The following is a 72,089-nucleotide window of genomic DNA, read 5'->3' as shown; positions in this document are numbered from 1 at the left end:
CGTCTTTCGGGTCAGCAGCCGAGTGCCTTAACCACTGTGCGAACGCGGTGTGAAATGTCTGCTCTTGAGTATCGTTTAACTATCTCGCCAAGTAACCTCATCACAACTCATGGTATTCAGACTTTAGAACTTCGCCGAAAATTGCAGAGGTTAAAACTACTTTTCTTGCTAAAACACCGCAAGATTTCCATGAGTCCAGACCCCTCCCTAACACCTCTTTCAACGCGACCAAGAAGAAATCGTCATGCCCAATCATTAACATCTAACACAGCTAGAAATAATGCATTTGAGCACTCATTTTTCCTTCGGACTATAACTGGAACTAGTGGCCACCAAACCTTCTCAACACTGCTGATTCTTTAGATGCAATTGATTGTAACGTCTAATTCTCAGTTATACTTCAGTAGGTTTGTATTTTCATATCTTGTATTGTAGTATCCAAACCTTCATTCTAACAGTTTGCATATTACAATGGCATTTTGTAGCCTAGGAGATATTAGTTTGATTGCCATGTACTTTATACCGCTTTTGCTGTTTTATCATGGCTATGTGTGAGCATGTTTATACTCCTCCTGCTTGGGCCTACTGTAAGGCCTGCAGTATATTTTAATAAACAAATAAAACAAAGTCCGCGAAACAAGTTGAAAAAAAGTGCACGACAGATTCACCACACACCCTGAAGGGAGGAAAGAAATTGCGTCGAAGCACAGGTTCTCTTTCATATAGCGCACCAAAAAAGTAAAAAGAATTCTGTGTAGCACAAGGATACATTTTTTTTCGCACAGTGTAGCATTTTGCAGCAGTGTCGCAGAACGTCACAACGAAGCTATCGCAATTTTGTACCCGTCAGAAAAAAGTGCTTCCAACCCATCCGAAAAACCTGTTTTTTATCATACTTTTTTGTCAGAACCAAATAATGTGACGTCATCAGCACAGGGCAGTCTTAATTTACCCTGTACCAACCACAAGCCGCGATTAGCTGTGTGTTTGAAGATAAGGAGCTATAGGTGCTCGAGATATATAATGCCAGTTGCAAAGGTGGTGTCGAACAGATGATTTTAATAAAATATGTTTGTTACGCTCTTTGTTGGTGCAGAGAGCAATTGTTGCCAAGAAGCTCCTGTTTGTAGGGAGATGGGCGGATGAGGGGCCTTCGCATATAGGGGGAGGGTGACGGAAATTTGTCTATAGGAGGGCTTCCGTTCTCAATAGAGGCCACACAGAGGGCGCATACGGTGGTCTTGACGGCACCCACGTAAAGGCCTACACACATGTAGTGATTTTCCTGCGAAAAACTGGCGAACGGCCGCCCGGGGGCTGATCGCCGTCGATCACGCCAGGCTAGATATGGTCGCCCGGCGATCAGCCCCTCGCCGGAAGCGGCTAACGCGGGTTGCCAGCGCGGACCAATGAGGGCGTGGCAGCATCTGACTTCCGTCCGCTTCTACATGCCGCTCCTACGTTCGGGCAAAATGGCGGCGCCGTTGAGGCGGGGCCTCTCGCTTCACCACCAACTCGTTGCTGCCGCTACACTGTGCCTAACGTTCACGGCAAACGAGAGGCGCACGCAGCTTTCGCTTCGTCTGAAAATGCTCGGCGAACAAAATTTGAGCGATGAAACGGGCAAATTATTAGATTGCTTCTGGGCTTTCAAAGCTGCTAGGCCTAGCCAGTACGCATCGTTTGAGGTCATAAAGCGCGGGAGGTTCAAACAGGTTAATGATTTTGGTCCAGGAAGGGGTCACAAAAAATAATTCGTCCTCTGCATAATCATAGAATAAACAATGGCTTAATTATAACGCAAAGCTGTTTTTTATTCAGCACCTTACTAAGCATACAGACTCACGCCGTTTCTCGTACCACTTAAATCTCGGCGGCAGCAGCCTGCTTTTCATCGAGTGTGGTGTAGCAAAGCGACTGTGCGTCGGCGTCTCAACGCGCTGGTGCTTGTCGCGAGAAGTTTGCAGTGAAAGTTCGGTCCAAGTGGGCCGTGCTTAGGCTCTCCTTCTAGGAGAAAAAGAGATATTTATCGTAGCGGACACGTACAAGCTGAGACGTATACGGGCTTGCTGGATGCCAGCTGCGCACGCGCAGTGGCCCCGCCTGGCAGCACCCATGCCACTGTGCATGCGCAGCTGGTGTCCGGTAAACCGTTATCATCATTATCATGATCATCAGCCTGACTACACCTACCGCAGTGCAAAGGCCTCCCCCATGTCTCTCCGATGTACCCTGTCTTTTGCCAGTTGCACCGACACTATTCCTGCGACTTGATCTCATCCGCCCACCTAACCTTCTACCGCCACCTGTTACGCTTGCCTTCTCTTGGAATCCACTCCGTTACCCTTAAGGACCAGCGGTTTGCCAGGAAATCATTTAGGCAGTTTAACATCCTGCCTCGGATGCCGAGTTCAGCGTGGTCGCACAGAATCCCAAATCTCCACGTTGTGTCGTATGCTTCCTCCAGATCAAAAAAAGACGGCAAGGCAGTGTTGTTTGTATATAAACGATTCTCTGATTGTGTTTTCGAGGCGAACTGAATGGTCAGTTGTTGAGAATGCCTTTTTAAATCTGCATTGATGGATGTCGAGAAGTTTTTGGCCTTCAAGGGCAAAAGTTAATCATATATTTATAACACTTTCAAACAATGTTGAGAGACAGCTTGTAAAGGCTATTGGCCTATCGTTGCTAGGGGAGCTTGACAGCTTTCCAGGTTTCATAACTTCTACTATAATGGCTTTTTTTCATTCGTTGGCTATTTTTACTTCTATGAATATTTTATAAAAGAAATTCAAGAGAGCTTCTATGGCAGGCTGGGTAATGGGCAAGCATTTCGTTGTGTGTCTGGTCGTGTACTGGGGCAGTTTTTTTTGCCAGCAGACGGCACTCTGTTGATTTCTTGAATGGTAATTAGACAATTGTATTTTTCATTCACACCTCCACTTGCTGGGAGCCTTCGGTTTTCGGCTGCGGTTTTGTATTTTAGAAATGACTGGCTGTAGGGTGAAGAACTTGAAACCAGAACAAAGTGCTCCCGCAATATTCCTGCCTGTTCCTCCATATTTGTTTGTGTACCAGGTGTTATCGAAACAGGAAATGTTAGGGATGAGTAGGTACCATTTAGTTTTCGAATTTGCTCCCACATTTTCTTCGATGGGGTTCAGGTGTTTATGCAAGAAACATTTGCTTTATATGATGTTTTCTCGACATTGCACCGAACATATCATTCTTGTTGTCTCGCCTTTTTGAAAATGATGAGGCTTTCTTGGGTTGGGTACCTACGAAAAATGCCCCAGGCGTTGTATAGTTTTTCCGCGTCATGACAATCCTGCATGTATCAAACTTTATGATTTCATCGCAGCTGTCTCGAGGATTGAGAAATAGACAGCCATGCGGCACCACCCTTAGGGAAAAGTAATGCGTTTTAAATATACGGCGGGATACTTATATTGTATTTAAAAATATTTTGTATTCATGAATGCGCTAAAAATATGTAGGAAATAAATTTCTCAAATTTCTTGCTCAGTATTCAAAATGTATTTTTAAAAATTTTCAAAAATGCCTCACCTGAAAAAGTGCTTCGAGCATATTTTAAATGCGTGAGAAAATATATATGCTTTTGAGCATATTGCAAAGAATTAAAAATGTATTTTTTGTAAATATGAAATTAATACATCCAATGTATACTTCAATTCTAACCAATGGGCAGCCCTTAAATATGTTTTTGCAACACACCTGCAGCTGCATTTAAAAAAAATAAATAATGTACAATTATAAGTGTGAAATTATTTGTCAAAAGTATACTTTAATTTTATTCTATCAAATGCGCAGTCTTCGAAACCTATTTACAGCACACTTGAAGATGCCATTGGCGATGAATTAAAAATCTGCTTTTGTAAATATGAAATAATTCATCCAAAGTACACTACAATTGTACCAAAATGGGCAGTCCTCGAAAATATATTTGCAACACGCAGCTGCCACCAGAAAGGAATTTAAAATATGCTTACTTAAATAATAAATTAAGTGGTCCATATTGCACTTCAATTCTAATAACAAATGGGTTGTCCTCAAAAACATATTTACAGGGCACTTCAAGCTGGCAAGCCACCCTGTGTTACAGCCATACCTAGCCAGCGGAGGACAACTGCATACCATCCGCAGACCAACGGACTGACCGAGCGCCCGTACAAAACCATTGCCGATATATTCGCCATGTATGTCGATGCTTAACACAAGACCTGGGATGTGATCCTGCCTTACGTCGTCTTCGCCTACAACACCGCAGTGCAGGGGACCACCCAGATGACGCCTTTTAGGCTCGTCCATGGCAGGGAGGCCAGGATTACGCTAGACGCGATGCTGCCCAACGTTACCGAAGAAGAGAACGTCGACGTCGCCGCGTATACCTTCAACGTGCAGAAGAAGCCCGAAGTCTTGCCCGATTAAGGATCAAAGACCAGCAGCGGACCGACGCCAGACAGCAACCTACGAAGACACAACGCGGAATACAAGCCAGGAGACCAAGTCTGTGTTTGGACGCCCATTCGCAGCCGTGGATTGAGTGAAAGGTTTTGCGCCGCTATTTCAGCCCGTAAAAGGCTCTACGTCGGCTAGGTGAACTGAATTATGAAGTCATCCCTGACGCAATGACTGCATTCCAGCGACGCCTCGTACGACGAGAAGTTGTCCATCTCGTCCGTCTAAAGCCCTATTATGGCGCTAAAGGACGCCGTGTTTCCACACTGTCTGTTTATTTTTGCACGATCCGTTTTATTTGTTGCTAGTCGCCTTATTTGTTTTAATGCATTGGGTCGGCGCTTCTTTTAGAGGGGAGTAATGCCGCGAATATTTGCAGTGTTTGTTCGTTCTTCAAAGCTGCCGGCATGCCGCTTTATCGCTTTATTTGCGATGCAAGACGCGATCAGTTCTATCTCGATTGATCACACCCAATCAGAGCAGATTCTACGTTATTCCAGAATGTTCTTGTAACTTCGCACGTTTTATCTCGAAAGTCCTCTATAAGCTTTAAATTGCGCATGGCCAACAGCGGCCGGCATTCTGTTCGACGACCGCCGAGCACGCTGGTTGCTACGCTGCCGCAGAGTGATTCAGACCACAGTGGGCGAATGTCAGCAAAAATGAAGAGTTTTGTTTAGACACCATTTTCGCAGCCATTCTGCTCTCCGAGCTGCAGTCACCACGTGACAATATAATGCTTGAAATCATGTTTCGGGCAGGGGAAGACATTTCCTTTTCAATCGTTGTTTTGTTTGTTGTAGCTTATAGCAGGGAAACCACCGCCACGTACTCCATGACAATTAAGGCTCCACTCAGCCTGCTAAATTAATTAATGCAAGAGACAGTGTTCGCAGGAAATATTTTGGACACTTCTAAGCACCATTACCTACTTTTTGAAACCCTTTTATCTACAATGTTGAAGCATCATGAATTCGTTTTTCTTTATGGTTATGTCGGTCAAGTACAACCTCTGATACCAACAGCCAATATCAAGGCCATTTGCTTTGGCCAGCCATGTCAAGCTGCATACTGCCACATACTATTGGATGATAATTGTACAAATAACCTACAGATCGCATTTCTCCTACAAATGTCAATCCACTTTTATGTGTCACTTCAACAGCGTTCATTCACATGCCTTGTATATCACAAGGCCAATACTAATAATTGCTGAAATTCAGAAGAGCGATTGGGCGGGCTAGTTGCTATTGCATATCTGTAGGAGCAGCACAGGTAACAAGACACTTCCTTGTAGTCACTTGTGTGTCCATTCAGGGTGATTCTTTCTGTGGCCGATGTGTTTTGAATAGCGTTAACACCTTTTTCCTCTGGTTTAATTTTTACTTAATGTGACTATGCTTGCACCAGATTTTTGTGACATGATGTTATCGTGTTATTTTCTTATCGTTCTTACCTCTTAGTGAATAATCACAGCGTCCTTAACACCATTCGTTTTTTTATCGCTTTTAGCTTCATATCCAGACCTGTTTTGTGGTCATCCACTCATTTATTCTTTGACATGGCTACGCTGATTACTGCTAATCGCACAGCGTTCTTTGTCATTCCCTTTCCTGTGCTTGTCATTCCCTTTCCTTGTTGATTATTTAAACGTACTGCTTCGTAATAAAACTTGCAGTTGTTAGTCAGCGCCCGTGTGTGCTTCCCTCTTCGTGTGCCTAGTTACCTGCGCTGCTCCTACAGATATGCTGTAAACGGGAGTACGAGCTAATAAAACCTTTTACTGGGACACTTGTGGTTGACTTTAAATCAATAAATCTTTGCCTCCAAACAATAATTGTGTTGTTGCGCGAAGGTCAATGAGCCAAATTAACACCAAGGAAAAAGACATGCCTGGTACAGAGCTCACTGTCACTTTTAAACACATAAAACAGTGTAACACATAAAACAGTGACTAAAATAAATGAGCAGAGCTGTAAAATACCGTTTATTTCTATCCAATAATCAGAAACAAAGGTTTCAATAAAGTGTAAAACATTTATTACAGATTTCAAAATACAGACATGGCAATTGAATCATATCATGAATATTGGACATAGATAATAATAGCACAAAATATGACTGCAATTACTGTACACAATCATACTACTTCCCAAAGATGAAGGCAAGAACCTCACTGACAAGCCATTCGGCTCCCTTTATAGCAAATTTTCCAAGAGTATGTACCAAAGAGAGCAGTAAAGAAGTATATTTGCGTTAAAGTAAAATTATTTAGCATGAACATTGTATAAAGGGCTAGACAGTCTGATAGCCAAAAAAGTACTAACAGTTAAGTGCTTTTCATGACTAACACTTTTTCAAGACCGCGCCACTTTGGTGTACAGAAACAAACAAGCAAAAACAATCCACAAGTAAAAACAGTGCAAGTATCTAAAACCAAATTTAATCCCATCATGTACGTAAATACAAGGGGAGCTCGAATTTGTTTCCCACGTACGCTTTCAATTCTTTCAGTGCAAATCTTGCAAGAACCTGCACCACACCGAGTAGTAAACAAGTTTTGCTTAAGAGTGATATTTTCTGGTGCACATAACATGCCAAGCAATAAATAGTTTGATGAATAACAAAAAAAAGCAAACAGTCAATAAGCAGCATTCATGCCCCACTCATTTTCAAGACCAGGCCGTTTTGCTGCGCATAAACAAAACATAAAACAATCCATCAAACTAATATGAAGCACATTATAACACTTCAAGTCGTTATTAACAAGTCTAATGCCATCATGAACAGGACTACGAGAGGAGCTCGACTCAATTTCCCATGTGCCCTTGAAATAAGAGTGAACTGAATTTGACATGGTTTTTTTTTTCTTCCTTGGGGTCTTTGGCAAATGCTGAAAAGCTACTTGCACAAAAACCACCAGGTGCACCTCCCTGAAAACCCAAAGCGAACCTGTAGAATCATAGTCCTGGGACTTTCCGATTTTCTTTCATTGGCATCAATGTTTTCTCTGATAGTTACACTGTGGTGTGGCCAGTGGTTAGTCTTCTTCAAATTCCAGAGAGAAGGGATGGTCCCATTTGCGGATTACTCAGTTCTAGGGTAAATTCTTGGTGTCTGAAACAAAATTTCCACTCATTGAGGCCCATGCTGCAAGAGCAAACACAGCTGCGCAACATTTCTAGACGACACGACATATGTTTTGAGCATCCCATAACTTGTGTACAAACAGCCACATTTAAGACAATCAATTAAACTACAAAAATATGCTTTTGCGAAAGAAACAAATCTACAAGCTGCCTCAGTGACTCAGTGATTATGGTGTTCGGCTGCTAACCTGAAAGACGCCGGTTTGATCCCGGCTGCGGCAGTTACATTTCAACGGAGACAAAATGCTGCAGGCCCGTGTACTGTGTGACGTCAATGCACATTAAACCCCAGATAGTCAGGCAGGGAACTACAAGGAACTAGCCCGGCTTACGATGATGGCTGGTGTTGGAACTAAATGGGGGTGGGGGACAAGCCAGTGCATTATGATTGCTAACCTGGGTCTTTACTACTATGCATTTTGCGGTAGAAGATCCCCAGGTGGTCAAAATTATTCTAGAGCCCTCCATTACAGAAACACTTTCTCTTCCTCCTTCATTCCTTCTCTCTTGGCGTGGTAGAAGCGCCCACTGAGAAGTCAGACGGTTACTGAGCCATTTACTTTACTAATACCGGATTATTATTAATATTATTACGATGCATTTTGTGGAGTTGATTAGGTTTATGGGCACCAGCTCTTCAGGCACGTTTCCTTCGTGAGCAAAAAATCATTATACCAGGGTACATGCCGCCTCACATTGATGACCCTCCGCTGTGATTTGCTGTCGGCAGTAGCATTTCGTAGTAGTATTATATGCAAACTTCTGTGTTCTGTTGTGTTGAGTTTAATAGGGCATAAGCAACTAAGGCTATCAAGCGCCAAGCTCTAGGTATAAGAAACTGTTTTGTGTAGATTTTTGAAATATGGTGGTGTAGAAAGCCTACAAGACTCATTTCTTCTGCCCACTATTGGGAGAAAAACAAGATTCACAAATGGCCAATAATAAAGGTTTCAAAGAAGGCTGGGTAACCTCATCAGCCGTCCTTGGCTGGCCAAGGACTGGAGGCCCCCAACCAATCAAAATTAAAAAAACCTCAGCCCTCTTCTCAGTAATGAGAAAGTTGCTGTGTTGCATCAGGCAAATCACTGCGCCATGTTTTACATTTTTTAAGAACATCAGCATCTCTTAAAAATCTAAAAACGCAGGACAAGTCGACAATTGCATTTTCACCTAAGAGCAGTGCTGGGTGAAAAGGAATGTATTGGTTATAAAACGGAGAGAAGGACTTTTTCTGTAGCCTTATTAGTTTGAAAGATGAATTTAAAATGTGCCTGACGGTAAGTTATCCAAATGTACAAACTGGTTTGTCTTCTTTTGTTATCAGAAAGTTGTGTGTAATGTGTGTGGCGCATAAACGGAGATGGAAAATAATGACTTCCTTGAAACGTTTCTGGCGCACAAACATGACTTCCATTCACTTAGAACTGATTTTATTAAGTTATGCTTGTTATTTACGTTGCTGTTCCAAGTGGATTGCCAAATTTTTCTTCCTTTACAATGTAGTAATTTCATGCAATCTTTATAGGGCACATTTACATTTTTTATTTGCTTGCCACAAGCTTGAGCAGCGCACAAATCGGCTCTTTCGTTGCCTTTTATACCGACATGATGTCGTACCCAGCACACTCTTATGTTTTGTCCTTATCTATGGCTGTTGTGATGTGGTGTATGAGGTTGCCGAGCAGCGAAGTTATTGCATTTCTAGAATGAAGGGCTTTGAGCACACTTAGCGAGTCCGCGTAAATAATATTGTTGCCGAGGTTCCCATTACTATCTTTTCTATGGCTACACAGATAGCGTAACATTGCGCAGTGAAGATAGAAACACTGTGGAAGTCTTACCATTTTATTCCAATTTCTCTGTAAAACTGCGCTTCCAACGTAGAAGTCTGTTTTGGTACCGTCTGTATAAAAAGCTTAGAAATTACTGTACTTTCCTTCAACTGTGAAGAACTTGTGTGTTACATGTTGTTGCGGAAGTTGTTGTTTACGGAAGTGTGTGCGTGAAATGACATATTTCAGGAAAGTTTTACCATGGCGGAAGAGGACCTCGTCCTCGAGCAATGCTTGGCAGTACGTCTAGCACGCCGAGGTTCTGGCACTTGTCTTCAAATCGCAAGAACAGTGAGCGGGTAGCTTGCGTTTTTTTTGTTATAAACTACTCTAAATGCGAGCTTTGTAGCGATGGGATAACAAATATGATTGTGCAGTGAACAATTTTTTAGAATGGACGAGCAAGTCAGCATGGCTCTTCTGTCTGTAAATGATGGTTCGTTTACAGACTGTTTATAGGTTATGTCCTGTAAGCACCAGTTGAAAGCCGTAAACCTAACTTGTGTACTGGGTCGAGTCGTTTGAATTTTGATGGCCTTGCTGAACCATATAATTTACTGCCATAGTCTAAGCAGGATCGTACCAAAGAGCGGTAATTTTTTAGAATGCTTGCTCTGTCAGAACCCCAGGGTTTATTTGAAAGGACTTTGAGTATGTTCAGTGATCGGGAAGTCCTCTTTTCTAGCGTATTAATATGACGCAGGAAAGTGAGTTTTTTGTCAAATGTTATGCCTAAAAATATGTGTTAATTTTATATGGGCAACTGTTTCGTTCAGATGTACGGGCAGACCTGCCTGTAATCCTCCTTTGAATGAGAAAATAACGACCACTGTTTTCTGCGAAGAAAACCGAAAGCCATTTCTGGCTGCCCATGATGCCAGCTTGTTTATTGTTAATGTGTTTGTCTTTTGCATGTTGATATTTTGGAGGATGTGCAAGCTATCTGGAGGTCGTCTGCATAAAATGAATACATAACAGACCTGTGTATTATTTTGCTAAGAGAATTCATTTTTACAATATTGAGAGTTGTGCTTAAGATACACCCTTGAGGTACTCCATATTCTTGCATAAAATTCCTCGAAAGGGTTGAGCCTAGGCGGACATTAAATGAACAGTTAGGCAAAAAATCTTTAAGGACGTTCAGCATTCTACCTCGGATGCCGAGCCCAGCTAAGTCCTGAAGAATACCGAACCGCCGGGTTTTAGCATATGTTTTTTCTAAATCAAGAAAGACTGCAAGACAGTGCGGTTTGTGAATAAAATCCTCTCTGACAGTATTTTTAAGAGAGACAAGGTGATCTGTTGTGGAGCATTCGTTTTTAAATCCAAATTGATGGATATCTAGAAGTTCGCAGGATTGAAGGACAAAAGTTAATACAGGACACTTGCAAATGATTTGGCGAGGAAACTGGCAAGGGCTATGGGTCTATAACTGCTAGGAGAGGATGGGGGTTTATTAGGTTTCAGAAACTGTACAAGAATAGCTTTTTTCCAGGCTTCAGGCATTTTCTCTGATATCCAAACTGTGTTAAAGAATCCTAAAATGCTTCTATGGCAGGCTCAGAAAGATGGGCAAGCACTTCGTAGTGTATTTGATCGGGTCCTAGAGCCGTTTTTGTTTTCAGCAGACAGTACTCTGCTTATTTCTTAGAGAGCAATTAAATTCTTGTATTGTTATTTTCCACCTCCACTTATTGGAAGTCTGTTTTTCGGCTATGTTTTTGAGTTTAATAAATGACTGTATATACTGCGATGAACTGGAAACTGCAGCGAAGTGTTCACCTAAAATGTCTCCCTGTTCCCTTATGCTTGTTTCTTTGCCAGGTTTCGTCAGAAGAGGAATTAAGAACAGTGAGAAGTTTGCCATTTAATTTTCTAACCTTCTTCCACATTTTTCTAGATGTGATTTGACTGTTTATAGATGAACCATAGCTCGGCCATGAAGCTTTCTCGGCATTGCGACGGACGTACCGAGCTTTAGCTCTTACTTTTAAAATTTGCGAGATTTTCATGCGTCGGATACCTGCGAAATTTACCCCAAGCTCTATTTTGTTTTTTGCTTCCTTGCAGTCTTTTGTCCGCCACACGTTTTGGGTTTGTCGCACTACTCCAGCAGACTGCGGAATAGCTAATTGTGCAGTAGTTACGATATAATTCGTGAACGTTATGTTTATCTGATCGATGCTCTGGTTCTCTAAATCTATATTTTATAAAGTGGCTTTTGCTCTAAAAAGTTCCCAGTCTGCTAGATGAAGCTTCGAGCGTCGCGGCATTGTGCGGATTATTTCCGGTGGAGATGTCAAACTAATTTGTATAGGGAGGTGACCGCTTCCATATGGATTGCCATTGACACACCATTTAAATCGTTAAAAACAGAAGGTGAAGTAAACGACAAATCTAAACAGGTCATTTTCCTTGAGGTAAGGGAGCAGTTTGCGGCCTTTTGCATATTTAAGATGCATCCATTATTTGTGAGGATAAAATCTGATTATTTGGCCCCTAGGGTCACAGCGCCCGCTTCCCCTAAAAGGGGAGTGAGCGTTAAGATCCCCAACTTCTAGATATGGTTCTGGATGTTCAGCGACGAGTTGTAGATCGTGGACTCTCTATTTAAAATGTGGAGGAATATTTACAGACCAGATAGTGATTGTTTTAAAGCTGACGATGCTGGCCGCAACGGCTTCAAGTTTTATTTTTATTTTGAATTCTCAAGCAAGGACGCAGCTTTGAAGGACAATCGCGACGCCTCCCGAGGGTCTATTTGCCTGCTCCGGATAACGTCTAAATGTTTTATAATGTTTCAGGGTATTTTATGTTGCGGACCCAGATTGGTTTCCTGAAGACACAACGCTACGGGCAACATTGACCATAAAATGTGTTACGTCACTGTAATTCCTCAACAGTCCTGTACAGTTCCACTGAACTAAAAAAGACATGTTACTGTTTTGCGGTGGGAATGAAAAGAGGTTTACTTATTCGATGGACCCGTTATGAGGAGTCTGTCAATTTTCCGCTCAAGAGAGCTGCTCCGCCGCTGCGAAGCGGGCCGATTGGGGGTTAAATTTATCACCTCGCCAGAGGTGCTGGAGGACCGCAGAGAAGCCGCGGTTGTGTTAGTTTCAAGCCTCCCCCGACGGGGGGAAGTTCCGTAGGATGCCAATTCATGGACCGGCGTTCCCTGCATTGACACCGGCACGACAGCTTTCGCTGACCCTGCCTGGGGCATGAACGACCCTGCCATAGGCTCGGTGGAAGTGGCCTCGGCAGGCACTGGAGTGCTGTGTGGTACTACACCCATGCGTACCATATCAGCGAAGTTTGGTTTTGCTGTGAAGGAGAATGTGTTGTTAAGCGCTAAACGCCTGAAGTAGCACAAAGTGGGCTCTGAATTGGGGCCCCTTGTCGGCCCCAGGAGGGCAGCCCACATGGGCCTCATGTGGAATTTTCCACTCGTGCCCAGGAGGGACCCAAATGGGCAGCCCACTTGGGCTACCCAAAAAGAGCCAGAAGAGAACCAGCTTGGGCAGCCCATTTGAGGGTAAATAAGGGCAGACTGTTTGGGCCCACCCAATCTCTACCCACATGGCAGCCCGTTTCGCTTGCCCCAAAAAACCAGACCTGGCCCAACGTGGGCAGCCCATTCATTGCCCTGGTGGGGTCCTTGTTGGGCCCGATTGGGCAGCCCTCTTTCAATGACCTGGTGGGGCCCTTGTTGGGGGGGTGGGCAGCCCATTTTCAATGCCCTGGTGGGGCCCTTGTTAGGCCTGTGTGGGCAGCTCACGTTCAATGCCCTGGTGGGGCCCTTGTTAGGCCCTAGTGGGCAGCCCACTTTTATTGGACAGCCCACTTTCATTGCCCTGGTGGGGCCCTTGTTGGGCCTGAGTGGGCAGCCCACTTTTAATGCCCTGGTGGGGCCCTTATTAGGACTGAGTGGGAAGGCCAATTTCAATACCCTGGTGGGGCTGTTGTTGGGACCGAGTGGGCAGCCCTCTTTGGTTGCCATATGAAGCCCAGTCTGGGTCAAGTCGGCAACCCATTTAAAATCTACAAAGCACTGGCTGCACACACGTTATTCATGCATAAACACGCCAAATTATAAAAAATCCGATGTATTCACAGTGGCCTCATATGCAAATGCACCAATATCTTAAGCTTCTCTGCCTTAACATGGCCAGAGTCGGACTCTGGCATGGCAGTGCAAAGCTGAAGTATAATATATCAAATTCAAAAGTAGTTTTCTTGCACGTTTTATTGCATTATTTATTTATTTGTACACACTGTAGACCCTACAGGGGCTATCGCAGGAGTGGACATGTACATTCAAAAACAAAACACATGGTAACAAAAATTAAAACATCAAGTTGATATATAGGAAAAATTGCACAATATGAGAGCATGGGTACAGTGAATAAAGAGATTTTGAATCAAATATGGCCTGTATAAATTTGTCAATAGGAAGGGAACACACTGGACCGGGCAATGTATTCCAGTGTTTGATGGTGCGCGAAGACAAACTATATTTAAACAGATACTGCGAGCAAAGTAAGGTGAAAAATTACGAAAACTTCTTGTTGACGATGGTATGGCACTCGTCATGTACCTGTCGCTTGAGAGTCCATAGTGCTAATTAGCGACACAGCACAGAATTTATAACGATTCTAGTTGCCGGCGAGTAGCGAGGGTAGTGATTTGTAATGATTTCAGGACAGAAGATAGTGAAAAATCACTACGATATTTATTACAAATGAAGCAAACTGATTTTCTTTGGATCGCCTCAATTTTTTTAATCTCTGTTACCTTGTAAGGATTCCACACGAAGCAAGAATACTTCACTAAAACGAATTCTTGGGCGAGTTTGTTACTTCTGTAAGTAATAGTAGCAGCGCAAAAAACGCACACAGTTGTGCGTGCAGCGTCTATGTTTCGGTGTCTCGGTCTTTTTGTTTTGTGTGTTCTTCTGCGCTGCTACTATGCCAAAGAAACAAGCATAGTCAAGAATTCGACAGATCAGGGATTTATACATTAGTAACCTGTTTTCTCTCGGAGCCTGAGCTAATGTTCGTTCACGATACCCTAATTTTTTTAGGGCTCTATTACAGATGAAGTCAATATGCTTGGACCATGATAAGTTGGAAGTAAAAATAATTCCTAAGTATTTGTACTCAGATACCCTTTGAAGGGGTATGTTATGAAAAGAGTAATCAAAAACCGATGAAGAGTAACTATTGCTGAATGTCAAGACAACAGTTTTCCGAAAGTTAATATTCATTTGTCAACTTTGACACCACCTACAGAAGCTAGAAAATGATTCATTGATGCGAGAATGATCATCCGAAGAGTGAATACACCATAAAAAACGCAGTCGTCAGCGTACATGCGAATGTTCGAGGTGATGTTACAAGGGAGGTCATTTATATACAATGGAAACAATAAAGGTCCTAAGACAGAGCCTTGTGGCACAACAGATGTTACAGGGGCGACGAAAGACTGGGCTGAACTGAACTGTAAGCGCTCAGAGAGAAAGATAGAGATCAGGTCACTAAGGTTCAATCCTTCGATATAAGTTTTGTTTGATAATTTAATTTCAATCAATGAAAACAGCATCAATTTGGCAACCCCGGTCCAGATTATGAGCAATGTCGTGGACGAATTCTGTTAATTGGGTAGATGTGCTAAAACCTTGCCTGAAGCCATGCTGAACATTAGATAAAATGATATTCAATTTAAGAAATTGTATGATGTGTGTATGGATGACATGTTCAAGCATTTTACAAGATATTGCTTATTGCCTGACTTAAATGACGGCAGAACTTTTACCAATTTCCAAGACTTAAGGACAATACCAGAACTAAGTGGTTTAATAAAAAGAACATGTAGACAACGCGAATTCCATAATGAGTATCTAACGAAGAATGCATTGGGGCTTCAATCAGACCCGCTTGATTTCTTCAAATCCAAATTCAATATCATATTAAGAATACCCTCCAAGGAAACTTATTTTATCAATTGAAGATGATTCGGTATAGAGGAATGACGGAGCGACTGAATTGTCATGCTCAAAAACAGACTGAAATAATGAGTTATAAGTGTCTCTAATGCTCTTGGGATTCTGAATTGAATGGTCGTTAACAATAAATGAACTTGATGGAGTATCCTTAGGAATGATCGAGGACCAAATTTTTTTGGGTTGCTAATCAGTAAATTTTGCAGTTCAGAACGAAAATAAAAATCTTTAGAAGAATTTGTCGAAACACGGTGCTCTTCTTTCGCTTTGTTAAACTGGGCAATGCATTCAGGTTTAGAACATGATCTCGGTGACCTTAACCTTTTTGTCCGATGTGACAGATGCAAAATGTCTTGAATAATTCAGGGAGCGTTTAAGTTTTTCTTTTTACTTTTAGGAGGGATAAAACGATAATTGCAGGTTTTAACAATACTCTAAAGAAAGCAACTAAAGTGTCAATGTCACATGTTTTACTAAGTACTGATAATTTCACTAAGCACTGAAAGTACACAAAAGCTCCATCAGAGGAGGTCCATCGCCATCAGTGGAGGATGGAGTGCCCGAGTCAAGTTCATTCTGGCCTTCCGGCCACCGTCCTGGTTCCTTGCGTCAAACAAAAAACTTGCAATACGGGAATTGATGCGGCCCACATCTGCATCAGGCACCCTGCGCTGCACAGCAGCTGTAATAAAACAGTTTGTAATTATGAATGTGCAAAACATGAATTCTCAGCAATGTGGTGAATCATCGTAATAACATAGAGAAGACTGCAGCAAAAACACATTTAGTGGATTAAAAGTAGGCACGAAATTTGGGCATACCTGTAAAGGCGTGCTAGTTGTACATACCAAATTGAAGAGCACAGTGTCGCTACCGACTCAAAAAATGAACTGTTTTCTGAGACAGCAAAGAAAAAGAAAAAACTGCACCATGCTCTATTCAAAAATACGGCAAATTATTTCTACCTCAAAAACTTGAAAGCATTATTTTATTCGAATGTGCATTACACTTTTTTGTTAAGTAAACAGATCAAAACACATTTGACCCGCTATTTGTAACTTCCCAATTATTGGCACATTTTTGTAAACATGATAATTTCAGCAAATTCTCATAAACAATAAGCTGAAATCAGCAAATAAAATTTGCTGCTCGCAAAAATGTACTTTTACGTTATAACCTGTGTATCACACCTTTTATTTCGAACTAGAATATTCAGCTAGAGTCGCATATCGTCTATAGCATATGTGTCTGCTCTACTTAGCCTTTGAAAGAATGCAATTCCAGTTTCCTGTAAAGGCATTACTTTACCTAGAGAAAACTACTGTTAGCCTGTTTGAATAAATTAATGCATGCTCACCCCCCAAAATTCAGTCCCGCTGAAAACAGCCTTTGTAAGCTAAAAATGGCAAAAGATAAAAACAGGCACCACTGCTGCTCACTAATTAGACAGCTGAAAGCAGCATCAACCAATTTTTTAGCGCATATTTCACATGCTATGTCACACTGCGACCTCAAGATACTGGTCATGGCATCTTTTTTATTGTAAACATCACAAATTTGGATCAAGTGGTGGGAAAACGTTCAATTTAATTTAATATTTTTTACGTTAAATGCATTTTTTCATCTCACAGGCATCAACATACAAATGAGTCTCACAAAATATTTACTGGTGACAAAAAATAACAATAATGTCCTTAATGATCTACATTAGGCAAGCAAGTGCCAAGTTGAGTGCCGCTGCAGAATATGTCTGGTGTCAGCCCCACATAGCATGGAAAATTTCTAGGAGGTAGTGTAACACTGACATGGTTTTCATTGATAATGTGGCATGCCACAGATTACCTCACCTCATTTGAGAATGCTTTGCCCAATGGCTAACTCCTAATTAAGTTCATTATTGTCATCACGCTAAGAGAAACCTTTCTTTTTCCCACATGACATATGACAGGCTTACCTGGACCAGAAAAGGGGCAAACAACTGAAACGTTATAAAAACTTTCAAAGCCAATAAAAAGAGGTGGCTGTACCAATACAGGGCCTGATCCCAAACCTAGCCCAGCTAGAAGGAGGCAGGGCGAATGCTAGACAATATTGGTTAACAAATGTCAGTGTCAAAATTCTTGTGTGGGACTCAACTGCAGTTTGATTTGAATTTTTGCCCATTTACTTTTCTGGCCTCTAACTTTAGGGTGTCTGCTTGAAATCGAAGGCGACATAGATGTGAGTAACGGCGTACAATGAAGAGCATACATTTAGGCTAAAGGGTGGAAAAAGGGGGTTCAGAAAGTGGCCTTCAAATATGTGCATTATGCAGTGGAAATGCCACTGAGCGTGCATGCCATGTGTAAGTCCTCCAGAGGAAGCTGGTAATTTGCAAGACGTTCAAAAATTCGCGCTTCCGCGCCGCAACCCACGTCACCAGGCGTTCGCCCAAGATCGTGCGCATTGCAGTTTTTAATTGCCAATATCTGTGCTTCTACATCAACTATATTGAAAATTTTCCTAGGGCAATGATAGGCAATTCAATATCTACCAGTTTCATCACCTTTTCTTACCCTCGTTGGGCCCCCTTTCAGTTCCTTTTTAAGGCTCAAACAAGAATGTCACAATTTGTAGCTTGGTTTTGTACACGACAATCATTTTCTGAAGATTTCTCGATAACGAAATAGGATTGTAAATTCAACATATCGTTAAGCTATGATAATTAAGATGTAGTACATTACATCAACTCTCAAGCAAAACAGACCAAAATTTAAATTTCAGTAATGTTAGAATTAAAGGGCCCTTTTAATGCACTGCAAGTTGACAGAACCAAAGTGTCAGGTCAAATTTAAGAGTTCTTTTACTTTTTGTTGTACAGTAAAGCAATTATGGAGGCCCTGAAAGAAGTATCAGTCATCTCTTCCAGCAGATTATTCTGAAGGTTAAATGCTTGTTGCCAGTTAAGTTGAAGCACCAGTATAAAGAAAACGATTTTATCAGTAAGCATCATTTGTTCTCAAAACAATTGCAATTGCTACTAGGCACATCAAATCGAGCAAGCAGTTAAACACAGTGCTTAAAGAAAATACGAGGGACAAGAAGCATCACAAAGTACAAACAAGACCAAACAAACATAGCATGCAGAACTCACCAACAACCACGCTATACAGACGAACCTGCCTAAAAGGTCGCCTGTGCCCTCGGCCTTCCAGCGTGAACTGCAAGGCGACAGGCGTCGTAACAAAACTTTTCAGGATTAGGCGTGTAGCCTCATCCGCCGTGTCCCCTCCGATTAAGGCAAGCCGCTTTAACTGAAAACCATTACAGCACAAATTTTAATAAGATGCTGAATGCAAATAAAAAATGGACGAGCATTTTCTAAGCTCATATTTATTGCACTCAAGGCACAGCAAATGAGACCTTTATCTATGCTTAGCACCCAGAAATTTTTGACACCCATTTTTCCCCAATGAATTGCCGTTTCATGCACATGACAAAAAAGACGCATGTGCAACCAAAATAAATGCAGCTGATTTCACCAAAAATCATGCTAGCAGACTGCAAATGCGACTACAAGACATTGATGAAGAGCGACAAAGCTAGAAAAATTGTACATCTAAAGAATAAAGACCATGCTACAAGTTCCAAAAAATGCCAATCAGTGAGAGCAATAAAAATGCAGGTATTTAGCATTCCATATTCTCATGCCTGCAGGTTCCAGGCAAATTTCCATTTTCTCGGCAGGTACTTTCAATTTTCGTTACTGGGAGCAGCCATCAAGTTAAGCACAAAGATACTGCATAATGGCCAACCTGGCGATGTTAAAAAATCTGGAAATTTTATTCGTGCTAATCAGGGAGTGAAGGGTGACTGCTGCATTCTTCTGTGTCGAGTCCTTTCACGACAGGCTGTCTCTGCTAGCACCGTGCCATGGCAGCCACTTGTCGAGGCTCACAGGAAAAGCTACAACTTTTCCACTGCAGCCTTCTAGAATGCTGTATCCATGCTGTACCACAAAGCTTTGGCTTAAAGCTGCACTCAAGTTGATTCTGAGCTCTTCTTTTCACCACGTGAACTCGGGCACCAAGAAAACCACACAATTTTAAATAACCAGAGAAAACAGTGCTGACAGATACAACGCTGATTGCAGAATTTCCATTTTTTACGAATAAGATTACAAAAACTTGCAATGAGAAAAACATTTCTTATAAAACAACCACTCTAACACCTGGCTCACCAGAAGAGCCCTTCTGTCGGGGTCTCCAAGGCTCTCTTCAAGGTCCTCAACATCGTTCATCGAGCCAAATGGGAACAACTCATCTCCTAGACAATGCTGCAGACCTGCTGCGTGGTTCCCTTTCAGCTCCTTTATATCGGCTCGGATTTCTATCAGGAGCTGCAGAATTTGATTGCTGAACCCTGACATGTTCAAAATCCATGATTACAGAATGACGGCACATATCCATCTCAGTGCTTTGGTATGGCTAAAGGTATCGTAATTTGGTTTACACGAAACATTGATTGCACAGCACAAATGTAATTTTTTTTAATTCGGTGACATTTGAAAAGGGTCAGTAGCCCTGAGATGAACGAATTAGTTGCTGCACTAGAGTACAAGCTGTCGAGAGTTTTGAGGGGAAAAAGAGTAGAAACGTGTGCATTACTGTGTCCCATTCACACGCATCACGCATTCATTAGGTCAACTTTTATCCAGCTTGATGGAGGGGCTGTGTATTCGGAAAAGGTTCGAAGTTTCTGATATGAGCGAATGGCATGTCCACTCCAGATTTTAAGAATGCACTACACAAAATAAGAAAGCTTTGTGGCCTGTGGGTAACGTGCCTGTCTCACAGTCTGACGGTCCAAGGTTCAATTCCCACTACCATCAAAATTATCCACTTTGCTCTTCAGCTCAGTTACTTTCTTTTGTTTACAGGAACCTCTCAGAGAAATTTGGTGTATCTGAACATTCCTGAGCTGTTCTTGAATTTATTTCTCTGTTTCATAAGGACTTTCCACCCATGGCCAATACCAGTACAGAGTTTTCTGTGGCAAGAAATCACTCACAATGTCGCATTAAAATTCAGAAATAATGTGAGGCCTGGACAGCAGTTAGTGGGGTCACTGGCCTCGATGGTAGCGCTATATATCGCAGCCTCATAATCCCGGTCCTAGTAGCAGATGTGTCAATCATACATTTTTAAAAACCATAATTTTTAAATTTCAGAGAGTGACAAATCGCCCCCATATCCACAGTTTATTGAAATTCTTCTTGAACTGCAATGCCACGAATAAGGGTGATTTCATAGGAAACAACGGGCCATCTCGCACTGCCATTCACAGCAGTCATCACAATCTTGAGAGTTGTCTGGAAATGAAACAGCCCTATACAAAATTGAATGTGGCCCACTCACGTTGTTGCGAGAGCGGGGTGTGGATATCTTGTCGATCTGAAAAATTAATTCTATGATATATTACCAAATTAACTCATATATTCAGCATATAAATTTCCTGCCACTGTCATTTTGGCAAGCAGGCAAGACTGAAGCAACAAATATTAGAGGTGTGCGAATATTCAAAATTCTGAACAAATTTCAGACAGCACTTGCTATTTGATTCGCACATTTACTATAGTTGAACCTCATTCACTATAGTTGGACCTATAGTTGAACGAACATAGATACAGCGAATTATCGGTTATAACAAAGAGGAAAGTTTGGTTGGTTCGTAATTTATTTCAGTATAAGTTTGCCGGTACAATTGTCCTAATGGAGCAGTTTTTGTATTTGCATAGCTCAAAATGCACAAGGAGCCGTAAAAACTTCAATAAGTGCAATATTTTGAATATTTGAATAGTGAACAGTAGTAGTGTGTATGAATCGATCGTGCATTCACATCCCGCACCTAATAGGGGCAGTACGAACTAGCATCAAGCTGACAGACGCATGACTGGCATGTCATCTAACCATCCCCTCATCGTGCTGCATGCCCCTTCACGACATGTGCACATCTGCGCGCAAGTGGGCTACATTCCATGCCTGCATCAACTCAGTTGCGCAAAATGGCAGTCCAGAAGTCAAAGTAGTTTCATTTGAGTCAAGATTTTTTGGCAGTTTACAGTTAGTGCAAACGGGGACATTACCGCGGACTTCAGTGTTGCATCTAGCCCTCAGTCGACAATTGTGAACGCAAGGCAGATTGAAGACAGCCATTGACATCCGTTCCAAAGGAGAAATGAAGAATGACCTCTTTGTCACCACGTGAAATAGCGATTTTAAATGTTACTTTTCAAGACTTATACCCCTGCCACACGGCAAATTTAATGTCATTCCCATCGAATGATATTAGCACCTAATGTCATTAATCGGCTGCTACATGGAAACATTTAATGTCATTAGGTTGGAATGACATTCGCCATCGAATGAGTTTGGGGAACTCATTCGCATTCGATCTCGGACCCAATGTGTACTCTGGACACCAGATGCGCAGTAGAAACAAGCGACGCGAAAAAATAGCATGCAAACTGCCAAAGTTAAAAATTGTAGTTATTTAGTTCTGATAAAGAAATATTAATTTTGGTGTGAACCTCTTGACACTACAAGCTCTCGTGGATAGCTGTTACTCTTGGTCCCAGCAGCAGCCAACGGCAGCGGCTGACCGTGAAGCAGGGCCTTTCCCACGACCGTCGGTCATTTTCGGTTGCGTGTTTCTTGCTGGTTGGCGTTCCATGTTCGTTTAGCTCGCAAGTGTTTAAAGATGTAACTGAGCACTTCACCTTTTGGAAGTCATTTCCCTGCTCCACGCGCCTGCCATTTTGTTTGTTTACGTTTATCGAATGATTGACTTTGTACTTGGCTTGGATTTTTATAGCTAAAGTGCTGTAAAATTGCCTGAAATAATATTTTAAGCTTATATTATTGCACAGAAATGTTCTCACCCACTTTTGAAACTCTACATAACAGTTTCAAACATCTTTTATGCGCACTGATGTCTTTCAATTGTACTATTGTTTTCCCTGATCGTTACTACCATCATTTTCGAATTACATTTTTTACCATGTTGCACCGAAGAAGAGCGAATGACATTCCATGGGAATCAGATTAAATTTGCTGTGTGGTAGATTTATTAGTCTCTGCTCATGAGAACTTGGTAGTGAGATCCGAACCGACCTACCGACCAAGAAATCGCTGACGAGCCGATTATTGAAGACGAGGCAAGTAGGGACGATGAAAGCGAAACGGGAAGCGTAGAGTGAGCTCTAAAAAGCGCAGAGACCGCGGACAGTCAAGAAATTGAAGGGGTACCTACAGAAAGTACTTGAGGCCTGATGTGGAGAAAGCTCTACATAATATTGATTTCGTGGAGAATTTTGTGTTCGCAAATGCTACCCAGTGCCACCAAGCAAAGATTGCATTGATTCTTTAATAGATCTGCGCGGATCCAGCATCCCAATCTAGTGTTCATTTCCGCTCTCCAACACAAAACAAAGAGCGAGATTTCGCATGCTTACACCAAGCTTTGAATTCAACAACTTTGCGTTATTACACCTTCCTGTTGTCCACTTTAGAGAGCCCTTTCCTTTGGTTTATTTGCAGACTTGTTTGCAGAAATTTGCTGCTGTATATTCAGAGCGATTGTTCCATATAACATATTTTAGGCCAAAATTACTTAGTTATAACAAGATTTGACTGTATTTGAACCCCTCTAGGTAGAAAGTATGAAATTCTGGTTCATCTAAACTGGTAGTGAAACACCAGTACATTCTCAGACGGCAGTATTTTGAGTATTTTGTAGGAAGCCTACAACCACTGAGATCAATGATAGCATAGGGAATTGTTTTTATGTTGATCAATGTAAAATAACAATGTAATCATTGAGATAATTGATTAGAAAGAAAATGGGTTGCGAACCTGCGAGCGCCGAATATAATGTTTGGTGCTCTGCCAACTCTGCTAAGACGACAGCTGTTCAATTTTCTTCCGTACGTATTTGCTGCATGTAACCTACCGTTGAGATGTCCACTAGCACCACACTTGTCCATAGCGACAGACATAGTATGTTCTGCAGCAAGTGTCATATGGAACATGATCCGACGGGAGTGGAGGTTGTGCGATAACCCTCTTGAACTACCCATGGCAGCAAGACTGCCAGAATCGAGGCTCTTTATTAGAACAAAAGCCTTTAGTAACGCGAAAGTGATAGAGCCTCCATTCTCCAGAAGATCCAGTGTATGTGAGTGTGTGTCAGCATAGTCAAAGAAAAATGACAGCCATGGCTCTGGCAGGCGGTCATTTACATGTGAGATGCAAGGACTGATTGGGCGGCAGCTTGTGTGTCTTCAAGAGGCCACATTACATGACCATAGCTGCCAACTCGAGCTTATCAAGGTAAACTTCGAGATGGGAGAGTGAGATGGAAATCAAACCCACTGGGACCTTTGCGTTCCGATTAATACCCCTGTCGCACGGGCATTTCAAAGGCCCTCGAACCGACAGTCTGTCGACTCAAAGGGGATCGAGCGCTGCTACACGGCAGTTTCAATGGCTATCGAGTCAGTAGTCTATCGAGTCAACGGAGCAGCGCGGAACTCCATCGAGATTTAGAGGGCCTTTGAGCGCTGCCCAAGGTTGCAAGCATTGCTTCGAGCGGCGCCAAGCGCACTTTCGTACACGATACATTCACGGTACAAAAGCATGAAGAAACATTATTCTCGTAAACTTTAATGCAAGCAGGCTGTAAAAGAATTATAAAATTATATGAGACTGGCTTTAAGCGCATCAAGCTCATTAATTTTGCATTGCTTGCGTACTTAGTGTTGACAACATGGCGGCGCCCTGTCCACCTGCTTCACAGCTATAACAGCTTCGTTGCCAATCCCTCAAAGCAATATCGTGTTCTAAGCTGTTATATTCGCCTTCAATTTGCCCATTCTTACCCTCGCAAAAAGTTTCAAGAGACAAATAGCTTTTGTTTTTCAGATATCAAGGCGATTTCCCAGGTGTTAGGCTTGATGAAGCAGAGCTCCGATGTAGCTGGACTGGTTTGATATTGGCTCGTCTTGTATTAGATTGGCTACGGCAGTGTCTGCATCTGTTCGTCTCGTACGTTCAATTAAAAGGGTTTTAAATGACATGCACGTATGCGTGTATTAAACATTTAGTACACATTTATCAAATATTTTGATTATTTTTGCCAAATTGAAAGTAGCGATTGTGGCACCGCACAAGCTTGGCGTGAGACACGAGAACCATTTCAATGGCCATTGAGATTTGCCGTGTAGCAGCGACACAACTTTGTCGAGTTCAATTGAGAATTTCGAAGGCCCTCGACTCGATGGCCATTGAAACTGGCCGTGTGACAGGGGTATAAAACACGGTACTCCTAGTCCACATAGGCATGATAGTGCCGCTTGGTTAAAGCGAGGCTTTATAGGTATCTATGTCATGTGGTCTTCCACATAAAGCAGCCTGCTACTGTATGTGAATGAGTATGTGTGAGATAATAGTGGCAAAAACTAAAAGATTAATTTATGATTAAACGAGTAGCGGACTCTGTGTATGTTCACAAGTGACCACAACGAGAGCCGCAGGTGGGAGCAGTTAACGCTGTCTGTGATACCCTTAAAGGCAGAGCTTTAGTGAGCCTCAAATTTTCTGGCAGCTTTGATGCCATACGTGAACGCACAAATCCCACTCTTCCGTTGGATCGCATTTCATTCGCTGTTATACCGGACATAGTACATACAGCGCTATGAACAAGGGTGGTGCTGGTAAACATCTCAAGGATAGGTTACACGCAGCAAATACCTGTGAAAGAAGATTGAACTTCTGGCACCATAGCTCAGTTGGTAGAGCACCGAAAATGAAATTCGAAGCTCATAAGCTCGCACCCATCTGACTGCATTAGATTCTCTTCATTTACTTTCTAATCAGATATCTCAATCATTACATTACACTGACCAACAAAAATTTGTACCTTCCTTGTGTATGGAGATATTGGCTTAGTGTCAACAGATATAAAAGCACAAAATACGTCTCCCATAGGCTTGGAGAGCTGCAAGCTTCGCTATTAGTTCTGTGACCTCCTCCGATTGCAGCATATTATTTCATCACTACTCCCTTCCCATCTTCAAGGAAATGTGCACATGTTAGGGAGTCTATTCCTCATTTTCCTATTAGAACTGCAGCCTACTAAACAAGGACAAATGGATGACTTGCACATAGCGGAACCTGCAGAGAGCTTTTAATTCAAAATGAGAGCCACTATTTACAATATCTCACTAGTGGTATTAGGCAGGGTGGCATATTAATCATAATGTGCCACCCATAAACCCTGATTCTGGCAACAAAATAAAGCTGCCAAGGTTAGCTGAGTGATTGAAACCTCTGCCATGTGGCGCCAACACTTACAACTAGATGCCAGATGTTCTGCAGTTGTTGCTTTTCAGTTGTCCATATTGTTTCTGCTCATTGCAGTATGATGCGCTATTAGCAAGAAATTAACTGCAAACAAAGCAATTACAATATTAGCAGCGAAATGAAAAGAGTAACAAGGAAGTCTTTGTACTAGCATAGGTGAAGGCATGATGACCATATTTTAAGACTATGTTCGAGCTTTTTTGTTCGAATTTTGTTTATTGCTCCAACTACGTCTGCTGTACGAAGTGCGTTTTCTTATATTTTTGTTCATTCCCTTAAAGAGTCATGACAACGTGTTTTGTGCATACTCTGCTAATTGTACTTAATTCCCAACAAGTTAAATTACGATTCCAAGAAGTTTTAGTTGATTCTGTGTGCTAGATATTTTTAAAACGAATTTTTTCATTAAATTGGGAAATCTGCAAAATAAAGGAACGAATCTTTTCGCCCTTGGAAATCTAACAAAGTAATACAGCGGCACCCGAAAGATACCGCGGCACCACTTTTACAGATAACCCATCCCTGCGCTTATGAAGTCTGCGATGGCATCCGAATCGCTTGTGCATGAAAGCGACCTCTCATAAACTGGACTCGAATCCCAGGCAAGGCGGATTTAAAGTGGTGGCGAAGGCTGGGCCGAAAAGTGGTTTAGCGCGACTGCAGCACAACCAGAGGATGGGGGGCAAAACACTCATATAAAGAAATGATAAAGCTACAAAATTGGAATGTAATCTGCCAATAGAAAAGAAAAAATATATTAGCACCTTGTTTTAAGAAAGAGGTAAGTCATTTTATTAAAACCTGGCAAATTTTGTATTTTTGCAACACTCTTGACCTGCCCCCTATTCATGAGTGTGCGGTGCATTACAGGGCGTCTTTGCAGGCCTTGTTTCGATACCCGTCTAACCCGGCCACAGTGGCGGGAGCTTACGAAGCGATCTCTTATCGCCAGCTGTCTGCGATGGCGCGCCTGGTAAAGCGTATAAATTTAGCTCGCCGGTCTCAAAATGCTCCCTTTGCGAAGTTTTCGTCGTCCTTGCACGTCGCTTCTTTGTCACCGTTCGGTAAGATTTGCACCCCGCTGCACCGCTGCGGCAGTTTTCTCGGTTTTGTCGTTTCCTTCGGCGTGCGGCCAGTGCGAAGTCTTTTTCCGTCTTTGCACGCTTCGCGCTCTTCTTTTGAAGCGCTTAGCGCTTCATTTCAAGATGAGCTTGCGGCATGTGAAGAAACGATGCTCCGTGGTACACTTCGACAGCGTGGATAGTACCATTGGTGTCACGCTACACCGATTCCCGCTGGACTTTCACAGGTGAGCTCTTGACAGTGTCGTCTGCTCTAGGTATGCGCGATAGCTTCGATATGGTTTCGCCGGGCTGTTCGCTCGTGTTTCATAGCTGTAACCCGTTCGTGCGTACTTGGCTTCATGTTTTCGGGGATATTTATGTACTACACTGCAGGGCACACACTTTCAGTGCTGAGGTGTGCGAAAGAGGCTCCACATTTTTCTAATTTATAGTGAGTTTCATGCAGCTGACTATCACCAACGTGAACTTCACACCGGGCTCTCAGGAGCAACCACGTGCACGCTACTGACCGGGAGGCCCATTTAGAACAAAGTTTGCTACCTGACAGCTCTGAGTACGACATTGCACTTCACTGTACGCTGTACTTCATGTGTACTTTTGTTGACGTAAAATTACTTCAAATTGATCCGGCTAACGACTAGAAGTACTCTGGAGATGGTACGCCGGCTCAATTTATGGTATTTGCTCCTACGTTGAGCACGTTTGAGGGTGCTAAAGCTGGCTTTAACATTGCCTTGCAGATGTAAACGCACCTGCTATATTCTTTCAGCTGAAGAAATTAAATGTGAAGAATAATCCCAGTGTGCTCTATGGTCTGTGTTGATGCGCCTACTTATGTCATGTTATGTTTGCTTCAATTGAAGCTGTCGTAGCATTGTTTTCTATACTTTTCAATTTCCTAACTGACAACGTTCGTGGCACTTCAGGGCTTTTTCCTATCTGCACTGTGACTATTGAGATGATTACCCAACTTAAACAATACTGCTTGTGCTGCCTGTGACATGTATTTTTTGTTTGTGTGCCAAGGGTGTGCTTTGTGACTGTATTTGTTTGGTTGCTGCAATAAACAATGAATATGAAACTATGAAAACCATACTTGCCGTACACTCTATTGCGAACTGTGCACTTGAGCCAGTGCTTTGTGCATCATTCCTTGCATCATACCTTGCTGTACTCAAAAGCTCTCAAAAGTACTAGCACCAGTATTTGCACTACGAATCATGCATGCTTCGCCAGTGTCTGGAAGTGTTGCTGCCTTTCTATGCTGCCCCTCCTTTACCAGTCACTTTCATTGCGTTCCCAATTGCACATTAACAAGGCCATAACTAGCAGGAACTCGAGCACATTTGACTGGCAAAGGTTGGGGCGCGCTGAAAGGCAGCAACCTTCGTGAGGTACGGGCTCGAAAACGCGGATTGTACAGAAAGACCGCTTTATAATTCGCGCCAAAAGCATACGTATGCGTGACGTCATTCTACGTCACGTTTGTGTAGTTTGCCCTCCAAAATCTAGGGGGCGCTGGAGTGCCCACGAGCCGCCATTTTTTGGACCAATGGGCGTCTATGGAGCCTTCGCTACCAGTGTACAGTACTCACGGATTGAAATAGGACATTCGGAGCGCGTGGCCGTCGCTTCATGGAGCGCCGCCCGTAGACGCTCATGGAACCAAGGTGGTGCATTGTGGTATGGCGCGAGAGGGAGAACATCTACAAAGCAGAATTGTTCCTTCCAGTAGCGAATGAGCCGGCCTGTGGTTTACCACATGCCTGCGTGGCACTGCAAGGCTAGCGCTCCGAATGTCCTATTTCAATCCGTGAGTACTGTACATCTACCTTGTCCCAGGTGCAAAGTGCCGCCAATTACTGAATCCATTGCTCTATACAGGGGCACAGCTTACTGTCCTGTCAAAACAAAAACAGGTCATTACTTGGGTACCTAGACGTTACCGCTGGCATGCTGCTTACAAGCTGAGAGATACTGTGCGCAAAAGTGAGATTTTGCTCTTTTTAGTCATTTCTTCTGGAAAGGATTGTTAAATAGGGTTTATTGATTGTTTCTTTACTACGGATTCCCGAGAACATTGAACCCTGCGAATATTTGCCGGGGAATAAAAATTTGCTTGTTCGTAAAATTTCAACTTCATAGAATCCGGTTTTCTTTAGATCGCGTTTTAACTGTATTGCGAAATGATTGCTGGCCTGGAAACCATTGATTGTTGACATCACAAGAGCATACCTGCCCCGTGTCAGCTGCTGCATGCTGCTGACCTGCCCCGTGTCCTCTGCTGCCGTCCCATTACGGGGCCGCTATACATGTATACACGCGTTCTGCTATATATACTCCGACAACAACGGGGCAAGAGAGCGGACTGTCGAATGTACAAGGTGATCCACTGGGACAAGTTCCGGGACCTCCTTCGCAGCTTCTCCCTGCAGGACGACATCCTGACGCATGTTGCCAGGTGTGCGGAGGCTGCCACGATCTGCTGCGAGGTCCCCTCAGGTCAGCCCATCCCGGACCTACTCCTCCTCCAGCTGCGGGCACAACGGCGCCAGGCAGAGCGGAGGGCTCTCCGCACAGATCGACCCGAGCACTGGACCCTCCACAACCGGCTCGATGCAAAGTGCCGCCGGTCTCACAACCGACGTCGCAGATAGTCGTGGGAGGGCATCTGTGCTTCCCTGGTGGCCGCCAGGGGGAGTGCCAGGGCGTGGCGTCTGTTCCGTTCGCTGCTGGAGCCTTCCATCCAGAGGGCCCCCTACCTGGCCATCGCAGTGGCAGGGGGACTCACCTACCAGCAGCTGGCGGACAAACTGGCAGAGGCCCTCCTTCCCCGGGAGCCTCCTCCAGCAGGACTCCACCCAAGGCGCCACTGCGTCCAGCCAGCCTGCAGCCATGCGGTGGACATCACGGCCGTCTGCTCCAGGGCCCTCACGAAAGGGGAGCTCTCTTCTGCCCTGCTGCACTCCAAGCGCCGCAGTGCCCCTGGACCAGATGGCGTCACGTACCAGATGCTGCGGAACCTGGACGACGCCATGCAGACGAGCCTGCTCCAGACGTACAACGAGGTCTGGTCCACAGGCCGCCTGCCTGAGGCCTGGCGCACAGCCCTGGTGGTCCCGGTCCTCAAGGCGGGCAAGCCACCTGCTGACCTGCTGTCCTACAGGCCGGTGTCCTTGACCTCGGACCCAGGGAAGCTCATGGAGTCCATGGCCTTGGGGAGGCTGGAGTGGATCGCTGCGGCCACACGCTTCCTGCCCGAGCAGCAGTCTGGGTTCCGGAGGCACCGCTGTACTGCTGACGCCATAGCCGACATCGTGTCCAGCCTCGAGGATGCACGGCACTCCCACCACGTCGTCTGCCTCACACTCCTAGATGTGAAGGGGGCATTTGACAATGTCTACCATGAGGCGATCCTCGAGGCCGTGAACTGCCTTGGCGTCACCGGCAACCTTCGTGGCTACATCCAGGGCTTCCTTCGGGACCGCACAAGCTGTGTTCGAGCTGGAGGCGCTACCAGCACTCCCCAGGCCCTCACCAGAGGGGTTCCCCAGGGCAGCGTGCTGAGCCCCATGCTGTTCAACTTGGTGATGGCCCAGCTGCCCACCTGCCTCCCAGATGGCCTGAAACTACCCGTCCGCATTGCTATCTACGCGGACGACATTGCCCTATGGTGTCGCGGACCACGGCGCCAGAGGGATCAGGTCATCAAGAACGTACAGCGGGCCATCACCAGGGTCGGCTCCTACCTGGAACGGGTTGGTCTGCAGCTCTCCCCCACCAAGTCTGAGGCCATGCTGCTCAACATCCGGCCAGGAGCACGCCCAGGGAAGACCTACCTCAGCGTCGCAGGACGGGAGCTCCCATGGCGGCATTCCTGCCGCTACCTGGGCCTCCTGATCGACCGCCACCTCACCTGGCGCCCAGCCGTCAAGGCATTCTGCCGACAGGCAACCAGGGTCCGTGGCGCCATCCGGAGTCTCCTGGCTGGGGGAAACGGTATCACCCCACAAATGGGGCTCCGGTTCTTCCAGGCCATGGCAGGGGCCCAGTTCCTGTACGCCCTCCCTCTGGTCCAGATGACCATACAACAGCAGCTGGCCATCGAGCGATCTCAGAGGGCTGCAGTCCGTCTCTGTCTGGGACTTCCCCGTGGCTCCCATATCTCGGCCACACTTGCAGAGGCTGGCGTGTGGCCCATGATGCTGCAGGCCCAGCGGACTGCGCTCCGCCATGCTGAGCGTCTCCACCTCGCCCCGGACGGGCGTCTTCTCCTGGAGCGCCTCCTCGGCCACCCTCATTCTCGAATGGGGAAGGTTGCCCAGGAGTTCGAACAGCTGGTGGGTGGGCAGCCGGAGCACCTTCCTTCCCCTCCACGACCGGACCTGGGCCATCAGTTCCGGGTGCTCATGCCACCACGGGGCACCAGGCCGAAGCGCCTCACCCCTGCAGTTGGCCTCCGGCAGGAAGCAGCAGCGACCCTGGAGGAGGACCTGGCCGGCTGCACACAGCTCTACACGGACGGGTCGGTCCTCATGGGTGCTTGCCCGTCTGCCGCAGCTGCTTGCACCGCTCCTTCGTTGGGAGAAAGCCGGCAGGCCAGGCTTCCGTTCGTGGCCAGCTCGACCACAGCAGAGCTGGCGGCCCTCCACCTGGCTGCCGACATCCTGGAGTCCCACCCCGCGCTGCAGACTGTGGCCATTCTGAGCGACTCCAGGGTGGCCCTTCAGCTTCTGCAAGAGCCACGGAGCCGGCTGCCCATCGTGCGCAAGCTGGCAGCCAGACTGGACAGCATCTGTTCCCATGGCTGCTCTATCTCCCTGGCCTGGATCCCCAGCCACGTTGGAGTCCCAGGGAATGAGGAGGCAGATGCCCTGGCCAAGGCTGCGCATGGACACCGTACCCCCTGCTCTACTGCTGTGGTGCCCCTGGATGTGGCCAGAGGCATCGCGGAGCGGCAGCTCCTAATGGAGCACCCCGACCCCAGGGTTGCCCAAGGGAAACCCCCACAACGCCTGCCAGACAAGGGGATCACAAGACGTCAGAGGTCCCTCCTGCTCCGGCTCCGCATCGGATGCTCCTGGACCGGGGCTAGGCTCCACCGCAAGGGTTTGGCCCTCACGGCGGACTGCTCCCGCTGTGGCCATTCGGAGGAGACCATCGACCACCTCCTCCTCGATTGCCCTGCCTTGGCCACCCACCAGGCAAAGCTGGCTGCCTGCTACAGGGACCTGAGCCTTCCATCAAACTCGGCCAGTGCCCTCCTCTTCCCCACCGGCCCCAACGCTTCCAAGGCGTTCCGGTCTCTCCTCGCCTTCCTGGAGGAGACGGGTCTGGACGGCTATTGCTAGCCCAAGGCAGCTGACTGACTGTTGACGGCGTCTCCCGCATCTGTATACTCCCCCCTTTTTTCCCTTTTTCCTTCTTCCTCTGAAACCCTACCTATCCTTCTCTCTATCTGCACGCCGGCAGTGGTGGTGGTGCTTTAACACCAGTCACAGGCCCGCGCATTTTCCTTTCCTCTTCCCCTTTCATCCACTTACTACTACTACTACCCAACCGGGGACAGTGGTATGCCGAATTTGGTAGGTAGGTAGGTAGAAATATAAAACCACAATTAAATAATAGCTAAACATTGTATACATGCAATTACTAATGGAAGCATTACCATATCGCACCGCAAGCCGAATTCTAGGCCCACCTTGAACCCCAAACGAAGCAAATTCTGTTTGGGACGTATGTTGAGGGGGTGCAAATCGACAATGGTTAGAAGTGCATCGTAAATTCCTCTGATAGATGTAGCTAAGCAGCGATCATTCCGCTAGGCGGCTTGCGTGCACGCGTAGCCGAGCATGGTGGCAATCCACCCCGTTTCAAATTGTATTACATTCCGTTTCCCAAAACGAGCGGCGCGTTCTTCGCTTTCTTCATCTAGTAAACCAAACAGCTAATGCTCGTTACTGCAATGTCTTCCAGACGGTGGCGGCCTTTTTTTTTAGCTGAAAGAAATAAAACACATTTCCCGAGTTTTCTTTCACGAAGACATAGTATGTGAGCTTAGTGGTCTTTGAGAAAGCAGACTTGCTTGTGGCGCCAGTTTTCAGATTATTGAACAAACAAATATGGGCCCCTGCTTTATTATTTGCACTCAGAAGCCTGTTATTCGTACGTTATGAGTGGTCTCTTTTGAGCAATCAAGTGCTTCGTATGTGAAAAACAGCACGTGCCGTGAATGCCTTCGCCAATGTACACCATGAAGGGCATGGTGGTGGAATTCTCCCGCAAGCTACGAAGTTCTTGACCGCTATTTGTTGGCTTTGTAATGAACTTCAATAACAACAAGGTGGCACTGCAGTAAGATTGTGGCATGAAAGCAGCAGAGAAAAGTGCCGAATGCGACAGCTTCCCCGCTGCATGCATGCGTCAGTCGAACATACATTTCTTTCGACAATTTATTTATTTATTCTAATACCCTCAGCGCTCGACAGGCATTTAGGAGGGGAGTGGGAAGGACATAAATTGGGTCAGATACAGTGCAGCACAAAAACAAAATAGAAGAAACAAAAACGCGGCAAAAATGAACAAAACATAACACAAAACAAGGCAAGAGAAGGCAAAGGGGAAAAAACAGCAATTCCCAATTCCCCAAAAAGAGAACCGGCTTCGAACCCGACCACGGCGGCTGCGCTTTTATTAAGGAAAAACGCTAAGGCGCCTGCGTGCTGTGCGATGTCAGTGCCCGTTAAATATCCCCAGGTGGTCGAAATTATTCCGGAGCCCTCCACTACGGCACCTATTCCTTTCTTCTTTCACTCCCTCCTTTATTCCTTCCCTTACAGCGCGGTTCAGGTGTCCAACGATATGTGAGAAAGATACTGCGCCATTTCCTTTCCCCAAAAACCAATTATTATTATTATTAAAAAACATTTCCGGCAGACAGCAAAAAGACAACGAAAATGAACGAAAAATAAAACTGTCTAAAATCTACAAATAAAGATTACATAGGGCAGTCTTAAAAGAACTTGGATTAGAAATATCGACAACGTGCCTGGGAAGGCGGTTACAACAGTCAGCAGTTTCGGGGACAAAAGAAAAAGCATGTTGAGTATGGCATGACGGAACACATACTTTGCGAAGATGGTCAATGCGGCCTGAAACATATGTAGGGGTAGTTAGTAGCCGGCTCTTAAGGACGGGATTGTAGTAATAGATCTTATGAAATAGGCATAAGCGCGAAATATTTCTGCGGAGGGAAAGAGGTGGCAATGATGAAGTAGTATTCATAGCAGTAACATTGGATATACGGTGATAATTGTAAAGTATGAAACGTGACGCACGGTTTTGAACAGGTTCGATTTCAGTAGCTAATGATGACAGGTCAGGACACCAGATAGATGCTGCATATTCCAATTTAGGCCGAACAAGTGTTTTATAAAGGAGCAATTTTATTGAAGCAGAAGAAAGGGAGAAGTTTCTGCGCAGGTACCCCAACATGCGGTTAGCATTGTTAGTAATAAATTCCACGTGCAGATTACAAGAAAGATTAGAAGTTATGTGCACACCAATTCACCTATACGAAGACAGTTTCAAGAGGGATAATATTGATGTCGTAAGTGGCTATTCCAGTGTAACGCCGAGAAACACGCAAATGTTTACACTTATTAATGTTAAGTTCCAAGTGCCATAATTTGCACCATTCTGAAACTTGGTTAATATCAGATTGAAGGAGAGAAGTGCCACAGTCACTGTTAATTTCACGGTAAATAACGCAAATGTTGTCGAAAAGACATACGGAAGAAGCAGTGTTGTTAGGCAAGTCATTAATATAAATGAGAAAAAGTAGGGGCCCTAGGACAGAACCCTGGGGAACGCCTGATCCCATTGGAAAGGAACGAGAGTGTGATTTATTAGCTGCCACGTATTGAGAACGATTAGTGAGGAAAGACTGAAGCCACGAGATGATGTTAGGGTTGAGATTGAGATTATTTAATTCGAGTAGTAGTAATTGGTGAGAGACTTTGTCAAAGGCTTTTGAGAAATCGAAGAATATACAGTCAGCTATGGAATCCCTGTCAAGAATGAAATGAATATCCTGTGTAATGTATAGAAGTAGCGTCTCGCATGAGAATAATTTACGAAACCCGTGTTGGCAATGACTGAAAAAAGAATGACTCCAGAAAATTAGCAAGGTGACAGATGACATGTTCCATGATCTCACAAGAGATGCTAAGAAGTGAAATGGGCCGATGATTATTAGGAGAATGTTTGACACCATCCATGTGCAGGGGAACCACCTTCCCCACCTTCCAGTCGCTAGGAATACAGTCAGACACGAGAGATTGTTGAAAGAGTTAAGCAAGAAGAATAGCACGGTAAACTTTGGAATTTTTCAAAATTTTCGAGTTTATGCTATCCACTCGGAATGATAATGACGTCTTCAGTTCGTCAATTATTTTTTCGATGCCAACAGAATCCATTATAATGGGGTTCATAGACAAGAAGTCGTGGAGTGGGTAAAGAGGCATTGCAGTAATTAAATCGTTAGTAAAAGAAGCTGTAAAGACATCATTAAGGACATCAGCACACATTTCACTGGGAATTACTTGATCGTCTAAAGGTTTAGGATTGATTGTAGATGGATCAGTTTTCTGAACAACGCTCAAAAATAGTTTGGGATTATTTAATAGCATCGACTGAAGAGTATCACTAAAAATGACTCTTTAGCTAGTTTTAGGGCTGACTTATATTCATACGACACCGGGGCACAGACTTGGACAGCGTGGCGGAACGAAACAGACATTTGTTTTTGATAGCCTTTTTAGTGAAGAACTAAACCAGGGCGAACATTTTTTAGTTAATACTTTTCTCAGGGGCGCATAAGAATCTGTCAGGTACGCAATTTTCTGCTTAAAAAGGTTCTGGTTAATTTCGATTGGACGCTCGTGATAAGACGGTAAGTACACATCGATAAAAACAGCAAGTTCACGATTTCTGGCCTCAAGATTGTCATTTTTGTAGTCACGGATGTATTTAGAATCGTTATTTTGGCGTTGTGACACGACGTTCAATGTAAAACGAAGCATACAATGATCCCTTAAGCCCGGCAAACAAGATATTGGAGTAACAAGATCAAGCTACGTGGTACGAACAAGGTCTAACAGGTAGGACGATGAAGATGTAACGACAAAACCATCGCACTCAGTGGAAAAAGGGCCGGCATAAGAAATACATTGGACCAAATAATAGTTGGAAAGTTGAAGTCACCAACTAAAAGAATAGGAAAATTTGGAAAGCGAACGTTAATCTCGCAAATAGCATCAAGAAGTTCTTCAAAGAAAGTGGCACTGTACGAGGGAGGGCGATAGCAAACGCCCAAAATCAATTTTTTTCACGCGCGTGCGCAGTTCAACCCAAAGAAGTTCTAATCCGGTAACAACATGAACAGGAGAAGAAAAATTGTGTCAGCAACAGCTAACAAAATACCACCACCGTTTCTGTCACCCCTGTCGTACCGATAAGTGGTAAAATGCTTGCGGCAATGGAATATTTCCGAGCTATCAACATTAGCTGAAAACCACGTTTCAATAAGGCAAACGATGTCGGCATCACATGCGTCGATAGTCGCACAAAGCTCATCACGTTTAGGCAGAACACTTCTAATATTAGTATAAAGAAACGATAATGAGCGATTGGACAGTGACGGGTGCCCACTACCGCTCACGCATCGTTAATCTGCGGGCGATTAACGATGCGTTAACACCGCTAACTTCAGAAACGCTGTCGTTAGGCTGATCGTACCAGTAACACCTGCCGTTCATGTAAAGCTTAATATAGCGCTGTTTGAAGAATAATCTTCACCTACACTAATGTCATTGTTTAAAACTTCAGAAGAAAAATCCTTGCCTTGTTTTAAAAGATGAGAACTTCGCAATAACTGGCCTGGTTTTATCTTCAGAAAACGCTCCTAGTCTATGAGCCCGTTCCATCGATAGCTCCGACGGTGGCAAATTCAAGGTTGAGGAAAGTAGATTCGCAAGTTTTTTTTTCAGTATCATGCCAGGCCTCAAAATTAGCGTCAGAAAGGCCATAAAACAGAAGATTATCACGGCGCTGCCTGTATTCGAGTTCCGCCTGATTAGCCCTCAATTTCGAATTTTCACTAGCTAGGCTATCAGCAATACATCGTAATCGTTGGCACTCCTGCAAAGATTCACTGGTAGCGGTTTTGCCTTCGACCACAGTTCGCCTACTATCAATATCACAAACGATTCTAAATTGCCTCCTGAATTGTTTTGATTTCATTGACAGTACTAATTACATAGACTTTGGTCTTCATTTTGGCGGCTCGAATATTCATATCCTGTAGCAGCCCAAACATACCACTTAGCTGCTTCCGCTGTGCATCGTCATCTCCTGCATCGTGGAAACGGGTATTGCATCGCGGTCCTGGGTTTTCTTCCACATCACCGAACAGCAGAAACAGCTCTTTAACAAAAACAACGCACTCACATAGCAAAGACAAAAATATTCCTGGGCGTGGGAACAGCAACAAGCAGGCATCGTCCGATTTACTCGCGTAATGACAAGTGCCATGACTGACCTGGGCAAAGAAACGGATGAAATAAAAGATCCGCACCACGCAGCTGCTCCCACGCCCACTGAACATTTCCGGAACACGCCAGCAGTTCTTATCGGCGACGAGTGTTGATGACATAGCCGATCCGGATGCCTTGATCCACGAGGAAGCGATCCAGCAGGATTGCCAGTGGTGGTCAGTCTTCACCGTGAAAGCTGACGAATTTTGTTGGCGAGTCGCTGCATTCCCGTGCTTCCGAAGTATACAAGGCGCCAAGCTGGAGACATAAAATAACCTGAGAAAAGAAACGGACGAAATTGAAGAGCCGCATCACATAGCTGCTCCAACGCCCACTGAACAGTTCCGGGACACGCCAGCAGTTCTTATCGACGAAGAGTGTTGATGACATAGTCGATCCGGATGCCTTGATCCACGAGGAAGCGATCCAGCAGGGTTGCCAGTGGTGGTCAAAGTCTTCACCGTGAAAGCTGTCAAAATTTGTTGGCGAGTCGCTGCATTCCCGCGCTTCCGAAGTATACAAGGCGCCAAGCTGGAGACATGAAGTAACCTGGGAAAAGAAAAGAAATAAATTGAAGAGCCGCATCACGTAGCTGCTCCCAGGCACACTGCAGAACCAAGCTGCTGGCAAAGCAAAGCAACTCTAATGTTTCACTGCCTGCACCGATGAATAGTCGCCACCGTCTAAATGAGTGCTTCAAGATAAATAGTACATCATTTAACATTGACTGCGTGCATGCAAATTCCCCTCGGAATGCGACGATTACGACAGATGCAGTCCCGCGCTGAGGTTGTTTACATTGCTGTGCACAAACAGTACTGCTCGTTTCCTTCACATAACACGCAAGGTGGGCTCTTCATATCTTAAATATTATCTGCTCTTGCACATAAATGTTAGTTTAACTTGTTTACACACTACGATAGCATTGCAATAAGAGACAATGATGTCATCACCTGCTTGAGAAATGGTTCGCGTAGGACCGGCGCTTCCCGCTACTTGTATCTGCTTCATTCAATGTCCCCAGTCAAATTCACCGTTCACAGCTCAGGTCGACTGCCCTAAGCTTATGCTCTGCAGCCCAGTTCACATCGGCACTTCTCCCTTATTGTATGCACGTCCTGCGATGTAAGCAGTCGTGGCTTTTTTCAAAGTCAAAGTTTATTAGACCAAACATTTTTACAGAATACATAAATAAATGCAAACTTAGACAAAGCTACGCTCGATGGCTATTTGCATTTACTAAAACTAGTCAGTTCGCTCTCCGCAAAAAAACCAAAATTGCGTACACGAATCATGCGGACTCGCTATACCTTGTAACAAAAGCGGCCGGGTGTTTGCCGCTGACAGGTATTTAAGAATCTGGAAAAAGTTCACCGCTGATTACCATCAAAGTGCGAAGATATGAAACGCAGCCGCTCGTTTCGCTTTTTTCAATGCACATAAGGTAGACACAAGCGAAGTTTCCCAGACCGTTGCCTTACCAGCATGAAGCTTTCGCTCGGCTGCACATGCCCAAGCATAGGCGGCAAACGACGAGCGGCATTGTCGCGTGGTGTTTTGCCGATGTCGCTTGTCTCGCCGCTGGGTTTTGTGTGCAGACACCGATTGAAAGCACATCTTCGCTGGTGTACACACGTTGTGTATGTCACGGTGGCTAGAATGAGGTCCAATAAGGTTTTAAAATTATAAGTTCAAGTAATGTCATACCAACTAGCATCCGCTCTCTTCTGGTTCCCACTAAGCTCATTCTTTACACGAATACGATATGCGGTCATTGGTCGTGCTGGCATCGTCGTAAGTATAGCGTGACAGACCTTCACGTCAGTGATGGCATCTGTATATCAACCAGTCCACCGACTGTCAATCGGCGCCGCATCGGCCTAGTGTCACTGGGCCCTACGTATACTGAAGAAAAACTGCATTATACTGTTACAACTTTTGCGGCAACAGTCGCTCATATATGACGGATGATCGCTACTTCGATCGCGGCGAAAGTACAGGAAACAAAAGACCTTGCTGTGCGCATTGCAGCGATGATTGCAGACGATGTTGGTCCGTGTGTGCCCTTATGATGTTACAGAAGCATTTAATATGGCGGTTGCTGCCGGTAGGAGGCTTTTCCCAGTATCAATTTTGATCGCATTTTTGGAATATAGAGTGCATGTAAGCAGCTAAAATTTTGAAAAGTGAGTAATAGGGTTTTGTATTAGTTACTGAATTATATAACTGTTATATGAAGAATGACGGTATCACGGCCCTTTTATGCCTTCACCTTCAAAGGTGGGCAGAAATAATGGCGAAAATACAAACGTCAAATTCACTTGACAGCAATAAATGTACCTACCATTAAATGTGAACATCTGGAGCTGTGCATCTGGAACATAAATATGAAATGGCAATCAGATTATTGCCCGACTCATTTTACTCAAATACAGACTTGGCTCGGTTTATGGGGTTCAATGTCCTGAAGCAACTGAAGTTATAAGGGACGCCGTTCTGGTGAAGGGCTCTTATTAATTTTGACCATGTGTGGTTCTTTAACGAGCAATGACATCGCATAGTACACACTACTGAAACGCGGCCGGCACGGCTTGTATCAAACCCAGGTCGTCTGGTCAGTAGTCACCCACTGCAGTGGGATAAATCATGGTTTAAGTATGCGAGCTATAATACTGAACCATACAGCATGAAGAAAACATGTAGTAAGCCATAAGAATACATTACTCATGGCTTTAGCAACCTGCAATGCTTCATTCGTCCTTAATTGAGTCACTGATTGCACTGTGCACTTGATGCTGCTTGTGAACGAACTACCAGCAAAATATCTGAATGAGGTAAAATGGGAGATGCTATAAAATAATGCAGAAAACTGCATCTGCTAAGGCACATAATAAAAACAAATCACTTTTATTTTAATGTAAAATAAGAAAATAACGAAATGAGTCAAAGTAAGAAAAGTACATGAATGTCAATAATGTTCTTTGTATATTCACAACTATGCAAATAATGCCTCAGCGATAATGCCAGTGATAATGTCAGTGATAATGCTATATTATGCATTCAGGGATTCAATTATATTGCAAATATTAGAAGAAAAAAGTTATGCTGACAGTTGTTGAACCATATAAGTGAACAATGCATGTTGCATGGTCACTACAGTGTTCTCGCACTGAGGAATGCTTTCATGAGGAGGTGGGGCTCTGTGCTCGCCATTCATACAATGACCTAAATTTGTTTGCCATTTTGTGCCTTTGCTAATCCGAAGCCAGGTACCACATGCACCTTACCTGCGCCAAGAAGACCATGCATACTGGGCACCATAGAACAAGCAGCAATTTCAGCGATGGCTCTTTTAACTCGCATCGAATATTGAGAAGATTGAAAGTACATATGCTAGGGTCGGCAGAAATAAGATGTTTTATGGGCCACATGTCGGCTTCGTGTGGCCGCTTGGAATCCGACTGTATGATCGAGAGACTCAGTCACAGGTAGTCTCCATGTGCTACAGCGGCATGAAAATGCGCCATATAGAAACATCCCTTATAGTGGGCACCTGATCTGGTCAGCACTGCTACAGTCGAGGTCGAGAAACGGTTCGTCTCTATTCTAGAGTCAAAGCTCGCAAAGCGGTCAGTGACAACGGTGCTTCCATAAAACTGGAAAGCCACATGCAGTTCACGCACATTCGCAGGGATGAAGGCCCGGCCAGATGGCTTTGGCGAGTTGGCAGTGTGTGTTCCATAACTGGGGATAGTTAATCTGCACAGAACCCTGAATTCTCAGCTCTACTACATGGGACCTAGATATGGCGCTTCTTTAGATTTTAATCTGAGGGTTAGATGCAAACTTCCTGGACAAGGCATATCCAGAATAAGTGCCTGACGGCCATCAATGTTTCCTTAAAGGTTATATAAAATGACACGTGACCTCATTCTCTGTTGGACCTTGAAATAAGTTCTTAGGACATGCGCTCCATATTTTGTTGGAGTCGTGGTCACCCAGGCAGTGTTATTTTTTTCATCATGGATGATCGAAAATCTGTGCTTGCATCAGGGCAATAATGGTAGATCACCACGTGGCACAGCAACTTTCCTACTTGAGCTCGGCCACTAATATCTGCACAGTGCACTGTTGTGACAGAAGCCAACATGGAAAAGAGGCAACGTGGATAAAGCACAGCCGGACTATCAAGCGTCAGCTGCCACATACTCACGGTGCACAATGCAAAAAGGACACTTATCTCAGTTTTGTGCCTCCTTATGAGCAGCCAGTATAACATCTATGACCACCTTTGTGTAGAAAACGACTTCTCCCATGGGGTGATAATAAGACCTCCGAAGTCCGGCTCTCCAGTTTCACAGAGGCGCTGCTCTCATTAACTACTTAAATTCTGGTATAGAGATGGGACTCAGCCTACAACGCTGCTGGGCCTGTTTCTTGACTTCCGCTAGAGCAGCGCTAGCCAGCGCAGCTGCCCATCTTAAGTGGAATTCATTTATGACATAGTTTCTGGCGGCTGTCGTGCGCGGCAACCACATGCCAAATCTTCAGTGATCGTGGATTCCAAGCAGTAATTGGAATACAGCACATGAAGAATGCATGCTTGCGAAGCAGAAGTTTTTGTATGCTATGTGCACTGCAAAAATGGCAGGCAGTGATGTCATACTGCAGTGCTGCTGCTGCACGCTAGTGCATATCACCCATATGCAAACAGCGGTGTCATTAGGGCCAGCAGTACCCATCAACTAGCTTGCGCCCCACCGCTCACTCCTAACAAACTCGTGCATCACATTAGTTTGAAGCTTGCTGCATAACAGGGGCAGATATTTCTGTACACAATCACAAGAAAGCCTACAATATGGATACCATAATATCTGCCTGTGGATATTACAAGAAGCAGGAAAGCCAGCATATGAAACGTGTTTTGGAACAAAGGATCGTTAATAATTAAGCATGTGTTTTTGACATGGAAGGAGGAGGCAATTGACAGTGAGACTCAGCAGAGCCAAGAGTAAGTAAATAAAAGATTAGCAATAGGAAATATTGTTCAGTATTTAAAAAAGTTGCAGCAATGCCGTAGGAATAGCTAGAGAGAGATAAAATGGCAACCTTTCTAGGACAATTCGAAACTGTGCTGAAAAACTGACTTCACATCAGCACGCATTACTAGAAAGAAACCAACAACCAACCGATGCGAAAACTGCCCGAGCAAGTGTAAATGCATGTACCGGTTGACATGAACAATCAAGGCTAACTTAAGTTGTGATAAGTGTAGGGCCCACTGTGACATACAGAAAACTGAACTTATAACACTGTCACATGGCATTCCTCGAAGGCTTTTCCAGCAAAGGCACCTCTTTTCACTAAACGACTGAAAGTTCAAAGGAACAGCAACGCAGCTACATTGTGCAGCCCAAAGGCGAGACAGTCGTTGAGGCTTAGCACCCGCTTTTGTGCTTGAGGCGGCTGAAGAGAGTGTTTTCAAATTGAAGAGAATTCTGTTTACTTGTCAAGCTCAGACATTTTTTTTATTTTAATAGCTTCCTTAAAAGAACTGCAGCCGCTAATATCATCAGCAGCATCAGGTTTGTATATTGTCATGGCCACCAGGGGCTCTCTGTGTAACTGCAACACTTTTACCTTTTTACTGTTTTGAAAGCTGGGCATAAAATATAAACACACATAAAAAATACAAACCCAGAGACACCATTCGTATTTCTAAATACGTTTTCAAACATCGTTGGCTGCATCTATCTTTTCTTCATTGCTTTTACTTTTTGATGTTGGGTAGCACTGCGATCGCAGGTTCTCGAAGGCCGCATCTTTGGGCTCCAAATGTCTCGGACGGTCGCCTTCCCCTCCAAGGTCCTTAACGGCAAACGTGCAACATTTGTGCCACGCATCTGCACTCCTTACGCCTTTGGATATAATGACCTGATTATCATAGGCCCTTGCGGTGCCCGTGTGGCAGAGGCATTATATGGGCAGGAATGACCGAAACATAATCAACCAGTCGAGGCAATTTACACAGCTAGCGGAAAGAAGCTAAATTACATAAATAATTGCAACGTGCAAACATTTATTATTAAAACAAACACTTTCAGAATGTCACTTTTTACATATAGAAGGGGTGCTCCGTAAGAATATACTTAATTACCTTCTGTCCGCATTACAAAGTTCAGCTCTTTTTGTGCAGATTGAGACAAGCCTAGAAATAAACAGATTAGCGGCTCAGTCTAATAAAATATTGGAAGTGACGGGACAGCAGGTGCATTAAAGTGTGGGCTAGGTGGAAAGGATACCCCATTTTGCAAGTGAATTGTTTTCAAAAGAAAAGAATACAAATGAAATCTATGAAAGGAACACTCCTAAACGTTCATAATGCACCATCCACTAGACCTTACAAAACATCCAGTAGACATCCAATCTCGCATTGTTATGGGAGATGAAACGTGAGTCAACCACCATGATCCACAGCCAAAACAAGTGTTCATGCTATGAAAGAAAAAAGGATCATCAACTCCAAGAAATTTCATGCGGCATTCTCAGCTGGAAATACAATGCAAACAGCAATCCAGAAAGTAGGAGGTGTCTTTTTTAGTAAAGATAACGCCACACAAAGAAATAACAGGTTACACCTACGCTTCATAAATAAAGCTAGGAATTGTGCGGGCAGTTAAAGCGAAATTGTGGGAAGTTGTCGGAAAATTTGCTGCTCTTTCACAACAATGCCCTAAATCACAAGTCTTTCATATGCACTATCTGGGATTATGACTATAAAGCGCAATCACTGAACCTGCTGTGCAGGCCTGTGTCCCGGTGGTTACTTTTTCTTACGTAACCTGAAGAAATCTCTGCACAGGCTACAATTGCCTGATGATAATGTAGTCAAGGAAGCAGTAACAGGTTTCCTCCTGCAGCAGCAAGAAATCTCTGTTGCAACGGAAACCATGAGGTGAAATGGAATTAGCGCTCTAATGTGAAGAAGGCTAGATAAGCAGCAAGTTTAATTTTCTCCTAAATGTTTTTATATATTCGGGCACACAACTAACAAACTAACAATACATGGATCCCCATGTCGTATTTTCCTATGACCGCTTAATAGTTTATAACCTAATTTTTTCTTGCTCTCGCCTGTTTCGGTTTCGATGCGAACAGTTCAGCGATGGCTATGATGTCCAAATATAGGTCATGTGGCAGATAAAAAACTGCGATATAATCCCTGCTTCTTCACACTTTGCAATTCCTGTTTTTGAGGCAGACTGGCTTTAGCGTTTTAGTGAATCAAAACGGCGAAGCAGCGATAATATTGTGGCGAATCTTTGCAGTGATTGTTCATTCTTCAAAGCTGCTGCCACCCGCTTTATCGCTTTCTTCGTGATGCAAGACAGGACCAGATTTATCTCGATTGATCGCATCCAGGCCGAGCTGATTCTATGTTGTTCCAGAATGTTCTATAACTTTGCACACTTTAGTAAATCGAAATTTTGCTATCGGCTTTGAATTGAGCACGCCAACGACGGTGGGCATTCTGTTCGACGACCGCCGAGGACGCGTGTTGCTACGCCGCCGCCAAGTGATCCAGTCCATTGTGGGCGCAAGTCAGCCCAATTAAAGAGTTTTGTTCAGACGCCAGTTTCGCTGTCGTTCTGCTCCCCGGACAGCAGTCAGCACTTCGTGAAAATATTGCTGCTTTTTCATCTGTCACGTGCCCTAGACGCAAAAGCTATCGCTCAGCTTTGAAACCCAAACCGAAACAGGCGAGCTGAATTTAGATTATAAGTTATACAGCCGCTGTAGGCAAATACCACATGGTGATCCGTGTATAGTAAAGTTTTGTGCATCAATAAAAAGAAGACAAAAAATTAGGTGTTTATAGTCCTTTAAACGTAAATACTTTTTGTCTGTGCGCTAACAGATAATACTGCAAGGCATGGGAACCTAGACATGTAACCATAGTAGACTTCAAATGGTTTTCAAGTTTCCAACTTGAACCCACTGCCCCATATCTTCATGCCAGTGACAGGAATTATCCTCAAGAATATTTGCAGGTGTAGTGAAAGAGATGAGTGTGAAACAAAATCTGCATGATTTATGTATGGGCTGGGTAATTTAAACGCCATTACCTGCTGCTCTGTGGTGTCTCGATATCGAATGAAATAGAAAAATGAGAGTCTCGGATTTGAAACAACGAGCTCATATAGTTAATAAGACCATTCGACAAGCGCAGTGTCACCACCACGAACACTGCCCCCCCCTCCCCCCGCTCATGCGGCGCAGCTGTGTCTCCTTGCACCATGCACCTCTCAGCCCTCTATTGTGATGCCACTGCACTAAACCTGTAACATACAGACTGAGAGGTTGTACACAGGAAGCAATATGATACTATAGTTGGATAAAACTCAAGCAACAAAGCAGCTTTTGCCCCTCAAAGGACTTCCCTGCAGCCAGTGGTATTAGCAGATTCTCATTATGTCGTTGACAATCCCCTTAGACCTGCTAGCTTGACACCACAGGGTATGGCAGATGAAGAAGGTTCATCATCATCAACCTGACTACACCCACTTCAGCAAAAAAAACTTCCCATATCCCTCCAATTAACCCGGCCTTGTGCCAGATGCATCCACATAATCCCCGCAAAATTTCTAATCTCATCCAGCCACCTATTTTTCTGCTGCCCTCTCCTACACTTCCCTTCTCAAGGAATTCAGTCCGTTACCCTTGCCTTCACATTGCCAATTTCTACTCGAGTTCAACTATATTATAAGAAACGCACGCTTGTTCGCTGACCCAATCTGCATGCTTGCTGTCTCTTAACGTCACACCTATCATTTCCGTTCCATTGCTCTCTATTTTATGGGTAACACGTGTTTGTGCACTGACCCACTCTGTTCGTTTCATGTCTCTTAACGTTACACCTATGATTTCTGTTCATAGCTCTCGGCGTTGATCTCAATTTAAGCTGAACCCTTTTCGTTACCCTCCAATTTCTGACCCATACGCGAGTACCGGTAAGATAGAGCGGTCATGCGTTTTCCTCTTAAGTGATACTGGTAACTTGCCATTCAAGATCTCAGAGTATGTGCCAAATGCACTCCATCCCAATCTGATCCTTCGTTATTTCTATTTCATGATCCGGCTCTGCGGTCTCTACCTGTCCTAAGTAGACGTATTCCCTTACCACTTCGAGCACCTCGCTACCCATCATAAACTGCGGTTCCCTTCAGAGACTTGAACAATAACGTTGCATAAGAAAATCATAGGTTCCTCAGGCATTCTCCACTGAAAGCAGGTTCACCATGGCTTACTCGCATTAACCGCAACATCACGATAATCGCAAGACACCAATGGCTGAAGGGGCGTCCTTTAAAGGGCATCTGCTGCTTTTTTCTTGGGTTGTATACAACTACATTGCATTATCTATATGCACATACAGTCTGCACTCAAGCAAAGTTTGACAAATGCAGAAAACTTAAAAAAAAGACATACCCATTCTTGGTGAAAACACGATCCTCGCCACTGGAGTCTGCACTGTTCGGCAAGTGCTATTTTTTCCGGGCTCTTGCATTTGAGACTAGGTTGTAGGAGAAACAAGACAGCAAAATTAGGCATGGCAAAACATCAAGGCGTGGGCTTATAGTAACAGTTGTGGCACACTAAAACTAATACCAAACTCTGCTGGTTTCAACACAGCTTGCCTCACAGAAACTCGTGACTTACAGAAACCAGATCTTGTCAGTTCAGGATTCAGGCAAGAAACAAACAAGTTTTGAAAACTGCAGACTCTCTCTCTCTCTCTCTCTGCAAAGTATTCTCCATGCCTACAACTCCATTAAGAATACATTCCCAGTAGGTGACTTGTTGCATTATTAAAATTTCAATCAAAAGGGACGAAAGAAGTAACAATTGGGTATAAGGCACTGTGGGTGATCCTTCTGAGACCTAGCCTGTGGTTTGTGATGAATAAAAAAGGTGTTTCCTGATCCTAAAATAGCAGAAAGTTTGGTAACAGGCAATCTGCAATGGGTACATGCAAAGAAAATAGTGCAAATGAACACAGACAGCTTTGATACCTCGACTACTCTCTCTTTTGCTATGACTGAAAACCCCTATAAAGGAATTAACCAGCTAACTTACATTATTATAATCTCACGGGTTACAGTGCCATTTTCGAACTGCATCTGAACTTCACTTCAGTCTTGCTTTCTAATTACTTAGCCAAGACATCATGATGTAGATATGAACTTAATCCAGCCCAATTTAGTGGCATATTTTTGTCATATATGAGACATCATGATGTGAATATCAACTTATTCCAATCCAATTTTCGTCACATATTTTTATTGTCATGAACAAACAGCCAAAAACTGATTACGTAAAAGCAAGAAATTCATGTTCCAGCTTAACAATAATAAAAGGGTTGAATTGCCAAGGCTCAAAACAATAATCTTGATTACTTAAAAAGTAACACCTAGGCATCTTGTTTTTTCAGATTTTAGTTTCAGCTGTGCTGAAAATTACATCGTACAGATCCAGCACATTCATATTTAGGACAGGTCTAAGCAATCTGAAGGCTCAGGCTAAAGGCATGCCTTATGTACCCAGTAACCAAGTACATTTTTTTTCTTCAGGACACAGCGAGACTGAATCAGTCCTATCCGTGTTTTCTCAAACAATTGATCCCACAATAATTTTCCTAGCAATTTTGACTATGTGACTTGGATACGTTAGCATCCCTAATCCACTATGAGTTGTAGCAAAGAAATGAAGTTGACACGATTTGGTAGTGCAAGTGGGGGCACCACTTTTCAGATATGCCCTGGGTATTCAATTCTCGCACATCTGCTCGATTTTACCCTCAGTGTCCTTCTAACTGCTCCTTTCATTGTGGCAGGTATATCTTTGATGTGAGAACCCTGAGAACTGATTTGAGACCTGCTGCTTGAAAGGAAGCTACTGGTATTGAGTATGCAAGCTTCGAGTGTATGCTACGCGTCCTGTTGCACTTGCACGACAAACGCCTGGCTGCCTGTTTTAGAGCTTGCTGTTCGTTGTTAGCTGCAGTGTGATAAATGCAGAACCACTCCTGGTTACGCTCATGTAATCATGATGTGCATGTGTTTGCCCGTGTTTACACTTCAAGCAGGTGACTACTGCTCTTCGACGTCTCCAACTCTTATTCAAGTCCGTAATTTAACTTTTTCTTCAACTCAACGACTACGGCAGAAAATAAAAACTGAAAAAGAATGTTTTGAGTTTCTCGAAAGTTCATCCCTTTTCTTACCTGCATATCCCAACGCCCTACAAGGGCATCGCTGCCAGTCCAGAAGAGGCTGTAGCCTCTTCTTTGCTATCTGCTCAATGGCAGACTGGGTAGTGGCTTGAGGTGGCCACAAGCACCTTTCTCTTGACTTTGTCATCCAGTTAGTTGGCACTGCATCGTCTGAGTTCTTTTCTTGTGTGAATGCTACCACGCAGAAAAGGTACTGAGGCTTTGGCCTCTTCCTTTTTCTGAAACGCAAGTATGCAAGGTAAAGCCACAAATATTTAAAGCAAGCTTATGCTTCACTCGTTCCACACTGCTCTTGTCGACACTAGCGAAACTTTTACACGCGTCAGGCGTATTTACACTCGCTATAAAATTTACATTCCCGACAGGAATACTACGGTATAGCATGACTACTATGCTTAGTATTACGCGGAAGCCATACTGCCAACATGAAAACATTACTTGCATTACTAACAAACCATGCAAAACACCTAAGTAGCCGCTTAACATTTCACGTGGACCCCGCGGCGATCCTGGACCAACGTCGTGAATGCCGTTCCAAAGACTCCCAACTGTTCAGTCGTCAGCTATCGTGGCGATCGACAAATGTAGAAAACGGCCAACCGCTTCAAAGCAAAACGCGGCACTACGGTGGAAACATCCCGCGTTGTCAGAGCCCGCGCTTTACAACTTATACCCCTGTCACACTAGCAAATTTATTGTCATTCGGATCGAATGGCATTCGCACCTAATGCCATTAATCTGCTGCTACACGGGAACATTTAATGTCATTAGGTTCGAGTGACATTCGCTATTGAATGAGTTCACGAAACTCAGTTGCATTCGTTCTCGATCCGAATGTGTACTCTGGACAGCATAGCGCAGCAGAAACAAGCGACGCAAAAAATCGTGTGCGCACTGTCAAAGTTATAAATTGTATTTATTTAGTTCTGCTAAAAAATGTTAATTCTGGTGCGAACCTCCTCACACTTGTAGCTGTCGTGGATAGCTATTACTCTCGGTCCTAGCAGCAGCCGACGACAGCAGCCGACTTCAAGCAGGGCCTTTCCCGCGACCGCCGATCATTTTGGATTGTGTGTTTCTTGCTGGTTGGCGTTCCATGTTCGTTTAGCTCGGAAGTACTTAAAGATGTCACTGAGCACTTCACCTTTCAGAAGTCATTCCCACGCTGGCTGGCTGCTGCTTGATGGATGGATGGACGGATGGACGGATGGACGGGTGGAACGGGTGGACGGGTGGACGGATGGATGTGATGGGTGGGTTTGTGCTTGGGTGGAAGGGTGGATGGGTGGATGGATGGATGGTGGGTGGGTAGATGGATGGGTGGATGGGTGGATGGATGGGTGGATGGATGGATACGGCAGAACCCTTTAAATCGGCGGTGGCTCAAGCCACCTAGCCATGACTTGTGAAATTTTACTCTTCTCTTGATTTTTGCTACCAATCAGATAACTTTCGCTTGGTTACTTCTACGCGCTTAAAATCTACTTTCTCTTCACTGTCCTTAAACCGCAATGCCTTGGATAAATCAGCCCCGCTGCTTTTCACTGTAGGGTGAAGCCCTTTACAGAAAAGTATCAAGTGTTCAGCCGCTTCCTGTTGCTATCCTCACGCAACGCACAACGTGTCTATATCGTGGTACCTGACTCAATATGTCTTAGTCCTCAAAACTCCCGTCCTGGCCTCAAACAACAAAGAGCTTCCCCTACAATTATCATAGATATTTTCTTTGGCAATTTCATGCTTCAAACTTCTATATGTTCCCAGTGCTGATTTCTTCAGCATCCCTGTTTTCCACAGCGTTCTCCCTATTCTTTGACCGTTTTCGTAACCCATAATTGCTGGTTTGCCCCCTGCTGCTGTCCACATATTTATTTGTCAACTTCTAGTTCGCTTTCTTCATTTCGTATCAACATTCCTTATACACAGGAGGTATCTGAAAACTTTCCTAGCCCACTGCTTTTCCCCCTTTTTCTAAATTGCTCCACAAATGCTGTCTTACTGCTAGCTTCTCTGCTCTCGAACGAAGCCCATCCCATATCACCCTGTACTCCCTGATTCGGTGTATTGCCATGAGCTCCCAAAGCCAGGCTCCCTACACCACGTTGTTTAATTTCTAACCTTGCTTGAACATCTGGTCTCACGCACAGGACCGCTTACCGAAAGTCAGGCAAGGAACCATCACCCCTTTCCAAATCCTTCTTACCTCTCCATACCAATTGTAATTCCACAGTGCCCCATTTTTTATGACTGCTGCATTCCTACTAGCTTTAATCATGACATAGTTTTTATGCTCTTTCAGATACTCAGCACCGTTATTAATCCACACCCACAGATACTTGTACTCATCCACTACTTCTAGCGTGAACTCCTGTATTCTATGCTCGCCGACCTCATCAATAAATATTATGACTACAGATTTTTTCATAAAAACTTGAAACCTAATCTTTCTCCCTCTGTACCACATATGTCTATCAACTTCTGTATATCTTCCTTGTCGTCATCCATTAGAACTATATGATCGGTGTATATTAGTCCCGGTAATGACTGTTCAATCCATTCTCCTTGCTTGAAAAAAAGAAAGGTTGAAGCCTAGTCCGCTCCTCTCTAGCTTGGTCTCCAACCCTTGCAGGTACAACGTGAACAACAAAGGAGACAGAGGACATCCTTGCCTAAGCCCCTGCTGTATCTCTACAGGCTCCGATACATTATTTTTCCATTTTATAGCACTCTGGTACCTTTATATATATCTTCCACATCCAATGTGCCCATTATGTTCCACAGATACTCTTGAAAAACGTTGTCATAGGCTTCCTTAATATCCAGAAATGCTAGCAATAGGGGCCTATGTTCCTTTTCAGCAATCTCTATACACTACGTCAATGAAAACAGATTTCCCTCCAACCTCCTTTGTTTCCGGAACCCATTTTGTACCTCCCCTAGCACCCCTCGTTCTCCACCCAAGCCTGCAATCTGTCCTTAATAATCTGCATCACCACCCTGTAAACCACAGATGTCACTGTTATGGGACGGTAGTTACATGAGCTTTGTCCCCCTTTCCCTTATATATCATGTTCATTCTACTTAATCGCTATTCATCGGGGACTATCCCATTCATTATCATGTTATTCACTACCTGTAATAAAGTTTGCCTGGATTTTGGTCCTAGCTTATTTATTAACATAATCGGAATACCACCTGGTCCTGTTGATGTGCCACTAGGAACCTTCTTGTCTGCCCTTGCTCACTCTCTTTGCTCAAGTGAAGCTATTGCAGTAACCGGTCTATCCCCCTTCGATAAATTATGTGCAACATTTCTTTCTTAAAGTTTTTCTGTCATCCTTGTTCCAATGTGTTTTATCGCTTCATCCCCTTTTAGTCGAATACCCTGTTCTGTATTAATAAACCTTTGTTCTAGCCTAGTCTTATTACTCAATGCATTTAGATGCTTCATGAATGAGCTGCTTTTCTATCCTTTTATTGACTTTTGACATCCATTGGGCACCCTTTATTCTAATTTTCACATTAATCAAATAGAATGCTTCCCTTCTACACTTAATGAAGTTATCCCATTTTCTGTCCACTTCAACTTCTGGTTCCCCCCTCTTGGAATATCTCTGTGCCCTGGACGCTTCCTGACGTTTCTGTATCGCACTCTTTACCTCGTCATCCCACCAACTCGGGTTTGTGTCTTTTTCTTTTTAGCTTTACTCGCACCTTAGCTAGATATAGCTCCACTAATTGAGTTAGAAATTAAGTCCAGTCTGTTTCACTACCCTAAAAAATTTCTTTCTCAATTTGTTTGGCTGCTGCTTCTAATTGATTTTCTGAGTAAAAATTCCCCTCTCATTGTTCATCTCACTTCAGTCCGACATTGGTTTCTCTTCTGAAACTCAACTAGATACGCTTGTGGTCACTACCTAGACTTCTGGAACCATGTTCATCTATGCTCATTACCCCTAATCTATTATACATCCTCTGTGACATTAGTGCATAATCTATCGTCGAGCGCAGACTCCCTGCCTATTATGGTATGAGCCCTTCACACTTCTCGGTACTGTTGCATACAACTACATCATGCCTGTCACATATGTCCTGCAGCATGCTTCCTTTCGAATCTGTGTACCCAACCAAGTCTTCCATTTGTGCGTTCATGTCGCCTAATATAATTGTCTCGCCTTGCCCTCTTAGCTCATAAATGTCGCTTGGAGTACTTTCTAACATTTTTCAGTTTTCCTCTTTGGCATTAGCTCCTGTTCACAGGTATACAAAGGAGGGAGTGTTTGCTCCCCTGCCACTTTTTCTTTTAGCCATATATTTTCCTTGCATCCAAATTTAATCTTTTGAAAATTCTTACTTTTATGAATGAATGCTCCAATTCCACCTTTCTTTCTGCTGCCCTCTGTTCTATTGCAATATTCCCATGCGTAGTCTGGGTTACAGGGTGGTTGCTTCATGTCTCTAAGATGCGTTTCCACTAAAGCATATACCATTAATTCCTGCCGCCTTAAATGTTCTTCTATTTCCTCCCATTTTAGTCTATTCTTTCCACCTTGCATGTTAACGAAACATATATCTGAATTAACTTGGCCCTGGCGCTTGTGTCTATTTCTTCTCCTATGGTTCCATCGTCCCTTTGATCTTGGTTCTTCCTTCTCTACACTGGTTCTTTTAGAGCTCTGGGTACTCCCAAAAAGCTGTTACCTGACGACCTATCCTACTACCACCCTCTTGCCAGTGGCACCACCGTAGTGAATGCCATCCTGTGCAAAAGAGTGGGGCCTGACCACGTACACTTCAATGTTAACATCCAGTACCCCGTATCTTAGTCGTCGACTCATTAACCTAATTACACGGTTAGCCTCAACGATCCTCCTTTCCGTTTCGCTAGCCTGCCTGTGGACCTCTGGGATTGTGCATATGGTCACATGCACACTCTCAGAGGCCTCTCTAAGCCTACGCATCCCCACTTCTATCTGCTCCTCGAGATTCTGGCTCCTCCCCTTCAGCACATCGTTGAGACCAGCATAGATAACGACAAGGTGTTCGCCATCCATGCTGCGCCCCACCACCTCCTGTGCTTTGGCCATTGCATCTACCAACCATGCACTTCCCTGACTGGGCCCCCACCTGCACCCGCCTGTCCGCCTTCACTGTCGTCAAAACGCCTCCCTCAACCCTCGCTTCTTTCAAATCACCGACTACCAGAACCCTCATCCGCTCTAAACGTTCGCTTCCTGACTGCAACTGCTGCCCTCCGGATCGCACTAGCTGTCTCTCCTACCGCCGTGGGCTACTGTCGCGAGTTTTTACCTCTTTCTCTTCCCCACTCAAAGCCTGCTGCGCTACAGCACTGCAGGATCGACGAGCCTCGCCCCGCACCTGATAATGCTCCGTACTGGGGTGCCCTTCCGGCCGCGACCTGAGCGCTTCTACCTGCTCTTCTAGCTGAGCCCACTTTTGCCGATCCTCTTTCAACTCGCTCACAATTCGCTCCAACAGGTCGGCATTAGCCTCCTCCCTCTTAAGCGACTCGGCCACCTGAGTTTCTAACTTAATCCGTTGCCCTCGTTACACCTTCAGGTCCCCTTTGAGCTCCTTAATCGTAGCTGCCCATGCCCGTTTCAACGTCAGAACGGCCTCCTCAAAATGCTTACATATCTTGCACGCGAAGCCAGCCCCATCTGCCTCGGCTAAACTCCTGAACTTGGTTTCGTCTAAATAGCACCAACGGTCGCACTCCTGGCACTGCACTAACTCCCCGTCCCCGTCCACCTTGACTTTCCTAGTTTGCCGACCCATCGTCCGGCCGACTACGCAACGTAAAAGCCCGCCAAAATTCATTCACAAAAACCTTCGGCACACACACTTCCGCTTGCCTTCCTACCCTTAACTCGGTTTAAAACTACCGCCCGACAGCATGTACAAGCGCAAACAGCAAAAAAGCACTTAGCTTCGGACGTAGTCGCTGGAACTCCGAAAAAAGCGTCCTCCTCCGACGGCGTCACGAGCCTGACTCCACGCGCCGCCGCGCGCCGCCGTGTCAGCCATTTTGGTTGCTTATATTTTCGGATTTGTGGTTGACTTTGTACTTGGCTTGGCTTTTGATGTCTGAAGTTCCGCAGAGTGACCAGAAATTATATTTTAGGCTTATAATATTGCACAGAAATGTTCTCACCCGCTTTTAAAACACTACACAACAATTTGAAACATATTTTATGCGCGTTGATGTGTTTGAATTGTGCTATATTATTTTTCACTAATAATCACTGCCATCATTTTCGAATGACATTATTTTTTACTGTGTAGCACCGAAAGAGACCGAATGACATTCGATGCATCGAATGACATTCGACTGGAATGACATTAAATTTGCTAGTGAGGCAGGGGTATTACTCAGCAAGGCTGTGGTCACATCTTAAGATTATCAGCATGCAAACAACGCTAGTCATAATGCACCGAGAAGTGCAAAAGAGATTTGTACATAACTACAAAATTGCACACAATCTGATAGTTTAACCACGTGAGCCAGGCACTCGCAGCGCAGCGGTGCAGCTTTACAGCCTTGGTACATACAAGTGCGTGTTGTGCCATTTCCACGTGTCGCACCCAAAGTGGCTACTGAAAATCAACGCTAGTACTGACATAAATTTAATTACCTATCTTGGACAGCGCGATGCATCTTTTCGTATTCAACAAAACAAATGACAAAGCTGGTGCTTCACGTTGGACTGCACGCACCTACAAGCTCCAACACGGGCAAAGCTGGCAAGACGGGCAAGCGGGGAAGAACTCGTCCTAAATACGAGCCGTGTTTTTACGTATCACTGCGCTAAGTAGCCTGGCCAAACAGCCGCCAAGCAGTGTTTTTTTTTCTCGCGCAATACTGCGCCACTTGCTGGTATAGCCGCTGCAACTGGACATCGCACTGGCACCCGCAAAAAAAAAATGAAGGGGAGGAAGGTGGAGGGGGAGGTGGGGGAGGCAGCCAAGGAATGCTGTCAATGTGAACAACCTCAGCTCATTGAATAGCTAGAAATGTGAAACGGCAAACAAATAATAAAAAATGAAAAAATTGAAGGAAATATGTGGCTTTCGCGGGACCATAGAATGAGTTGACCGCCAGCTAGCTGGAAATAACTAGCCGAAAGTGACATGCAAAAGGTGTATGACCTCTGACGAGGCAGTCAGTGGTGGTGCTCTGTGTATTAGGGATAGAATTTTTGTTGGTCTCTGCCATCGAAAGAGATGATACGGTGCAGTGGTTTTCGTTGCTGCCTTTTTGCACTGTGTTAAACTTGAAAATAAAGTAGTATACTCGTTGTTCGCGCTCCTCACTCTGTAATATTGTTGCTTTAAGTTTATCAAACTCATGGCCTTCCTCGTGGAGGTGCTTTGAGAGATTGAGCACGTGAGTGGGGTTATTAAATCTTGATCGGAAGGAATTGCCTGTTTGGCCTGTGTATTGCATTTGACATTTGCCACACTCGAGCATGTAAACAACATTACTGGAATCACAACTGAAATCGTCTCAGCCTCGAATAACATGTTTGAAATCTGAATGGGTGCTTTTAGCCAGTGCTGCGGTTTGCATGTGTTTGCAAACTTGGTCTCGGTTCTTTCCGCACGGTGTGCAACCCACCGGCCTCGGTTTATTAACCGCTGAGTGGACGAATATTTCGGCCTTCTGTATGTTGCCTGGTGGACTATTGGAAAAATTTTGGAGAGCCGCTCACTTTGTTCTATGATATTGAAGCGTTTTTTAAGGATTTTGTTAATATTCGGGAGGTTGTCTGTGGACGTAAATGCTAGATTAGAGCGATGCGGTGTTGGCAGGGATTCCACAGGGATGTGATTTTGATTAGTAACTTCCCCCTTTTAATGACATCGTTGATAATAAAAGACGGATAGTGCTGTTTCTTTAGAACTTCGCGCATGTGACTGCACATCGTGCAGAAAAAACCGATGCCAAGTTTGCAAACACATGCAAACCACAGATTTCCCATTCAGATTTTAAACATGTTATCCAAGAAAAATTGCGGTTCCAGTATTCCTGTCGTAGGTAAATTTTTAAACTGGAAAACAAAAGATGCCATTCTCGCCGCACTAACAGTCTGAAGTACACAAAATCACCCTTAGTGAAAATTTTACAGCTACAACGAGAGTCGCTCGTAAAAGGCTTCTTGAATTTGCTAAAAGCCAACCTGGTGCCAGAAAAGACAAATTGCGCTACAAAAATTTGAATATTATAGTGACAGCTGCTACACGTATGACTCGGCCACGGATATGCTATCGTCAACGTTTCGACACACAGGGCAGGCTCTGGTTCCCCTGCAGCCGATTGCAAACCCAGCACATCCTAGGCACACGTGAGGGGTAATGGTCGGGTATCTAAAGCCTTTGTATCAGTTCTTTTCACTAACATCAGAAGTATTTTTAACAAATAAAACTCGTTATCATCAGCAATCTACACGTGTGCTGCAAAAATTATTGTTCTAGCAGAAACCTGGATAACCGCGCATGTCCGTAACTCTGATTTCTTAGCGCTCAACGTTTTGCATTTTCTCGTCGTGATGGTGGACCACAGAGAGGCGGAGGCGTACTGCTGGCGATTTCAACGATATCACTTCAGCATGTGTATGTGTTCCGACTGACTTAGAAATGGTATGGGCAGCAAGAACGCTTTATCACCAAAAAGTCATAATAGGTGTTTGCAATCGCCCATCTTCCTCCCCCACCTTCTGCTATAAACTTCACGATGTAATTAATTCTGTTACTACACGTTTTCCCGCATCTCCGATATTTCTACTCGGTGATTTTAATTTTTCCAACGTCAATTGGAGATTCGACATTCCCAATTTGTCGCCATTCTCGTCTCTAGCAAGTGAATTTTCGGATGTATGCTCAGTTTTCTTATTACAGCAAATGTGCACGCAAGCGACAAGACTAACAGCTAATGTTGCCTATACACTAGAATTAATGCTAACTAGTCAACCCGCAATAGATTCACCTATGACTTATCTTCCCTCAACTTTCCAATAAGTTAACTTGTCTTGAATCTCAGAAAAAAATAACAGTGATACGCGATTATAAGCGTGCCAATTTTCACTCAACAAATACAGAACTCTCTTCTTTTATTGACATTTAATTTTTCTTGATGGCTTCGACAATCGTACAGTTCAAATTAACTGGAGCATGTTTTCGGCCAAAGGAAACGAGCACATTGAACGGCTCATTCTTCAACGCACCATCATCAACCACGCTAATGCTCCCTGGTATAGCAATCATATCAAGCGCTTAACTAATAAAAAGAAGCGACTTTATCGCATCACTAAGCTTTCCCCCAGTGGAGAACATTGGGCTTCGTACTCGGCTGCATCCGAGGCATAGGTGCAGGCAATTAAAGACGCTACGAAACACTTACACTCACAGGTTCTTCAATCCTATGTTCACATCAAATATTAGATAATTTTGGCGCGTGATTAATCCCACGACTGATGAAAATATCGCCCTAACTGACTCTATCGTGACCCTATTCCTTAAGACGGTGTAGTTTAAATTCTTAACAATTCCTTTTCTGAGAACTTTTATGTCATATCTAATGCATACATACCTGCAACTAATAATCACAACTATGTATCTATGCCGCCAATATTATTTTACACGTTTGGTGTCATTAAACTTATTGATAACCTCAATCTTCATTCCGCTCAAGGTTGTGATCTTATTAATGCTAAGGGCCGCCGCAGTGGCCCAGTGGTTACGGCGCTCGGCAGCTGACCCGATAGGCGCGGGCTCGATCCCGGCCGCGGCGGTCGAATTTCGATGGAGGCGAAATTCTAGGCCTGGACCGCGACCGGCCGTTCCCCTTCCCCGCTACCAAGCAATTGCACGCCCCTGCCCCGAGTACTGTATTCATGTGCGGCGCAGTATCCCGCATTTATTTCTATATTATTTATTTGTACATAGTGTGTATTACCCTCTACCCCCTCCTTTCTCACTATCGCGGCCCCTTTCCTTCCCTTTCCATGTCCTCTCCCTGTCCTTTTATTCCCGCTGAGTCGCGCAACTCATCTGCTTCAGGTTCCGATGGCAGATGCCGCGGCTAACAATATCTTTTCCTTGCATTGTTATTTTATTAATAAATAGCGACTAACAAGAACAAATTCTAAAGGCCCGCGTACTGTGCGATGTCAGAGCACGTCAATTTCCGGAGCCCTCTACTACGGCGTCCCTCATAGCCTGGTTCGCTTCGGGACGTTAAATTCCTCCTATAAATTAATAATGCTGTTTTTGAAGAACACTTCAGCCTATGCTTCCATTATGATAAAAAAAATTTACCAACAATCTTATGACCAACCTGTCCTACCGAAAGAGTGAAAATTGGGAAGGTCATCCCTGTCTACAAGTATAGCAGAACATCTCCCCTAAATTATCGTTCCATCTCTCTAACGCATATATTGAAAATGTTCGAACATTAAAAATTTACAAATCTTCTTAATTTTCTTGAATCAAACGCTTTCTTCTCATTGGCACAATACGGTTTTCAAAAATTTTACTAATGCGAAACTCAAATAATATGTTTTACACATGCATTACACCGTATCCTTGACCGATCATCACTAGCTGACTGCATGTTCCTAGAGTTTAGTAAAGCTTTCGACAAGGTGTATGTCACAGAATCCTCTTATTAAAAGTAAATATCCTTATTATTGACCCTAATCAACTGAAATAGATTTAGTGTTTTCTCTGTAATCGCGCACAGTTTGTCACCGCTAATGGTATTAATTCCGGCTTTACTGAAGTGCATTCAGGCGCGTTCCTCAAGGCTCAGTCCTTGGGCCTCTTTTCTTCGTAACCTAGATTAATAATCTTCCGTCTCTTAATTGTTAACTATAATTAATCTCCTCCTTTTTCCGGGGGATTGCCTAATTTTTAGAGAAATAACCGATACTAATGACAGCTACCAACTTCAAACTGACCTTACCACTTTAGCTAACTGGTGCAAGATATGGTCAATGCAACTAAACATTAACAAATGCAAAGTCATGCGTGTTTCAAGGAAATATACCACCCCGCATCCGTATTACATTGATAACATTTCTTTAGAGTTCGTAACATCATATACATTGGCGTTTACCTCACTGATAAACTCAGCTGGTCTCTTCATATCGAGCATGTAATCAACAATGCTAATCGCATGCTAGGTTACTTCGCAATTTTTTCAACGTTCCTTCTTTAAAACTTTTGCTATATAAAAGACTAATTCGCTCCAAACTGGAGTACGCTACATCTGTCTGGAATCCTCCTTATGACAGTCATATTCATTTACTGCTCTTGATGGTTCAAAATAACTCTGCGCTTCATTCCCACTAAGTGCAACCACAATGCAAGCATAACTACAATGAAATCTAGTTTCTCTCTTCCACTGCTGTCAATTCGTCGAAAAGTGCCTCGTATCGCATTGTTTAAATAATTGTACTATCACCCCATACTGCGCGGCCGCCTTATCCGACAGCCATGTTTTTATTCTTTTATTACCAAATATTTTTCTGATTCATTCTTGCCGCTTACCTCTCGCGACTGGAATCACCTTCCCACAGATTTTGCCGACCTTAATAATTACGATGTGTTCCGCAAAGCCATAGCTAGTACTGTACACTCAGGTGTTATTTAAATTTGTCTCTGCTGTATTTTTGTAGTGTTAATCTTGTTTTCTCCACTCACCCTCTGTAATGCCTCTGGCCCTGGGCGGTACGATAAATAAAAAACCAGCGCTCACATGCTCAATCTCTCCACAACCTCCCTCTTACGAGACACCTCCGCCAGAAAGGCCATGAGTTTAATAAACTTGAAATAACAATATTACAGACTGGGGAGCGCGAACAACGAGAATACTACTTTATTTTCAAGTTTAACACAGTGCAAAAAGGAATCAACGAAAACCACTGCACCCTATCATCTCTTTCGGTGGCAGAGACCAACGAAAATTCCAACCCTAATACACAAAGCACCACCCCTGACTGCCTCGTCTGAGGTCATAAACCTTTTGCATGTCACTTTCGGCTCATTGTTTCCACCTAGCTGGCGGACAACGCATTCTTTGGTCCCGCGAAGGCCACACATCCCCTTCAATTTTGTTTTATAATTTTATTATTTTTTGCCATTTCACATTTCTAGCTATTCTATGAGCTGAGGTCGCTCACATTTACAGCATTCTTTGGCTGCCACCCCTACTTCCCCCTCCACCTTCCTCTCCTTTTTTTTCCGGGTACCAGTGCCATGTCCAGTTGCAGCGGCTGTAGCAGCAAGCGGCGCAGTAGTGCGGGAGAAAAAAAAAACACTGCTTGGCGGCTGTTTGACTCCTTCCTTTGTCGTTGGGTCAAGATTGTTTTGCCGCTTGACTTTCCCGCCAGCATAAGCAGCAGTTAACAAAACAGAGGTTGCACCTGGGCATTGTACTTCCCTACTGCCACATGTTCCGCGCACTCTTTCTCTTTTTTTTATTTACTTCTCCCCCAGCCCCCACTCGTGCACCTCCAAATGCTCTTTCATGCTTTCTTTACGTAATTTACTCATTCTGTATTGTCTTTTCGCCCTCCTGATCTGGGTATAACCCCTATAAATAAAGGTGGTACAACAATAAAGGAAATTACTCTTGAAAATTAATCGTCCTCCGATCGAAACGGCGAGTAAATTAAAAAAAAAATATTTCCTTAAACGAAGCGTATACTTCACTCTATATTATTTTAAGCAGTCAAGTATGTCACACACACACACACACACACACATACGCACACACGCGCACGCGCACGCGCACGCGCACGCACACGCACACGCACACGCACACGCACACACACACACACACACACACACACACACACACACACACACACACACACACACACACACACACACACACACACACACACACACACACACACACACACACACACACACACACACACACACACACACACACACACACACACACACACACACACACACACACACACACACACACACACACACACACACACACACACACACACACACACACACACACACACACACACACACACACACACACACACACACACACACACACACACACACACACACACACACACACACACACACACACACACACACACACACACACACACACACACACACACACACACACACACACACACACACACACACACACACACACACACACACACACACACACACACACACACACACACACACACACACACACACACACACACACACACACACACACACACACACACACACACACACACACACACACACACACACACACACAACAGCCGACGCGCTTGACCCGCGGTTCAGATTTTCGACGATCGTTGACCGTGTTCGCCGCTACCGTAGTGCTGTAAGTGTAGCCTCTTTTTGTGGGCACAGGTTCGCCCAATAAAAGTTAGTTTTGTCTTTCACAGTATTGCTACTCTGTTCTTTACCACCACGTGACAATATATATATATATATATATATATATATATATATATATATATATATATATATATATATATATATATATATATATATATATATATATATATATATATATGAAGGGAGCCAGCAGTCGCCGAAACCAAGGTGCATAGGGGATTGTTTTTTTATGTGTTGTGCTTATGAGTGGGATATTATAATACTTAAATTAATAAATCGCTTAAAGGAAATTACTTATAAAGAAGCAGAAAAAACAACCATGCCGCAGGTGGGATCCGAACCCACGACCTGCTATTATCACGTCCGGTGCTCTTACCAACTGAGCTACGGCGACGGCTTTTTTTTCTTTATTGCATGGAAGAACTTCTGTAGAAAGTAGGAAACTTCAATCAGACTAGTTCGCGTCTCAAGTTACCGGGCTGCTTAATATGAGCCCCCCATAGCCCTAACTCACCACTGCATCCCCATCAAAACATCAAAACTCAGGGAGGCACACACAAGCATCTAGGCACGGCAGCCAGCTTGGAGGTTCGTCGCGAGCAGCATATACACTCCTCACCAACGCACACTGTTCCCGAAACACAGATTTGGACGATCTTGGTGGCTCGGCATGTCTGTCCATCATACGGCTTTTCCAAAGACTGAATAGTCCCATCAACACAAACACGTCATAAGGCACAACAGAGTTTTTGTCAACAGGCAGAAATCTAATAGTGTATGGTGTAATTTCAATGTCCTTCTTAAGAGTTCGTTGTAGTATGTCCCAAAAGAACATGGCATCACGGCACAGGATGAAGCAATGATCAATTGTCTCAGGCACGTTACACAGACGACAATTCACATTCCAGGGTACAAACATCCCCTTGTCATTAAGAAATGTCTTGACAGGCAGCGTCGCTTTGTGTAGTTTGAAAAAGAACGTTTTAGCGGCTGCCTGAATGCACATCCGCCTAACACGCTTTAGAACACTGATGTCCAAAGACCCCAGATAAGGCTGCCGATACAATGGTGTAGGGAACAAAGACTCAGTGAGAGCCTGGGTCATCTGCTTTCTCGAGAGGCTATACAAGTAATCTAAAGAGAAGCGCACAGTGAGAAAATTGAAAGTGTCAGCAACCTCCTTAAGAAATCCCCATAAAGTCCCCTCACGAGCCTGCACAGTCGGTGCGAATAAGTAAGGCAAATGAAAACTAAGCCGCCTAATGAGCTCAGCTACCAGAAACGGGTCGTTTGCCGATTTGAAAAAGAAAAAACGCGAAACGAGTTGATGCACGAACAGGTGAACAAGGCCCACTCCACCACCCTCTAAGGGAAGGAACAAGTTGTCACGCCTCATCGGCTCCCATTGAGAGCGCCAAACGAATGCTGCAAATATTATATGTATTGCTTGCACCTTCCTCCTCGCACAATGCAGGACTTGAAGGACATACGCGAGCTTTGCAAACAAAAAAATGTTACAGACCTGTGCCCTCGCAAACACTGAGAGTTCCCTACCCATCCAAGCCTGTGTTTGCCGCCGTAGAGTTACAGTTTGTGAATCCCAGTAGGCTGTACTGTTGCGAACTTGGTGCAGCGGAACGCCTAGGTACTCAAGAGGGCTACAGTTCCAGCATATACCACCGAAGCGGCTTGGCCTAGTTCCCCAATGACCCAACCAAAAGCCTTTGGATTTCTCTAAATTAAGAGCCGCGCCTGATACATCGCAGAACTGTTTAGTCAAGTTTAGAGCCTCGAGTACACTCTTTTTGTCAGAACAAAAGAGGGCGACATCATCACCGTAAGCTAAAACTTTAACTTCACATTGAGCCAGAGAGAAACCGCGGATAGCTGCGCTGTTAATTATACTGAGACAGAGGGGTTCCAGATATAGGGCAAACAACAATGGAGACAGTGGACATCCTTGACGAACAGATGCTTCTAGCGGTACTGGTTTCGTTAGCTCCTGATTAACAATAACCCTTGTATAGGAGTTCTTATAGCACAGCCTTATGCCTTTGAGCAAGACGTCACCAATATTTGCATACTCCAAGACCGCGAACAAGAAATCGTGCCGAACTTTATCAAACGCCTTAGCCAAGTCAATTTAAATCAGAGCTACTTGGCCTATCTCATCTGATACTGTCTCTAATACTGAACGTGCAATATGGATATGTGTTTGAATACTGCGGCCTCTAATACCACAGACCTGATGCGGACCTATCAAGTCCATAATGACGAGCTGCAGACGACTGCTAAGAACCTTGGCAAAAATTTTGTAATCAACATTGCAAAGGGAAATTGGACGATATCCCTCAACAGTTTTCAACCGATTAGTATCTTTGCTTTTGGGAATTAATTAATTTGGAGCTACGGCGACGGCTGTCCAATCTGCAGCTCTCGTGGGTATGTTCATTGGGTGTAAGCGAACCTTGAGAATGTTCACCAGCGCCACCCTCGACCATAGCGGCGGACGTAGCACGTCCTGTAATACCGCGAGCGTGACGTGGAACGTCATCTAACGGCAAGGGCGGAAACTGTGCAAGAGCCCTCTTAAGCTACCTATGGCATCAAGTCTGCCAGAACCGAGACCCTCGTTAAGCTATTGGCAGGTAAGTTGAAGGAAATGAGGGGCCCGTTTGACAAACCTATGAAGGGAGCCAACAGTCACCGAAACCAAGGTGCATAGGGGAATGTTTTTTTATGTGTTGTGCTTATGAGAGGGATATTATAGTACTTAAATTAATAAATCGCTTAAAGAAAGTTCGCTTACACCCAATGAACATAAATACCCCCGAGAGCAGCAGATTGGACAGCCGTCGCCGTAGCTCAATTGGTAAGAGCACCGGACGCGGTATTCGGAGGTCGTGAGTTCGGATCCCACCGGCGGCATGGTTGTTTTGTCTGCTTCTTTATAAGTAATTTTTAAAGCGATATATATGTATATATATATATATATATATATATATATATATATATATATATATATATATATATATATATTGTGAGCACTTTATGCGCTTTCGTCGTCGTCGCCTCTCTGGCTGCGACTTCATCCTCTTTTCATGCACTGTACATTCCCATCGTCATCGCTTGGTGCTTTTCGCTGGGAGCACGTATTTACCAGCGGGCTGGAATAAACGTCTCCCTTGAAGTCTTCTCTTACACGTGGTGGAGGTGCTCCTTGGATCCCCCGTATCCTCTTTCCCAACTTCTCGCTAGAGCTGCGTTCCGGTCGTCGCTTGTGTACTCTCGCCGTCATGCCTCAAGAGGAGAACGCCGACGGCCCGGGTTCCTCCCGCTCGCCCTCTGCTGCCCCCGCAACTTGGACCGTGAGCAGCCGTCAACGCGACCCCCAGATATTTGCTGGCCTCCGCGGCGACGACGTGGATGACTGGCTTGACCACTACGACCGCGTGAGTTCGTTCAACCGCTGGGACGATTCCCTTAAACTCCTGAATGTGTCCTTTTATTTAACTGACGTTGCACGGACATAGTTCTTAAATCATGAGACGGATATTCCCGACTGGACAAGTTTCAAGCAGCAGTTGCGACAGATTTTTGGCTCTCCGGCTGTTCGATCTGAAGTCGCTAAGAAGAAGCTTGCTGACCGCATCGAGCGCCCTGGTGAGTCGTACACTTCCTATATTGAGGATGTACTTGCCCTGCCGCCGTGTCAATGACACCATGACCGAGGCTGACCGTGTTCGCCACGTCCTGAAGGGTATCGGCTCTCTGGCGTCCAATGCCCTTGCCGTCCAATACCCTACTACCGTCGATGATATCATCGCGACCTGTCAACGCCTCGATCAGCTGCAATATATTCGTTTACAACCTTACCCGGCTGCCTCCTTTTTGCCGGCCGACTCCGACCTGCGAGTCCTCAATCGTGCGCTCATTCGTGAGGAGCTTCTCGCTCGCGATTCTCCGTGCCTCACCGTACCTGCGCCTTCTGATCCGTCGTATACTGGTGCTGGCCTTCGCAGCATCATCAAAGAAGAGTTAGCCTCAGTAGCCTGCTCTCTGGCATCGGACACCCCTGATATTCGCCCTCCACCCACGTACGCTCAGGTCGCTGCCATGCCACCTGTCTTTGGTCCGCCTCCAACGCCAGCGCCGCCCCGCGACCATGTCACCGCTTTAGCACGTCAAGCCTCAACGCCAGCGTTCTCCTCGCCCTGGCGCCCCAGCCGCCCGATTTGTTATTATTGCGGCTTCCGGGGCCATATTTCCCGCTTCTGCCGCCGGCGCCTTCAAGACGAACGTCGCGGGTATGCGGCCTTCGAAAGCGGCTACTCTACTCGTGCGCCCTCTCCTCAACGCCATGCCTTCCCTGACTCTTTCAGACGTTCTTCTTCACCTCCCACACCTCTGCTCGCCCTCGTGGTTATCGGCCCACCAGAGCTCGATCCCCTTCGCCGTTCCGCCGCTCTTCTTCTACGCTTCGGCCGGCTTCTGCGGCGCCTGACCTGCGCTCGGAAAACTAGCTGCTGCAGTTTATGGAGGGAAAGCTGCATGCTTAGGACACCAACAAATACCTCCGGAGCGCCCGTTTAATATGGTTTCAGTGTGGGTTGAAGGTTTACAGATAGAGGCGTTGATTGACACGGGTGCTGCAGTTTCGGTTATTCACGCAGACTTGTGTTCTCGCTTAAGGAAGGTGAAAACGCCGTACGATGGGCCTTCCCTGCGTGGCGCTAACGACGTGATCATTCGCCCATCCGCTAAGTGCACAGTTCGGGTTTATATTGACGGTGTCCGTCACCACGTACAATTTTCTGTGCTTTCTCCGTGCGCTTACCTTATGATTTTTGGTTGCGATTTCTTGTCTTCTGTCAGTGCTTTTATTTCATGCCGTGACCGCATCGTGCACATGACTTAGAGCGACCCATCATCTGAAGTCCTCGAGCCCTGCTATCATCTCATTGCCGCTGCTGATACGGTTTTGCCCGCTGGGCGTCAAGATCTTGTACGACTTACTTCTGATACCATCGTCCATGGGGATGTCTTCATCGCGCCTTCTGCTCGACATCTGATCAGGGGCCTTGCCTTGCCGCCTAGCCTGATTTGGTTTGAAAATGGGTCGGCCGTCGTCGCTGCCTTGAACACTTCTCGTGAACCTCTAGTATTACCCAAAGACACTTGTTTTTCCTGCACATTGGACATGCACCCGGTTTCCTTCGTCGTACTTACCGCAACCTCCTCTTCGTCGCCTCCCTCCGCGGATGTTTCTCTCTCCGACCTCTCTGCCACCATCAATCCAGATCTCCCAGCGTCGCAACGGCAAGAGTTACTAGACTTGCTTCTCAAGCACCAGGGATCTTTTGATGTGGCTTCTTCTACCCTGGGCAAGACTTCTGTGGCAGAGCACCGCATAGTGACCGAGGGTACCTCGGTTGTTCGCCGCCAACCGTACCGCGTTTCCTTATCTGAACGCAAAGTCATCGAGGACAATGTGAGTGAGATGCTCCACCGAGGCATTATTCGCCCTTCCGCCAGTCCCTGGTCTTCCCCGGTGGTTTTGGTGAAGAAGAAGGATGGGTCAGTGCGCTTTTGTGTTGATTACCGTACCCTCAACAAAATCACTCGTAAAGACGTTTACCCTATGCCCCGGATTGATGACTCCCTCGACTCTGCTCAAGGAGCTGAATACTTTTCGACCCTGGATCTCCGTTCTGGTTATTGGCAGATCCCCAATGCATGAAGCCGACAAGGAAAAAACCGCTTTCGCTACTCCTGACGGTCTTTACGAATTTAATGTTATGCCTTTTGGACTGTGTATCGCTCCTGCTCCTTTTGAACGCATGATTGATACCGTCCTTCGCGGCCTGAAATGGAAAACCTGCTTATGCTATCTGGACGATATTGTTATCTTTTCTTCAACTTTTCGAGGACACTTAGGCCGCCTCGATGAAGTGCTCACTTGCCTCGCTTCTGCTGGCCTTCAACTAAATACGAAAAGTGCCATTTCGCCAGGAAGAAAATCACAATTTTAGGCCACCTCGTCAGCCGGGACGGCATTCGACCCGACCCTGACAAGATTGCCGCTGTCCTTAACTTTGCCCGTCCCCAGCACAGTAAAGAACTGCGTAGTTTGCTCGGTCTGTCCTCCTATTTTCGGCGCTTTATACGACATTTTGCGACCATTGCCGCGCCATTGCATCAGCTCCTCGCTGCTCACAGTGCTTTCGTTTGGACTGAGCAATGCGAAAGTGCTTTTCAAGCCTTAAAGCAAGCTCTCACCTCCGACCCTGCCCTTGGCCATTTCGACGATGCTGCTCCAACCATTCTACACACTGACGCTAGCGGCCACGGCCTTGGTGCTGTTCACCTGCACCGTGATACTAGTTCCCGCGAAAGAGTTATTGCGTTCGCCAGCTGCACTCTGACACCTGCCGAACGTAACTACACTATCACTGAGCAGGAATGTCTTGCCGTCGTTTGGGCAGTGCATAAATTTCGCCCCTACCTTTACGGTCGCCACTTCACGGTCGTCAGAGACCATCACGCTTTATGCTGGTTGTCTAGCCTGAAAACTTGACTGGCCGCCTTGACCGCTGGGTTCTTCGTCTCCAAGAATACCGTTTTGACGTCACCTTCAAGTCCGGTCGAACACACCGAGACGCCAATGCTCTTTCTGGTTGCCCTCTTCTGGACTCTTCGTGTCTGTCTTCCCCCCCCACCTTCCACATCTAACAGCGCCTCCACATCGTCGCAAGCTCTTCAGCACCTCGCCGCACTCCCATGAGTCGCATCTGACAATTTAAACAACCTTGCATCGAACCAACGCAACGATGCGTATTGCCGCGCCCTAATCGACCGTCTCACGGGAGCTTCCTACCCTCCTACCGCTCGGTTGCGTCGGCAGCTTGGCCAGTTCAAAATAGAAAATGATGTGCTCTGCCGCTACGTTTACTGCCCTGATGTCACCCGCTGGGTTCCCGTGGTGCCACGTACACTTCGCTCCCGTATTTTGGAGGCCCTCCACGATGACGCGACAGCCGGTCACTTAGGTTTTCACACAAACGTATGACCGCGTGAAGAGCCGTTTCTTCTGGCTTGGCCTTTCCTCCAGCGTCGCTAAATACGTCGCATCTTGCCCACTCTGCCAGCGCCGAAAACAGGCGACTTCACCTGCCGCTGGACATCTGCAGCCTCTACCATGCCCCGCCACGCCGTTCGCCGTCGTCGGCATCGACTTGTATGGCCCGCTTCCTCGCACTACACGAGGTAATCGATGGATAGTCACTGCCATCGACCATCTCACACGCTACGCCGAGACCGCAGCATTGCCTGATGGTTTGGCGCCCGAAGTTGCCTCCTCCTTTCTCCGATCGATCGTGCTCCGCCATGGCGCCCCTCAGGTGCTTCTCAGTGACCGCGGCCGGACGTTCCTTTCGACTGTTGTTGCCGAAGTTCTGCAAGCCTCTTCTACACTTCACAAGATGACGTCCAGCTACCATCCCCAGACCAATGGTCTTACAGAGCGGTTCCATCGCACCCTCTCAGATATGATTGCTATGTACGTCGAACCTGACCACCGGAATTGGGACACAGTCCTTCCTTTCGTCACTTTTGCCTACAATTCCGCGTTGCAACGAACCACTGGTTACTCCCCGTTTTTACTCGTGTACGGCCATTCTCCCACTACTGTTCTCGACGTCTCTTTCTTCTCGACGCCTGCGAGCTCCTTACCGTTTCTCCCCGAACAATTTCTCTCCCGCGTGGCCCAATGCCGCCACCTTGCTCGCCTGAACACTCACGCCTGCCAGGAGGATCGCAAGAGTCACTACGACATGACGCACCGCGTTCTGTCGTTCAACCCTGGAGACGAAGTCTTGCTTTCCACCCCTCTCCGGACGCCTGGCCTTTGTGACAAGTTTCAGCCTCGTTTCATTGGTCCCTACTTGGTGCTCAACCAAACTTCACCAGTGAACTACCGCGTCAACCCTGTTGATCCTCCCCCGGACCGCCGTTACCGCGGGACTGAAATTGTCCACGTCTCCCGCCTGAAGCCTTTCATTCGGCGCGTTGAATCGGACTAATCGCTGCCAGGCTGGCCGCTTCTGACCGCGCGGGTAGTTAATGTGAGCACTTTATGCGCTTTCGTCGTCGTCGCCTCTCTGGCTGCGACTTCATCCTCTTTTCATGCACTGTACATTCCCATCGTCAACGCTTGGTGCTGTTCGCTGGGAGCACGTCTTTGCCAGCAGGCTGGAATAAACGTCTCCCTTGACATCTTCCCTTACAATTTATATATATATATATATATATATATATATATATATATATATATATATATATATATATATATATATATATATATAGCAGACAAGGCAAATGAAGTGAGGGGCTCGTTTGACAAACATATTAAGGAAGCCAACAGTCACCGAAATCAAGGTGCATAGGGGAATATTTCTTTTATTTAATATCTAGTGCCAATCAATTAGTTTTTTTAAAGAAAATTACTTATAAAGCAGCAGAAAAAACAACCATGCCGCCGGTGGGATCCGAACCCACGACCTCCGAATATCGCGTCCGGTGCTCTTACCAACTGAGCTACGGCGACAGCTGTCCAATCTGCTGCTTTCGTGGGTATTTATGTTTTGCGTGTAAGGCAATCTTGAGAGAGTTCACCAGCGCCACCCTCGTCCATAGCGGTGGACGTAGCACGTCCTGTAATACCGCAAGTGTGACGGAGAATGTCATCTAACGGGGAGGGCGGAAAACTGTGAGCCCTCTTATGCTACCTGTGGCATCAAGACTGCCAGAAATATATATATATATATACATATATATATATATATATATATATATATATATATATATATATATATATATATATATATATATATATATATATATATATATATATATATATATATATATATATATATATATATATATATATATATATATATATATATATATACTGTAAGGCTAAAGAAGAAGATGCGTCTGATGATTTGAAAAGACGAAGACGAGGTGACAGTGTTCTCGAGGGTTTTTGCCAGCGCTACGCTTGTGTGTCTTTTGCTGATCTGATCCCAGACTGCTGCCGTTGCCGTTCCCGTCGCCCCAGTACCTCGTAACAAACCCCCCATTACATTTGGTGGAGGAGCCGGGTAAAAACATCGGCCCTGGAGCTCCGTAGTCGTGCTCTCCCGGCGCGCACGATGCCTGAGGACGTCAAACACCAGGCCGTACAAGTGGGCCAGGCTGTCATCTGTGCCGGCTCTCTTCGTCTACGGGACCCGACCATTTTCAGCGGGACTGACGAGAACGATGTGGAAGATTGGCTCACATCGTACGAGCGGGTGAGCGTATACAACAAATGGGACGATGTGACGAAGCTAAACAACGTCATCTTTTATCTCGCCGGTGTGGCTAACCTCTGGTATCGCAACCATGAGGCAGATATTCAAACCTGGTCCATTTTTAAGACTAAATTTGCAGACGTATTTGGTCGACCGGCTGTCAGGCAACTCCGAGCCGAACAGCGATTGCGTGAACGATCTCAGCAGGCTAGTGAAAGCTTCACTAGCTACATTGAAGATGTCGTCGACTTGTGCAAGCGGGTCAACGCTCGTATGTCGGAAGCCGACAAGATCCAACACATCTTGAAAGGCATCGATGACGACGCTTTTCAGATGCTTCTAGCGCGCGACTTGCGTACCGTTGCTGAAGTCGTCACGCTGTGTCAAAGCTTTGAGCAGTTGCGCAAGCAGCGGATTCTGACACGCCAGCGGCCACAGCAGGTTGAGTCGCTCGCTGGGCTCACGCCTGCTCCTGACCCC

At 45.0% G+C, this 72,089-nt stretch overlaps 1 protein-coding gene across 1 annotated transcript; it reads left to right on the top strand.

Moving 5' to 3' along the window:
* The first annotated feature begins 29,324 nt into the window (after positions 1–29,324).
* LOC144125401 (uncharacterized) lies at positions 29,325–43,538 on the top strand. Its single transcript, XM_077658757.1, has 3 exons — positions 29,325–29,572; positions 29,645–31,989; positions 43,336–43,538. The coding sequence occupies exons 1-3, from the start codon at positions 29,325–29,327 to the stop codon at positions 43,536–43,538; spliced, it is 2,796 nt and encodes a 931-aa protein (XP_077514883.1).
* The last annotated feature ends 28,551 nt before the right edge of the window (positions 43,539–72,089 follow it).

The sequence above is a fragment of the Amblyomma americanum genome, chromosome 1 (assembly GCF_052857255.1).
Source record: "Amblyomma americanum isolate KBUSLIRL-KWMA chromosome 1, ASM5285725v1, whole genome shotgun sequence".
Taxonomy (NCBI): domain Eukaryota; kingdom Metazoa; phylum Arthropoda; class Arachnida; order Ixodida; family Ixodidae; genus Amblyomma; species Amblyomma americanum.
Note: the sequence above shows the minus strand (reverse complement) of the source record. Positions and strands in the feature narration are given on the sequence as shown.

Excerpts from the sequence above, each read along its gene's own strand:
- LOC144125401 (XM_077658757.1), top strand. The coding sequence starts at position 29,325 with ATGTACAAGGTGATCCACTGGGACAAGTTCCGGGACCTCCTTCGCAGC. Across the intron at positions 29,573-29,644 it reads CACAACCGGCTCGATGCAAA|GGGGAGTGCCAGGGCGTGGC; the intron begins GTGCCGCCGGTC and ends GGTGGCCGCCAG. Across the intron at positions 31,990-43,335 it reads AGACAAGGGGATCACAAGAC|CACTGCGATCGCAGGTTCTC; the intron begins GTCAGAGGTCCC and ends GATGTTGGGTAG.